We start from the raw sequence: 70,176 nt of genomic DNA on the forward strand, positions 1-70,176 counted from the left end.
GCGAGGGGACACCACCACGGCCACGCGACGGCCCTTTTTCTTCTAGTGCTCTCCAAGCATTCGTGAACCGTCTTTGTCAGAGACTGCAAAACCAGACCTTTGGTTTGGCTTACTGTGGCAGCGATTTACACCATGGGGCTGACCCCCATCCCGGCATGCAGGGCCCAAGAGGGCCCTTCCCTGCGCACAGCCTGCCAGTGCAGCTGGCCGGGGCGCAGCCCTCCCTCGCCCTGCCACCGGCTGCGGCACCGCAACCGCTCTCCCTTCTGCAGCAAAGGTATTTTTATCTCTCATGACTCAGTAACAGCCAAAGGCAAGCACAGTTTGTCGCAGGCTCCTGGGCGGAACTGGTGTATGTTTTGCAGCAGGATCACAGTGTGACCGTTTAGCTCAATCCTGCCAATACAGCCGAGAGCCGTGCTCGCCGTGAACCCCTCCTCTCTTCCCTTGCACGGCCACCAGTACCTTCTCTACAGGTTTTGAAAAAATCTGCTGGGTTTCAGCATAGGGTCAGGTTGCAGAGACTAAGGATCGACATACGTGCTTCACCAACCACTAACCTGCAATGCGAGTTAGCAGCTAATAATCGAAACGCTGGCTATAGATTATACAGGATGAAGCGCTGTCGGGCATTAGTGGCTCATACAGGGGCAGTTTAGGAGTATCTGGCTCAGTTCCCAGTTTCAGTGCAAACAGGAGGCAGGTTGATCCATCCTGTTGAGAAATACTATTCCAAGGGCTACCTGAATCTGCCTGCCTTGCTTTTAACTGTTCATCTCTGCTGCAGGTGAACAAATGCCCCTCTGGCATTTTTCTGTGCATCCTTCTAAGTGTAACACTCCACGGCAACAGGAGATCAAGAAAACTGAGGTGAGGAGTAAGAGATGGCAAAACCTGACCACCTCATCTATGCGAAGTGTGAGAATAGTAGGGACTCAGGGGAAGAGGAAGCAGACAGGCTTCCGAGCTCATTCTCTCCCTTCTTCATAGCTAAAGCCACTTCACAGTTTCATTCCCAAGAACTACATCAGGTAAAAGTCCTCATGGGGCAAGGTGGACCTAAAACCCGCCCCAGAGGAGTCACCCTCTCCAAACAGCTTTGAGTGACAACAGGCTCAGGAAGCACATTGTGGAGTTGTGGAAACGTAATTTTGGTACATGCTTCCTTGGAACCCAAAATTGCTCCTATTTTTTAAAGGGAAAAAATAAATGACCAAAACTTCGTATTAGGAGATAAACTCTTTGAAAATGGAATTTGTTGGAAAGAAATAATCCAGTGATTTTCAAGAGTACATTTACTATCAGAATCAACGCTTATTATTTTGTATAATTCCACTTAAGAAGCAAGATAAAGCACTCTGAATTTTCCTTTCAATCGCTGGTAGAGAATGTGTTTGTTTTTTGACATACTTATTCCTTAATTGTCAGCTCCCTTTTTCCTAATTCTGAAGAAATGATTTATTTTCAATTGCACTTTAGAGTCACATTAGTAGAAACCGATCTCTGGATCCTGGAAAATTAAATCTTAAGAATGCCAATAAAAAAGGTAAGCAAAACTACCCAACAGGGAAAGGTCCTATCTCATGGCTGTAATTATGAAAACACATTATAATCTGGAAAGTAGTTATAAGATTATGAATTTTAATTCTAACATTACTTTGTCTTAGAGTAATCTAACTCAGAATGCTTATTGGTTTTACGTAAATCAGCTTCCCGTTGCTAAGTGCAAAGCATTTTCTGCTGTTTACAAATATAGGCATACTGGCCTCAATTACACTTACCGCCCTTCACATGTGCTATATGCACTATTATTGTGCACACCAGAAACCTAGATCGAAATAAAGTTAAAGCCATAAAGCTAGCAACTGAAGAATTATGAAAAATATGTATTTGTTATCCATTTCTTACATATATCTCCTCAACGTAAAGTAGTGTTGTAATTAAAATCCATACAACTGCTTTCAGATGACATAATTCTACAATGCATATGCTCATTCTTCTGCCATTGCCTAACTTTGGAAGTTTGGCTTTGCAAGCTAGTGTTCTTCTTAACACAGCCCACTTCCTTTCTTTTGAAAACCAAAACGAAAAATGAAATCCCCGTTGTACACACCTTCCTGACCACAGCTTGGGTCATCGGGAGGGTCCAGATCTTTAGCTTACCAGTACACAAGATAATAAAGAGAGAGCAAGCTGCTGTCCTCAGGTAGCTCTTGTCATTGCAGAGATGAGTCACCATCCCTGACAGCAAACAAATGAAGTCATGGGCTTGGGGGTTCAACTCAAATCCTGCAGGAAGCAGTTTGCTCCCGACGCGCCCTCCTGCTCCAGGTGCTCTATGCCATCTCTCTTCCCAGGCTGCAAGCAAGGAATAGAGGTCCTGGAGGTCCTGCTTGTCTTACACCCTTGGCTGGCTCTTGATTCAATGCCTGCTCTCCACCAGCGGCTCCTGCACTCCCACCCACCAGCAAAGCCTCCTCTCTGTAGCCCTTTCATTTTCCAACAGTTATCTTTATAACTTGCTCTGTCTGAAGTCTACCTTAACGAGGACAATTAGTAGATACTGTCTGCTACATACTGGATGAAAAGGAGGTAAACATCTGAGGAGGAAAGTCTTCTCCCTTCCACTCTTCTAAGTAAAGTCTTAATTTTATTTTTTTATTAATTGTTTGTGACAGACATTTGCAAACATTGCATAGTTAGGGAGTTACGCTGTGCAGACTCCAGGAGGAAGGGAACTGCAGGGCTGTCTGTCTTAAATTTAATTTAAGGACATGATTTCACAGGATTGAGGTGAACTGAAAATGGAATGAGGGGAAGGAATAGCTGAGCAATGTCTCAGCAGAGCTCACAACCAGAGTAGCCCCTCAGTGACTTAAATGAGCACTAAAAAAACAAACCCAGCAACACAAAAACCTTTAAACCAGGACATCTGTTTAGAGGTTCTACATTGTACACATGGACTAAAAGGGAAAAAAAACCCCAAAAGAAACCCCAAAAGAAAAGAAAAAAAAAGACTGTAACCTGCTATTTCAAATGTTCTCATTTGCTCTAAAACCTCACTCGTACATAAGAGCGTGTGAGCCTAGGTCCTACCAGGACTCCGCTTTCCTTACTTCCCCCTGGAGTAGTCCTTCAGGCTGTGGGAGAAGCAGCTGTTTTCTTGAGCACTATTTGCTCTCGGTGTGTATGTGTATTTTCTGGTACTAATGTCACAATCAGTCTTATTATGAAGACTCCATAGAATTGATTTTAAAGTCATCCATGGCTTGCAGTAAATTCCAATTAGTCACTCTCTGAAAGACACATTATGTAAGTCTAATCCAGTCACACAATTCAGTCAACACCAGACAAATTATCTTTCTAAAAAGGCAAATCGATGCATTTCCCATTTGTTGAGTAATAAATCAAGATCACTTCAGAAAAAAACCCCAACAAAACAGAAAATTCAAGAATCGGGCTAAGCTCACAAGTCCTAAAGTGCCCAGATTAGACTTGATCAGACCTCCCGAAGCCCACGTGCATTTCCAATACGATGTAGTGCTTAGTTTCATGACCACCTGGCTCCTCTCTCAAACACAGTATCGTGTGTTCATCAGTCTCGGGAATGCACTGCAGGCTTTTCATTCTCATATGGTATTTTCATATTGTTATGACTAAATACGCCTTTATGGTTTCAGACTTCATATATAATATGATCCCTTCCCTCTAAGGAATGTATTTTAATAATAATTACAAACAGCAGTTATATTGTATGCATTTTTTTTTAAAATCAGAGATGATGCCCTGTATCAGATATGTGTATACAGAGATGTACGTATCTCAAGAAACAAGACTGCTCTGCAGTTAGCCACTGCACATTTTGTCGTGTTCTGTCTCACTGTATAGCTAACAGCCAAATATATATGCTCAGAAAATCCCTCCTTGCCTGAACACTTTTATGAGCATATTTTATAGGCTCAGTACATGATTTTCAAAAGCTAATCACTCAGATTGTGAAACTGAGCCCAATTTCCTCAATGCAGTTCTTGGTGGAAGCTTCTTCCATGCTAAGTACAATTTTCCCAGTCATATCTTTCACAGAATTGTTCCAAGGGGGGAAGGGGAGCCCAAAATTATACTTTTTATTTAAAATTGGCGATAAGCTGTTTTCATTGCATTTTCTTCACTTGTAGACATGCTAATGCCAGGCGTAGCCTCCGCCCCCAGACAGATGGTGTGAGCGGAGGGTAGGAATGCTATTCAAAGAAAAAGTTCAACCTGAGAGCTGACATTTCAGGAGCTGGATGGGAAGGACCATCATGCAGTCTCAGCCACCAGGGCAAGACTTCTCTTGCTGCCATTCCAGCACAGCCACATTACCTGGCACATGGACTGCATCGGGCTCATAGAACGCTTAAAGTATACTGGGATCCTCAGGCAACACACAACCCCCTTTGAGTCCACCGTTACCCACAGGGCAGCTGGGGTTTGAGACATAGCTGAATGATGAAAACTGACTGCTGAGAAAAGTTCTATTTTTTCTAATGAAATTTTCCAAATGGACTAGCTCTTAATTAAATCAGACCTTCCCCCCTCAGTGAAATACTTCTTGCAAAATCTAAAGAAATTGCTATTTATATTTTTTATTTTTTATTTCTGATAGAAGTGTATGTGATTTTCACAGGAGGTAATGAATATTTTTATATCTAGAATTTTAAAAAAAGTTTTAGAAAAGTTTTTATTAAAACCTTAATTAAGCAAATTCAGCCAAAGTGTTGGCTTGGTTTAAAGTATGATTGTTAAACTGGGAAAAAAAAAAAATCTAAACCAAAGTTTCAATTATGGAAAAAGTGTTGCCCGATATTGCTGCTAGAAATTACTGCATAAAAAGTGAGTTCATTTGGTACTATATTGTACAATGCAATTAGAGTGTATTAGCATTATTTGGGAAGATTTTATGCTCGCACCGATGTGCTTACCAGAAATACCCTGAAGTGCCCTTGTTTTCGTAACAAGGGAGCATACTCATAAACAAGCAGAGAGATGGTAGGGGAAGCCAAACAGAAAAGTTGTTTTTCTGTGGCTTTAGACCTACAACCTAACCAGTCACTGCCGCTGATTCGGATCTAGGTCAGTTGGCTTATTTTGCTCCTAGTGGCATGACGGGTTGTAGATCTGCTCCCGGCAGTTACCAATACGGGCCTTCGGAAGTGACAAGTCGAAACGGCACGCTGGCAAAAAGGACCCACTGTGAGTATTTCTCCCTTTGAATAACTGACAAGGCAAAAGCAATTAACGTTTGCTGTTCTGGATAGTGGCACAAAAGCACGGCACTTTTCAGTGGCAAACACCACATTTCTTTTCTTAGGGAGGGGGCTATTTTGGTATGTAACCATGGATCTAGCTATGGCAAAAATAATATAAAAATCTCAAAGTAACTCCAGTAACAAATTCTCCTTTCGGTCTGGTTTTGGAGGGCTTTGCTAACATCAAGCTTTGCTGTTAGCAAGGTCAGTAGCTGGACCCTGTGCTCGCTGAAGTACGGGGAGCGATTCTGGGGATTCCTTTACACTCCGTAGGTATAAATATCACTACAGGGCTGTATGTGCGTACGTGAGAATGTGCCCAGGCAGGGACGTGGATGTTGCAGTCAATAATAGTGCTAAGCTGGGTTTTACAAGCAATAGCTATGACTTCATTTATGCTGTATAAATAATAATGCGCTTCCTCACAGGGTTGTGTTCCGGGCAGTCCTGCACCCCTCCTGGAGCTCCTACCTTGTCCTGGTTCGGTCCTGAGCTGGCTGAAGCCACAGGGCTCTTCCCTGCAGACACAGATGCAGGACCTCCCCACAGCCCCCGGCTGCCTCTGTTAAAATACCCAACTGTTCCAGCCCTTCCCTTAAAGACAGAGACCACCAGCCTGCTCGCAAGGGGCAAGGTAAGACTGCATGACAAAAGCAGAGCTGTGTGACACGAGGCAGGACATGCCGATCCAACCATGATAAAAGCTACCCAGAAAGCTAAGAAACAAGCTCTTTTCACTCCTAACTCTTGACTGTGCTGAGGAAAACAGTTCCCCACGACCACTGAGGAAAACAGTTCCCCACAACCATGAGTTCACGCTGAGGTATCGGCCTCAGCAATTCTCTCCTTGCTTTGCAGCAGCTCGTTACCACAACCCCTTTCTTCTCTCGGGAGAACAAGCTGCCTTAAAAGCTGGCCAACCCCAGCCAAACTTGGTTAAGTATGGAAGGGGACCAGGAGCTGGTAGAGCACAGAAGATATCACCTCCCTGCCTAAGGGGGATGACAGCATCACTCTTCCCAGGGAGAGCATGCAAGACAGTTCACAAGCAAGGACAGAAACATCACAAAACACCAGAATTTGTCTCCAGTAAATCCTTCAGGCAGCCTGTCCTTTACACCTTTGTTTTCAGTCCTTTCCATCTACCCTTCCATCCTTCATAGCTTTGGTTTTTGTCCATCCTATCTTCCTCTCCTCCTGCCAGGAGCCTGGGCCATGGAGGTGTTAAGCTAAACAGCGAGTTAAGGCTGTCTGTGCCAGGTACTCGTCTCCTGGGGAAAGGCAGGAGCAGAGAGACTGGGAGGACTAGTCACATAGTTTAAGTTGACCATTACACCGTTACGCATTGCTAAATCGGGGCTAGAGAGGTTTGTCTTGCAGCTACGGGAAGAGGAGTTAATGGAGGAAGGAGGTCTGCCTAAGGGAGCACCCCTCACACTGGCCAGCAACAGGCAGAGCCTGCTCTTCAGCAGCTTCTCCATCTCGCTCCCATTTAGCTAGTATTTTCTATTTCAGCTAACAGCATCGCGTTTTCTTCCCCTCCCTCTCTGTGGTGTGTCTCCTCGCTGGCCTGCAGGGAGTTGTGCCGCTGTGACCGAGGCACAACTGACGTCTGTCGCGGTGAGGGGTCACTCCAGCAAAAGCCTCTTGACTTGCGACACGTCGAGGCAGACTGTATTCCAGGAAGACCTTCAAAGTGATTTATAAATGCCACAAGACAATGTGCTCTGTAGGAGCGATAACAGTCAAAACGTAGTGCAAATTGGCAGCTGCGTGAACGCTACTCTTTTGGCAAATGCTCTTAGTTACTAATATACTACATTTAAGTATCATAAGAGTAAACAGGCTGTTAGACTAATCTGAATCCACAAGGGATTGGTGATAGTTTATTTCTCATCTGACCTACACCATTATAAGGACTTCCTCAAAAAAGCCGGGGGGCGGGGAGGGGGGCGGGGAAGAGAAGGCACATCATAAAGCTTATCTATACCCTCTGATGAGGAACCTTAGCTGTCCCCTAGCAAGGAAATGTTCATAGTGGCCAAACTTTATGAAATAAATAATTTACAACATTTCCTTTATGATAGCCATTTTAAAATAATATTGATAAAAGGAGTTTTTACAATAAACCTCTATATCCTTTGTAACTGAAAAGGTACATACTTAGGGATAATGACAATCATGTAATCCAACAGGTCTTTCTACTATGATATTTATTAGTTGTGGTTTTTTTTTTTTTTTTTCCCCTCCATTTATTCCTCATGGAGTAGGAGCTTTGGCTACTGGTATAGCAGTGGCAAGCAGTATGGAAATTTCTTTTTGTCTCATTAATATTTTTTTACCTGATGTATAATATTCATTTCACATTAGTCTTGTCTGGCAGTCTAATGCCTCTAATATTAGACTTTTTGTTCTACCCAGCAATTCAATTTAGAATAATTCAATATATGTTATAATTGAAAACTGCAGATCATTAATTTCTAATCACTCTTTGTATTTCAGACTACACCTGCTCCTTTGGCACATCCTCTATTTTGAATCCATCCACTTCTTCCTCAATAAGCTATGTTGCTATGATACACGTGCTGTCACAGTTTCTTTCTTCAACATACTTTCAGTCTATAATCGTACTTATTTTGCATACATAAGACTAAGAGTACAAAGTCTCCTAATCCTTTCTTAATTATCACTTGATTCAACCCCATGAATCAAGATAAAAAAAATTTTTACCCTGAATGAATACTAGAGTTGTGACATGGACATGCAACATTCTTGCAAAATTTATAACCATGAAAACCTGCTTATGGACCACATCATTGCAGAAAAATTACAAAATGAGGTAACCCCCAGTGTCCATGAGCACTCCTTGCAGACCCCGATTACCAATTTTCTAGGGTGCATGTGTGTCCATGGGCATAGCTGCACCAGTACGGTGGGTCAAGGTCTACATTCATTTTACACACTGCAATTAGGCAGGTGCAGAAAACGAGGTAGGCTGATCATCCTTCAAATGAGTCTCTCATGTACGCTCCCACTACCCTTGCATAAATCTCTATTTAAAATCAGGACTGATATGAAACCTGCAATGAATGAAAACAGAGTGGAGTTGGCAGTGGAATTATACTCCACTCCCAAAGTCAAATTACCAGTTATTATCAAATTATCAGTTTATTGCCACCCATAAAATCTTCTAATCCCTGATCACATTCTCAGTAAAGACTCGCTTTACATTCTGTTGACCAGCGTTCCAATTTTCTCATTTATCCTTTTCCACATATGGTTCATCTTTCCTATTTATTCCCTCTTAGTTTCCCAATTAACATTTTAAAATGCCTCCGTCATGAAAATTTTCATGTAAGGGCAGGAAACATCCCATTTCCCTCGAGGAAGCTGTAACTGTTAAAAATTCTTAGAGGCACTCAAGAAACCATAGTCGCAAATGGTCAAATCCAGCATCTTTGAAACACATTTCAATAACGTCTTGATTTGAAAACTGAATCATTTTGAATGATTCAAAATGGGGCTGGCAGTGCAACTACCCTTCACAAATTTGGGCCATGCAGATTATTTACCTTTTGGGGGAGAAGCAGGCATTGGCATGTGGACAGGTTACACAACTTGTGTGTCACAGGGGGGACTTGGGGAGGGGGGAGGGTATTTTGCGGTTTGTTTGTTTGGTTTGGGGGTTTTGTTTGTTTGCTTTTCCCCAGCAAGTCTGTGTTTTCTTGCAACATAATGTTTAGTTGATGTCTGTTTTCAGTTGAAAATAGATCCCAATCAGTAAATCAAAATCTGATGTTGGGGATTTCAGAGGCATATGATCTTTGGACAGATGCTCTTATTTTGAGTACAGGGCACATCAAAGCTAAAAGATGAAGTTTAGGGTATAGTTCCATGTCTTAAATTCATTGTGAATGAACAGAATGTTTTCCCAGCAAAACTGTTACTTACTTAGTCTTAGTCTTAGTCATGTTCTTCATCTCATCTTACAGGGCAATTTTTTATTTGTATTGCCACCGTCAACTAGCACTTTAAGTGACACTGTTCATAAGATTTCTAACACTGAGGTTGTTTGAATTTTCAACAATAAAAATAGCCCAAGAGAATTAACCCATGAGGCCCATAAACAAAATTATCCAGCAAGCTCTCAGCATTATCAACTTGCTGAGCAGTGAGTCTGCCTTACGAACGCCAGTACTTGACAAAGGTGATTGGCAGCTTCCAGGCACCAGGCTGCAGCGCTGCGACAAACGCTAGCAAGGATTTGGAGGCTGGAGTGAATAAGAAGCTGTCACTTAAGAGACTGAGCACTTCAAATGCTGTGAAAGATAACTACACATGATACTTTTTGCAATTTTTGTGCATTTGTATTAAACACATCGTTACTCTAATCATGAGCCAATTCGCAGAAATGCCTGAATGCAAATGTAATTCACTATCGTATTAACTTTGGTAAATGCTTAAAGATTTTTCCAGCAATGTAAAATCATCAGAAATCTTCAACCAATGAACTCTTTGATACATGATATAAAGCACAGAGCTTTTAAAATATTTCACCATTACATGCAAAATGGAAAGTGGGAATACAGCCTTTCATATTTTCACATATTCCTCGACACTTCTCTCAGGAAGGGGAAAAGCTGCTTGCCTCTAAGTGCTACTAATCTAATTCACGAATTGGAAACCATAAAATAATTTACTAAATCACATACACATATGACTAAGGTTTAATAGAGGACATTATACTTTGTGATACTAGCTCTAACGTTCCTTAGGCAAACTATTTCTGCTTTAGCTCTAACCAAATGCAATAATAATCCCTGCTAAAAAGCAATATAGTCTAAGGGCACTATAATATGAACTTCACTATTAGAAACACATCATCCTGTAGTCATCTTGGAAGTTGTACGGATGTGAGGAATATCAATAGTAAGATGATGAGGATTAGAGCAACAACTGTTCATCAACCGAGAACCGGATTTTTCAGCGTGATGACTCTACCTTGCTTAAACATTAGGACTGTAGGAACAGTGAATGCCAGAAGCAACACTGTTTATAACTGCTGATGCCATGCAGAAAAAAGGTTAAATATGGAAAAGTTTAATGTTCTAAAAGTTAATGATCAAAGGAAGACTTTGCAAAACTGTCAAGAGTTGCTGTCTTCGCTGATGACGAGTGTGACAGGTTTGAAGTAATAAGAGCAAGCAGTTTATTGAGCTTAGTAACAAAACTGCTCTCCTTACTTTGTTCAAATTCAGAAAAGAAAAACATTCATCTAGAGACTAAAACTAAGCATAAGAAGTTTTACCTGAAATTATCTTCTTTCTTGTGAAAGATTCAAAAGAAAGAAACAAGGGCTAGAACAGATCAGCTTCTGCGGCATTAACCACCGGATAAATGGTTGTTCTCTTCTTCCACAGTCTAATACTTCATTTAGGCACCTCTAACTACTTCTCTTTCTGCTACCACTTTTAAAATAAGCATTTCGCTCTTCATGGGTCTTAAGGGTTTGGTAACCCTTATGAATGGGCAATTACTAGTGGAGCAGATGTGCCTGCCTACCAGGGGATTCTCTAAGTGAACAGGGACCGACACACCAGACCACCGCAGCTCCACGTCCTTCCCGTCTTTGCACAGAAGCCGAAGGACGTGTATTTGTACTTGTGAGCAGGTAAACAGTGACCAATGTAAAATGCTTTCCCCCTTTCCATCTAAATAAAAACAACCCCCCCTTACTGCAAACAGTAAGGAGAGAAAGAAGCTTATCTGAATAAAGACAGAGGGAAGTGGAGAAAATCCCTGGCAGTCAGACTCTTGGCATAGATTTACGCAGGCTACACAGAGTTGCAGACGGTATAAAACACACAAGACATGTCAGATATTAGTTCACAGCCAAAGGTGCTACCAAACCCACCTCCTGCAGCCCCAGCTTTTCCCTGGGCCTCTCACGTTCAACTGGTGACCAGACCTGACCCTGCCTAGTTTATGAGATTAGACACAATCGTAGCCCAAGGTGATTATCACCAGCTATACAGTGTCACGTTATAAAGTCTAAGTGAGGTAAGAAACTTGTAAATAACAAAATTATCCTTTTATAGGGCTCTTAATTCAACAGTCCAGTCTGTTTCCTGTAGAAGTGATTAGTAATAGAAAATAATTAGGAGATGCCAGATGGGAGGAGGAGTTTAAAAAAAAAAGACCCAAAACTCACACAGCAAAGGAGAGAGAACAACAAACGAGAGAGCTGCCAGCTAGCAACCCACCGCAGTCCCTCACCGTCCGAGAGGCTCTTTGCATAAGCAATAAATGGCAACCACATGCCTGTTTAGAGACTGCTCTGAAAGAGACCCACCTTCTCCTTTCTGTGGCCACTGCATGGATTATTCAGTTATGAGAAAGTGTAAAAAGTCTAGGGGAACCACAGTTTTAAAAAAAAAAAAAAAAGATAGTATGTTTTCCTTATACATGGCTATGAGGCTTCCCCACTATATATCTAGGCAGCCTTTTTGGAAACCTTAAGTATAAGCCCCATAGGGACAGTAAGCAGCAGACTCCTACAGCATGTTAGGACTGAACCCATATGACAGCTCTCCAGTGCTCATCAGGAGTTGAGCTGGACCTATGTATATTTCTGTGTCTCATCTACTAAGGTCCACCAGGATGGGAAAAATCTCTCTCCCCCTGAAGAACACTATCCTCTTTGGCTCTTCAAGATCTAAGGGAGATTCCTTACCTATTCTATTCCCCTCTGCGATCCTCCTTGCGCTAGCCTATCCCAGTTAAAAGGGAAGGAAACTTCTGCCAGTACACATTAAGAGAAGCAAAGGCTATATGGTACTTTTTGAAGGACATTAAAAATGTAACCAGATGCAAACCACCAAGCATTAGAAACCCTGGACAGAACTGATGATGAGGGCTTCACACTGACTCACCTCACAACACTGAGAAACACAGGAAAAGAATAATAGCTTATTCATTGCTAATGGTTTCATTTTATCAGTAACAGCACAACCAGTATTCTTCGAGTTTACAGCCTTTTTAATAGTTATGTACACTATTCATTTTACAAAGGCTTGATCAGGCACAGGGCATGCACTGAGGTTAGTTACTCCCCATGCTTTTGCTGAGGGTCTAGTCTGCGAGTCTGAGAGATCAGACCCTCCCGATTTCACATGGCAAGCTGCCTGTCGCAAGATCATTAGACACTGGACTTTCTGCAGACTATCTTTGTGTACACATCTCACATGCCAGACCATAAGAGAGCCACACGTATGTGGAAAAGCAGAAAGTAATGTGAAAAGTCATCTCAGGGAGCAAATACTTGCACCCATGACAAAAGGCTGCAGCAGGATGCTGACCCTCAACTGCGGTTACCTACAAAATGCAGGAAACTTCTCTACAGGAGTAGCATCATGACAGGAGGCATGCTGTGCATCTGAAATGCAACCTGACCTAAGCCACTCCTCGCTGTCCGAAGTTTGTGCAGCCTTATTTGTTTTTAACCTTGTAATACTAGACCAGCAACATGCCACCAGGCTACCAACACAAGCACGCAACTTTCACGTCACATTAATCCCACACATTATTGCGTGAGCGTTACATTAATGTGCTCTGGAAGCACAGGCACACACACAGAGAGAGGCAGGTGAGGTCCTGCGGGGCTGACTGCAATCAGCTGGGATGCCATTTGTAACCTGCGGGAACTAATAGAGCACAGCTGAGCACCGACCAGAGCGGGCAAGGAGGAGAGAAGAAAGAAAGAATTTGGCCTGGGAAAAACAGGAGAGTTATGGGACCACATTTAGCACTGGAGCTGAGCCACAAGTCCAGTGAGAAAGCCTAAAAAAAGAAGTCTGGATTGCTAATTTATCCTTTATAAGCACAAGACACTGACAAGAGAAAAACTAGATACTCTGTGACCTGGGGATTAAATTAGCAAAGTTAATTTGGAAGCTCTGAATCTTGAAACGAGATCAGTTTATATAATCAAATTTTTAATGTATCGGTTTTACCACCACACCGAACATAACTAAGGGCTCAGGTTGCTCTCAGGGATTACAAGTAGAAAAAGCACCCTGCGGTTTGGAGAAAAGAATTTTCTTTGTGCTGATGTCTGCACACTGGACAGCACGTGCGATAAGCTCTCCTTTCTCGGGTCTTAAAAAACGTATAGTTAAGTTAAAAACATATATGCTTATAAAAAGGCATCAAAACCATTGGCAGTCTTAGTTTGAACTGTATGTGCCATATATAATGACATATATGGCACTAGATCCCTGCTGCCATAAATGCTAATGCATAGAAAGGGAAGATGAAGACTGAGGCAGAGTACGATGTTGCTGATACACTGGAGCGGCTGCCTAAAAAGTAGGCTTGTCTTTCATCTTACTAGGAACTTTCTTGGCATTGACAAACTTGTCTGTGCTTTGAAGTCTCTGCTGAAAGATGGGCTAAACCCAGAAGAAATAAATAGAAGTTTTTGCCTTCTACAGAGTTATGTTTTATTTATAAATTACATTAAACTTACAGAGTGATTGTCATGGACACCCGCGCAGGGACTGGAAAGGAACATTTGTGAGAAAAGAGTTGACAATCTCCTCAAGTTAACCCATGGGATTCTTCAGTGCTCAGACTCCTGTGTCTTTAAATATACTTTAAAGTAAACATTTATTAGTTGTACTTTTAAAAACATTATTGCTTTGTCGCTACCCTTGTTATAGCTAAGGCTTGTCTAGAGTTCTATACACACACCTTTTCTAATAAAATGAAGTTGAGTAAATGGAAATACACAACTTCCAGCATCATGATTTCTTCACTCTCAAAGCACACTTTCCTCCCTGATTATTAAGACCACGTCTTCTTTTTAGTTCCTATCGGTCCCAGCACTGACATTACTGGGCAACACACTATTGTTCAAAGCCGTCTTCCTCCATCACAGATCTTGCTAAGGGGGCTTATGCTTCTACGACAGACTACTGTAACTTCCTCAGCTACACTTTCTGATGTCCTTTCACTGAAGATAAAATAAGCTTTGGTGAAGGAAGGTTTAAAGCAGATCTTACTAACAGATTTGACTGACAGCAAAAGTAAAAAAGTAGTAGTGTCATTAATGAAAATATCAGTGTCAGTTCAAGGTCGGAAAGTGAGACTGGTTTCTGCAAACACCCGTTAAGTACAACCCTTGATTTTGTATGTGGAGGCTGTTATGAATCCATTAGAAGTGACCACAGAGATTGCAATTAACTTTGTGATCTGGATTATCTTTGCTGGCAGGCTTAAAAGCATGTTTGCTACTAGAATGACACAGATTTACATTTCCAGATCTCCTTGCACAGAGTTGCAGACAATCAGCCTTCATCACTATAGAGAAAAAATAATATCACCACTAAGACCATTAAAAATAGAACAAAAGAGTGCTTTTGTTGGGTGACTGCTGCCACAAACCTTCTCTCAATTCTTTTGGTCTGTAGGGATTGAACTGAATGTTCTACAGTCCAGAAATGGGTCTTTAATTGATTTGCAGCCACTGAAGTTCCTTGAAGAAATAGCACTTATCACCAAAGTAAACATGAATAAATGTGATTCAGATGCTATCCTAACATTAACCTCAGCATTTAATTCTGAAAGATGGGATAACTCGTAACTGATTATTTAATTTTCTCATAACAAATATTAAATCTTGGGATAAATCACTCGTACAGCTTCTTACATTAGTATCTCAAAAGCATGTCAAAATGAAAAAAAAATCATGCTTTGCAGGGCTTTCAAGAAGGACTGATATATGTATCTAGGTATTCATTAATTCCTGAGCGCTACCGTTTTTATAAGGTATTTAACTGATTCAAGTAATCTGCTCCAAGGCCATAATTACCTTTGAGAGTGGAGAATGTTCAGAGATCCATCAGTATTCAAGGCATGTGAGGAATAGTGAATCTTGTGATACTGGGTATTATTTCCACTTGCACAGTAGGCCATACAGACCGAATCCACATGGGAAGCCCTCTTTCAAACGAATCTTAGCCTTCTCTTAACACATAGACCACGATGGCTGCACAATTGAGTTCTGAACAATCTGCAGGCTGTTCAGGGAACCACCATTACCTTTTTAGCACCGCAGCTAAAATATCTATTCAGGGCACTCGAGCATGACAAGCACTCTCCTATGTTCAGTCTCTCCTCCTCCAGTCATCTCTGACTATTTGTTAGTTCTTTCACAGGTTATGAAAATCATAAATCATTAACCAGGAATTTTAGTTATAATTTTAAATATTTACTTGTATATGGTAAGCAGTAAAATTCCTTCTTATAACCAGTGAAGCACACGCTATGCAGTGGATTACGTTCTCATGCTTTTCCTAATAAAAACCGCATCTTAAATCACAACACAACAGAGTCTCTCGCAGGACTCGGGGGTATTGTGATTTGTGTCTTACAACCCTCATCTAACAATTGGTACTATAAATTAATTGCTGAAAAGAGTGGGGAGCAAATAAAGTATTATTAGTGCCTGCTGGAAGGCATTTAACGCAAATCTGTGGTGTTCCCTGCTACTGCCCCACACCAAATTCAAGGCTACGTGAAGTGCTATTCCATTCTCAAATTTGGGATGTGTTCTCTGGCTGCCCAAGTTCCTCCACTTGATTTTATGGCAGAGAGCAAAATTACATTCCCACAGCTGTTCCCTAGGCAGAGCCTGTGTATCCCTCCTTTCCTTTTTCTGAAGGGTTTCTCTTTCATACACCACCCACACAGGACTGGGCAACAGTCGCAGGCACGAAGTTCAGATTCAGATCAACAGCCTCAGAGTCTTGTAAATCTGGGAATGCATCTTGGCTCAGGATGATAACTGTTCAAGACTCAGACTTCTTCCTCTCTTTACAGAGGAGGAAGCATACACTGTAGGGAGAAGCTGTGTGGCTACAGTATAAAACTGATAAAGACACATTAATTGCCAAATACTGTACCGTGCAGAAATTTTCATCCTCATCATGGGGCTAATGGGTTAAAGTTGTAGCACACAGATTTTGCTGTTTGGATCATAAGACATCATTTTTTTGTGTTGGATTTTGGACTATTTTCTTTGTGTTCTTTGTTAGAATTGTCAGTATCGATTCAGTGATATTCTTTTTATGTTGGACAACAGGAATCACTCTGCCATCCTTCCCACCAAAGAGAAAGAAAAACTACTGGACCTATTTATAAATGTCCTACAAGAAAGCTTCCTTATATCATGATTAAGGGATTCATAATAAGGTAAATGCGTATCAGTAAGAAACAGGAACCTGCACAAAAAGGATAAAAAGACCTTCTGAGCAATTTAGTAGAGGATATGTATATTTTTCTTATTTCATTATTATTATTTTACCAAGGAAAGCTTATAAACTAGCAGAGAGATTGAGTCTTCTGTTTAAGTGGAGATGTAATCTCTCCTGTGCTCCTTGCTGCTAGCACCTTAAATTTTTGTAGTAGGTAGGCTTTTAAAAAAGCCAGAGAAGTATTTCCTGTCATCCAATACTCATGCTTTAAATGCCACTTATTTGTCAAACAAGTATCTCTCTCATGTTTTCAATGTTTTTTTATAAAATTAACCACCAGATGTGATTCAGTCACCTGCCTGTACAGTCCTCCAGCTGGTCAGTTACATTCAGCCCACTCAGTCTGAAACAGTTCTCCCAGGCTGTCAAGGTGACAGCTTTAGTGGGCACCCGAGTAGCCAAGTCCTCCAGACAGCGATGGGAGACACTTGGGAAAGCTCTCCGAGGTCTCCTCGCCCCACCACTCCTACACTGCACATAGCCACCACCTCCCATGAGACATTTGGCAAAGCCACCACCATGTCTCTCCCCCTTCCCATGCTCCCCACATCCTGTGATTTACAGAGGAGGGAGAAAGGATTGGGCAAGCCTTAGCTGGACGCTGGGGCTTGTTCCAAATGCTGAGGTTGCTACGGGGATTGGGTGTTGGTCATGGGGCTGAACGCCTTACTCCCCTTGGAGATTTGCTGTGTGAAGTGACACTCGGGACTCTCTGTGTCATCTTCCGGCAACGGCCCTGAGAGGTGTAAAAGCAGCAAAGACATCACCTCTGTAAACAGGATCACACCATGTCTTCCCCACGTAGTCACAGGTAGTAATCGCAGCTGGATAATGACTTGAACAGTAAACTGAAACCTCCACATTTAACTGTACTATGATGTCTGTGTGCCTCATTGTGTCCACAACAATATGGTTCCAAGACAAATAAAGAGAAAAGGCACAAAAGCCGGGCTTCAGGCCAGTAACCACCACTGCTGTTGAACTATCATAGAATAGTTTGGGTTGGAAGGGACCTTTAAAGGTCATCTAGTCCAACTCCCCCTGCAGTGAGGAGGAACATCTTCAACTAGATCAGGTTGCCCAGAGCCCCATTCCACCTGATCTAGAATGTTTCCAGGGGTGGGGGATCTACCACCTCTCTGGGCAACCTGTGCCAGTGTTTCACTACCCTCATTGTGAAAAATTTCTTCCTTATACCTAATCTAAATCTGCTGTCTTTTAGTTTAAAACCATTACCCCTTGTCCTATTGCTGCAGGCCCTGCTGAAGAGTTGCTAAACATACCTGCAACTATATTGCAGATGAAGCCACTTTAGTTGCTTACAACTTCCAGACAAACTGGGTGGGATGCTGCAATTATATGACTAACCTCTCTAAAGAAAATTTCGATCTGTGAGAAATGTGTAATAGTTCCTGAACTATTTAATGAAAAATGTTTCAAAACAATAGGCATACCTTGTTGATGAGCCTGACATAACACCATGTAATCGATGGAAAAAGCAGCATCCTTCAATAATAATAATTGAAATCCCTTTACTACGAAAACTTATTTTCATCCGCCTAAAAAATGTTGTGACAGAACAGAGTTCTGTTGTCACTTGAAAATTGCCAAATGCAGGAAGAGTTAATTTTACCAAAGAAACCCAAAGCAGTGACTTCCAAAATTCTTACAGAAGGTTGTTACCCCGGCTTTGCATTATAATGAACTGTCTATGATAACATGCAAAAAAATCCTTTTGAAACAGCACGCTGCAAGTCAGTGGCTGTCAGGAACTATAACTGGTAACTCACCCCTCTACTACTGGTAGCTAACAGGCAAGAAATTGGATGTTTAACGTAGCCAGCTAGCATCCATATCCCCACCGGTATTTCTTTTGTCAAAAAGATCTGATAACAGTGAAGGTTCATACTTTAAGCTAAGTTGGGTGCTTCATCTCTGAGCAAATTCAGTGCAGGATGACAGACTGCTGGAGAAGGATTTGAAGGACCAAAGCTGTGAGCCTCCTCTCCCTGTGGCCTCTGTACGGAGCTTAGTTTCATTATAACAGTCATGTGTGCGTGTGCTGGAAATTGTCAGTGAGACCTTTCCTCCACCTCAAGAAAAACTGAAATCACAGACATATTTCTGACTGGAAAGACAAACAGATGATCCCAGCTAAGATTAGCATTCCTTCTAAGCACTATAAGCATACTAGATATTCCTAATGCCATTCTGAAGTTTGTGAAATAGGGGGGCATATCAGACTATTATACATACATTAACACCTACACATTAAAAAAGACTTTCATATGTCAGCTTTTCAATAAACAAAGTATTTAGTTTAACATGATGGAATTTACATTATGTTTTCTTTTTAAGTTTAGTCTCTGTCACACAAATGAAGTTTCAGGCAGCTGCTTTGTCTGCCTGATACATTCCCAACCTCCTTTAATATTTCTATTTTCACTGGTTCTAAGATTTCTTTTTTGTTCATTTTTCTTTTATAATCCAGGACACAGTTAGTTCTCAGCTGATATTGCAACTCTCTGAAGAGAGCAATCCTTCTTTGTAAGTCTGACTGAGGCCAAAAATAGCTCTGTCAGCTTCTGACAGGCTGAACTTAGCCAAGTGAAATGTTTTAACATTTTATCATCTTAATGAGCAGGCTTATTTATAATGTGGACAACTTTACTGTCATTGTATGCAGACTGCTGAATAGATTATGGAATGCATTTGTTTGGGGAATGCTGAATATATTCAGAAATATAATTTTTGAGCAAAGGGCAGTCGTCTTAGATACCATAAACAATTTTGACATTAAATACTCTTAGTCCGTTTGAAATAAAGGAGTGGCTTAATGGTAACATCTATAACTGTGGAAATACCTGAAGAAAGGAACCTCACAATGATAAATAACTAACCTCCAAAACACAGACATTTGCAATATGCAAAAATTACCGTTAAAAACCCCTACAACCAGTTTAAATATTACTATTAATGCAATACTAGAAATATATATGTAGACTAAATATCTACGGATACCTTTAGCTCTTTACAGTAGAGGGGGAGGGTTTACAAGTACAAAATAAAAAGTCTAACAGAAAAAAAGTGTGGGTTAACAGTTGCTTACCCTCTTTTCTGCTACCTCATCCTCTCCTGTAGACTCTTTGCCATCATGTTCATCTCTCAGGGTTGGCATGTGTTTTTTGTGTGCTGGCTCTCTGTTTAAAGTTGTATATCCTATGTGTTCATAAATTGGATTTATTGTCATCTTGGCAATGTATTCAGCTGCTTTCGTTTCAATATAAAGAGTAATCAATCCATCTGTCACCAGGTCATGGATGGACTCAAAACGTTTCTCCCCAACAAAGTGCTTTCCATCGTAGTAGAGTCTGAAGTTTCTGGTTTGACTTCCAAATCTGCCTCAATGAAACGGGAAAGTTTTTTTTTTAAAGAACAGTAAGCAGAATAAAGAAGATTAAGCAAGCCTTTGCAAACAACAAAAAACACTTTATCGCTTAAAGCTGTGTCTATGCTCTGTGTCTGGTCCAGGCGAGAATGAAAAACTCTACTACTAAGCACAGATAGGAAGGAGAGATCAACAACAACTGCAGATAGATAGCCAAAACAGTGACCGTCCCAGAAGGAGCTGTTTGTTCTCTTATTCTTTTAGCCTCTCCATTACCCCATGGAAAAACTGAAAATTACTTCACACTCTTTATGGCTTTTTTTAGTACTTTACTACTGCATCGCCGTAGTCAATTTGCTTGGCTCCGATACGAAGAGTTCTCATAATAGAGTCCTCTATTACAGTTGATCAATACGGAGTTTTGATGCCGTCTCGGACCTCTGCGCCCCTGCTTGCTCGCAGGAAGAGGCCATTCAGGGTTCAGCTGAGCTTCAGTGCCAACAATTACACTGAAGCAGAACCGCTGCCAGAACTGGAGCAGCACAGGACAAAATGGCACAAGGGCAAGCATTCTTTATTCCTGGCCGAAGGCCAAGGACTAACTCTTCAAGCTTTGTACAAAAGTCCTTCTGTGTTATGCTTGTTAAGTCCTGAGCTTCAAGCAAATCTTTGTAATATACAGGATATATGATGTGTAAGCTATCTGACACAGGCAATTCTGCACTCGAGGTGGAACAGGATTCTGATACAGCCTCTTAGCAACCATAAGAATGCAAATTTTACCTGAATATTACCATGTTTTCAAAAACTGTACTTTGAATCTGCAACAATTTTCTGCCTGCAAGCAATTTAAACGTGTGAAAACACACCAGTGTTTGCACTTGGCAACAACCAGAGCGTTTCCTGTGGAGAAGATGGAGGCAAGAAGCTGCTTTCACAGCTTACTCCAGTGTTATTCCTTGGTCAGACAGCAGCAAGGGCGGCTGCTCAGGGTACCGGGCTCCCTTGTGAGGTCAGATCTGCCAAATAAATATTAAAAACTAAATTTGAAAGGATAGATTGCTTTCATTTTACAATCAAATGCTTCATAGGAGTTGTTAAGGAGCAAAGTAAACGCCGGTGCTTTGCTGAAGTGGCTCCTTTTCAATGGGGCCTTGCCAAACAGGGGAAAGCATAATTTTAGACCTTGCCCCAGGTGAAATATTGCACTCCTCCTGCAAATATGGGCAAAACCACTTGTTCTGATGTATTTTTTTTCCTTGTGTTCTGAATCAAAAGGCTAAACCTTCCCATCCCCCTGTCAATAATCTGACAGCGACTGTAAACTTCAGGGGCATCTATTTTTACAGAGCACTCACACGTGAGAGGGCCCTCAGGAATCTCTGTCCTGCTCCGTAAGGAAAGAGGAAACAATTTGTAGGAACTACGTGGGCATTTTACTGGAAATGAATTGGCACTTCTATGCACGTTTTTATGCCACACAAACTAAAAGTTCACTGCATCAAACTGAAAAGCAAGAAATTACAAAGTGACAGCAGAAATACATTTTTACCCAAAGCTAATTTCATCACAAGATGCAATTCTGAGTGAATACAAGTCATTCAGAAAGATAATGTCCTAAGTTACAGCAGAAGGGGTAGGAACATGTTCAGGCTCATTCTTCAAAGCATCTGTCTACCCAGCATAGAGCGCGGCAAACAAGCTTTGACGATGACGCGTACTCCTTGCAGACCCTCCACTGTCAGAGAAGTCAACACGAGCCAAGAGCGCTCAGCACTTCGCAGTGCCGAGGCGAGCAACCTTCACTGTCTTCTGCTGGGGTCACTGGGAATAATGCACGTGGAGCACATACAAGCACCGTGACGTTAAAATTTGACAAGAGAACCCAGTAAGTTCGAAGGTGAAGAATAACGGGCCTTAAATGACAATATGCAATAGAATCACTTTTATTAAGAGATGGAGCAGGCAAACTGCTGCTCTAATCAGTAACATATGCCCTGACGGTACTTATAGCAGAGTTTTAAATGAGCTGAAGGTCACTTATTGCTCTTAGCTTTCTAGAAGAGAAAGTATTACACTAATCTTATCAAGAGAAGATAAGGCACAGAAAAGCTTGTCAGGGCCTATTACTAAAGTACACACAGTGTCTTGATTTTAGTAACAACCTTCAGAGTCTAAAGCATTAATCCTCTTCCCATCAGGGTCAGTAGGTGCCTGGCTCCAGCCCAGCTACCTTCTGCTGAGCAGCCCCTACGCTGTGCGTCCGTTCAGACTGCTGCACATAAAGCATGTCTTCGAGAGATACTACAAGGAATAGGCCCAAAAGTACATAATCTTTACCCCATTGCTCCTGACCCACATTTCAGCACACGAGCATCTCATAGACAACATTCCACAGTTTTAATTCGTTAACAGCACCCCATGCCTAAACTCATCTCTCTTGTAAACCTCACAGACACACTGAAACTTCCTCCTGTATGGATCTGGGGAACTGCACATCAATTTCTTTTGGCATGTGTGGCCTTCCAAAGATACATTCAACTTTCTCGGTTTAAAATACATTAGGATAATTTAACAGTTACCACTTAAAGAAAGGTATTTAGAAAATCAAATTACTCTGCAGCAGTGTCATAACCACTTGGAAAAGGTGCTTGCGCATCAGCTGCAAGTGATGAACATTGAATGGTTTGCTTTTATCTCATCTCCCATTTGTTCCAAATCAAACTTTTTTCTCTCTACTAATTTCTTACTGGATATGTTGTGGGAAAATGTATTGTTTTTCAAATAGAATTCTATTAGCAACAAGGAGGAAAAATACCCCAACAAATCCCCCCAAATCAATGAAACACCAATCTCTTACAGAAGTTGTATCATCAATAATGTGTCTCAGAATCCTGTTTTATTTCTTTCAAACTCATTTAAATTTCTTTCTGACCACAAAATGATACTATTTTGACCAAATTACAATACAAATGCAAGCATACATGTCCAATTGCAAATGACCAATTAAAATGTAATCTTCAGTCCCTTCAGTCTTACTTAAAACTACGGTTTGAATTTTTCCATTAGCAAGAATATTTCCTTACATTTACTTTCTATAACGTCACTGCAGCCTGGTTAATTATACATCACCGTGGCAACTAAGTAGAGCCAAGATTTGATATTTCAACTTCCTGATGGTCTCTTCGTAAAGGCAAGCACTAGTACCAGCTGTTTTTTGTTTAAGAAATAGAAAGCAGGACACAGATAATGTATGTTCTCCTTTGGTTTAAACAGGGGAACACTAGATGTTTTTCCAAGAAAAAGAAATAACCCCCTGACATGTCAAACAGTCTCAATTGTGTCCATTGTGCATTTGTTCACAAGCAGCAGGACTACGGATAAAAGACTTTTTTTATTCCAAGTTGTCTGAAAAGCAATTTCTCTGTCTAGTCCCTTTGGTTGCCAGTGCGGCAGAGTGGATAACAACGTGGGAAAATGGATTAAATGGTAGAGCAAATGTGGCTAGTAATAAAGGACTGAGGAGCTGAATTAGGTATCATAGCATGAGAGACACATGCTTCAGACTCAGCCACCTACTCTGTATGCAGCATTCACTGATGAAACAAAAGCAAGAAGTGAAGGACCGAGAGCCCAGCCGCACTTGCTTACCATCTAAGAAGATGGATTTTACAGTCCACATACAGAACTGTACATTAGCTATTCACCTCTCTCACAGGCTACTTTATGATGAGAAGAGTATCTAGACAAAGGCATTACTTAAAATGTGTAGCTGCAACCAGACCACAAAGTTAACGCCCCTCGGGGCTACTCGTGTCCTCATTAGTTTCAAGCGTCTTCAAACATTGAGCTGGGACATCTTACGTTCTGTACGTGTGCCTGAAGGTCACTTGGACTTAATCTTCCCTTGGAGAAAAAGTGTCTTAACGTGCTTTGCAGTCAGAAGGTAGAAGTCTCACTTAAAATTAGGTGCCAGAATTTCACCTCTAACTTCTGAAAACTCTCAACCAACACCTGAAACTAGAGTCTTGACAACCATAAAGAGACACAGAAATATAAGCAATCTTGCGATTAGGAATGTCTCCTAATTGTGCCGTGTTCATGTGGTGAAAGAAAAAAATTATTCCACAGATCCTCTTTTGGCAATTTCCTTGTCAAAGAAACACAAGTCTGGCATGCTGCCAAAACCTCTTCTATACGGTTATCCCTGAAGGTCTCCAACTCCTGAGGGAAGCTCATTTTTGTTTTTGGTGGTGGTTTTTTTTTTATTATTATTTACTGGCAACAACATTTCTGAGGATGGCCAGGGAATTGTGAAACTTGCCATCTTCCCAGAGTACCTGCCTAACAAATAGCATCACCTCCAAAACCTTAGCAGTAGTTTACAAGAACACAATACACCTAAATGAAATCAAATGCATTAGGGATCGAAAGTAAAAGGTGCGTTTTATACAAGTGGAGACAAAAAAAATCCTCATCATCTGATATGGCTGGGAAAGGTGGTAGAATACAGTCACTATAGACAGTTTTCCTGTGCCATTTGGAAGAGCAGCATTGGCTGGCTGCCTGTTGCTTGATGAACATTAACTAGGTATAAAGTTATCCCCAAAACCTGGTCAGACCCATGCGCTGGATGAACGCATGATAGTTTAGTTTATCATAGAAAAAGTGTGGCACATCCTTCAGAAAAGAAAATAAATGCAAAATTGGAACGTGTCTACCCCATGCCAATGCAGACACAACCTTCAACTCACTCTGTCTAACCAGGATCAAGTAAAAAAATTCAGAGCTGGTGCTGGATCATTGATAACAGCCTCCTAGCAGTCTCTCTCAATTAAGACTGAAGACTGTTTACCTGCATCACTGCCCAGCCTTTCTTGTCCAAAAGGGAAGGGAAACAATTCTGTGCAAATAGCATGCTGCAGTGAGGACCAGAGCAATGGCACTTTCCCGCTTTCCTGTGGATCATGAGCACTGCCAGGGAACGACATAAGTGAGGGAGAGACAACTGCTCTAGGGCATTGGCAGCAGGTAGCGGCTGCTGAAAACGATGAAGACTGAAAGTGTTATCAGCCCTTGGTACCTGTAATGGTGTGTTTCACAAATAAATCTAACAAAATAAGAAAACTCCTCTCTTCTATCAGTGTCTTATTTTACTTTTAACAGTTTTTAACAGCTGATTTTCACCATCTCAACCTCTGAACAAATGTCAGCTGACCAAGGACCATGTATGCTATTAATATGCAGTAAGACCACTTAACACTTCAGATCACTTTTCATGTTCTTGATCAGGCTTTTATGATTAAGACACATTTGACGTCTATATACACAGGAGAAAGCAGTAAAAGCCTGGTATCTTTTCTTTAAATGAGAGCAGTATTTGGAAACCTATGTCTACATGCCTGGAATAAACACCTTCTGGAGATGTTACTAAACTGTCACAGTTTCATATTAAGCAAATAGTTATGTTTCTCTACCAAAAATTTTGAAGAGATGCTCTCCAAGAGTTAATTTTACAGTGTGACTTCATGCTACTGAGAGCTTTTGTATTACTTTAAAGCAGAACTGTGTTTTAATTCTTCTATGCTGAAGTATCAACTCTCACCAATGTCTGCTCAGCAAACTTCAAAATGTGTGTGCAAATTTTACTCTGCCTATGTATAACATTTTAATTTTAGGTCATATATGACATTGGTTTTCTGGTACATCTGGAAGTAGAACAACATCAGATCTGTAACAGAAATTCCACCACAATCATGTGTAGTATGGAGAGAGAACTGCCACAGCATAATGCTCAGACATGTTAATTTTTGTTTCACTTACAGCAGCTTTTCCTACAAGGGTTTAAGTTACTCATGACTGTCACATTTCTTTTTTGCTTCTGCAGGTTCTCTCACATTAAAAGCAACTTGCTCTTAATTTATCTTACTAAGACAATATGCATATTTTAATTCAGTATATCAAGGAAACCTGAGTGGAAGATCCCAAAGAAATGTCCTTATCAAAAACAGCTTTGTAAGTGCAAATAGGGTCTTTGGAGAGCAGAGTGGAGAAATACTGTTTTTGTTGTTGTTCTTGCTAATGTACACTCTACAGGTTGTTGTTCAAGGTCTCAAAGTTTATATTAAAAAAAAAAAAAGTATTTTTAAAATTTCCCTTAGATTAAAAATAACTACAGTAAGATTTCTGTTCCAGAGAGATTTTGTCAAATCTGATTTGCTTTAAGCCACTGTTAATCCCAACCTTACAATGCAGGTTTACTTAACTTACTTAAAGGAGTAGCTTTATACAATTTGCTACTTACTTGTTTTCTCAATGTATTGTACCTCTGATCTTCTAGTAATTACGCACCACTTTTTTGCAAACAGTGAGATGCACCAGTATACTCATCCTGCTCTCTAAAATGGTTTTTCCTCCAAGCTGCATTCCTTAACAAAAGCATAATAATGCAAAATGAAATGGTTCCTGTATATGGAATAGGCACTGTTAGAATTTTGGGGGCTCATCAATAAAGACTGATAGCTTTTCTATTATTATATTCTGTTTTTCTAGAATACAATTTCTTCCTTCGTGCAAGTGCAGCAGTAGGTGGGGCAGACCTCAATTTATTACTGAAACTGTTACAGTTCATTTACTCATCTCAAGTTATAAAAGAAATATAAGATCAGCTTGATTCTCTTCCTAGCACCTATCAAATCAGGAGGAACTATACTTAACTCAGCTGAGCAACATTAAGTATAAAAGAGGGAGAAGGAAGAGGAAAACTGGGCCAGATAATATTTATTGCTGTCACTTGTCTTAGTGTTTGAATAATTCATAAATGTTTTGATGAAAACAATTACGAGATTAAACAACAATATGAGGCTATTGTGTGTTATTTTGAAAACATATTTATAAAGCATCCATAGTATCTACAGCAGAAGGACTTCTTTGCTTATTGATGAAGCACAGGAAAAAAGTTTTTTTCTCCAAACACAAAAATGTATAAATACATATTTTAAAAGCATACAAAAGAAGAGGCCAACCAAAAGGACTAACTTGAAGATATATTTCTATCTAGCATTTTCTAAAAGCAATAGAGCAAAAAGGCATTCCAGGTGAACCTCCAGAAGACAGAAAAGATATGTATTCTTTTGGCAGGGAGGGAACAGGGGAGAAAAGGAGAGCACAATGTCCATGTACTCACAATTTAATCACCAACTGATTGCATCATAATTTGACTTTTTATCACTTCAACTGCAACAGGGCCTAGAAGCTTCAAACCAGGCAGAAATAGCCCAGTACAACACAGATGCCTGCTCAGGAGCTGTGACTGGGGGTACTCTGAGAGATGGGGTACAACTTTCGGTTTGTCTGGGCCATTCTGAAGAGATCCTAGACTTCCTAGGCACGTGAGACAATACGGGGAAAAAAATATCCTCTCTAATGGAGAAGTGAGGCATGCAAAACTTAAAAGCCTCGAGCCAAGTCGTATGTGAAGCCAAGAAGTGAGCCCAGACCTTCGAGCCCCACCGCAGTGCCTGACCACAACACCTCTGCTGTGCACCAGGTTACAGCAGATCCTCGTGGCGCAGGAGCTACAGTCGGAGGGGAAGGACACGGCACAAAAGGAACAGGAGCTACGTGCACTGAGCACAGACAGCTCTTGGACAAGTTACCAAAAAGTTCACGATGCCACCAAAACAGAGAATATTCCTCTGAGAAGTGCTGAACTTACACGAGCAGGAGAAAGACTGCGGCAAACTGAATTGCCAAAGATAAATTAGACACTCTAGCCAAAAGAAAACAGAGCTGACAACAACAACAGATGGGAAGAGGAGGGAAGGAGAACAGGAACACAGCGAGAAGACGTGAACCATAAGGAAAAAAGCATTCTAGCCTGTGGGAGGGCCTAGGTAGCTAGTTAATTACTCATTAAGGTTAGTAGCTATTTATTATTATTCTAAACACTCAAGTGAAGCCACCTCAGTAATGCCCAGGTGCACTTACGTAAGGCAGATGACACACAGGACAGCTGTGCTGTTTACTGGTAGCTGAACCTTCCATGTTATTGACAAAGTAACAGAGTATATTATTTAGTATGAATTTTTATATAGGAAAATAAACTTCTTTTATATAGAGGTCCAATTGTTTTCCTTTAGAGCAGAAAAGCAAGCTCCAAAATTTATCAGCACACTTTCCCCTGGGGCTAGCACTAGCTGGTGCGATGTGCCCAGGCAACAGAATAACAGCTTTAGTTTCAGCAGAATTTAAGCCTTCGCAAAAGAAATACTTGAGTCTTCATAAGAAAAAAAAAAAAAAAGCCCAGCATATTAACTGGCATACCTGTTGTGTCAGCCTGTTAAAATAGCTTTATGCATGAACTGTTTCTTTCATCTAAAAGAAGCTGCAGATACCCGAGTGGCCAAATTTTGAAACTCGCGTGAATTCTGTGCCTACGGAAGCGTGACGGGCTAAGCCTGGGGGAGAAGGAGGAGCCCCTCCCTGAGAGCTTCAGCCAGCCCGGAGGAAGGAGTGCTCTTTTGCCATTTGATCCAGAAAAATGAAAACTGATCAAAGTGGGTCAGGCTGAAATCTATTTATCCCACAGACAGGTTTCATCACATTTTGGAGCAATTCTATTTAACCCAGCTAAGCTTTAAAGTTGGTGTGTGTGCGTGTATATATACATATATACATTTATAGTTCTCCAGGTTTTTCAGCTAGCAACCAAGGAATATTGTGTAAATATTTTAGATATTTTAGAAAGGTATCTAGAAACTGAATTCAGCCCTTGCTACTGCCAATCACTACATTTGCAAATCAGGTAAAAAAACCAGACAGATAGAAAAATATGCAAAGGTTAGTCTTTAGAACGGTCTTTATCATTTTTTTCCTACCAACTAACATGATGTCAGAATACCGTTACCACGGTAAAGTGAAGGGATGCAGTCAGCTACTGTTTTGCTGGGCTCCTTCTGACTACTTATAGATCAGCTGTGGATTCAGGATAAACTTTGACCAAATTGTGATACATTCATAATTAGAAAAAAAAAGGTAATTTAGCTATTACCACATAAAAGTTGTTTCAAACAATTCTTCTTTCCCCAGTTCCTCTCCCAGGTCCCAGCCTGTACAACGAGGCTTTCTAGCAGAATGCAGATGCAGTTTTAACCTCTGAATCCAACAAGCCTTTTGCAGATGTTGAACTTTACATGCATAAGTAATCCCACGGCAAGCAAGGCATGTTCAGGAAGAGCACTACACGCGTGTCCCAAAAGAGCCCACTGAAAATGAACAGCATTTGGCTACCGAAGCAATCGTCCTCTGAAATTAAAAAGGTTTATTTTCAGCATTATGCTCTAACAGCCCCTCTGTCTCCTTTTTAAGTGCCAGTGGCTAGTTTCTTAACGCAATTTCATAATTTAGGGAGAGAGAACGTGTATCAATTTCTTGCACAACACACGTAGTTGGTCTACTAAACGAAGGTTTACTAATTTTTGACTTTTATTTTGCCTCAAGAATTCTCTCCAGATGCCACATAATCTTGCATGTGCCCTAACCCTCAAACATAAAGAAAACATGACTCATAATCATGGCTAACATTATTACCTTTTTTTTTTTTTTAAATCATGCTGCAGAACCTTATTTCGATTCATTCTCAGTATCACAACAATAGAATTTGCAGGAAGGGAAACCATGGTAACCAACTAAACGTGCTACAGCAGATATCTGCTCAAAAGAACATGCAGTACCATCACACTTCAACGCCTACTGCCAGTACAATCGCTACCCATTTCCTCTTTATCCTCACCCTAATTATTAAACAAGCTCTCGACCACAAAAGGCTACACTGCGAGCCGTGTCTCATTGTTACTGTCATTTGCTATAGGTCCTAGCATTAAACACTGTACTGCTGTTTTGCCAAATTTCAAAGCAGATCTAATACCTCCAGGAGTTAATGTGACATTTTCAGTTCTTTTCATCTGTTTGGAACATCTAATTAACATTACAATGTATTTTATATATTTTTATTGTCACAGAGACTTGCTGATATGTATGGACACACATACATACCTACGATAATTTTCTCTTGTAGTGATTTTTTTTTAAACCTCGGGGTTGCAACAAATTTTCAGTGGCATTCTCTGATTAATTAATTAGTAAACAATGGTGAATTCTGCTGTGTTGTTTTTTTTTTTAAATAAGCTATGAGAAACCACATCCATTATTAAGTACAGGCATTAAATATAATGGGGTTTATTTGTGTTTATGCTTCATTCTCTTTTATCCAGTGTCTGAACTGATACAATTTCACAGCCTGCCTTAGGCTCTGAACATCAATTTTATTTGAAGGGCAGCTCTGAGTATTTAGCCGAACTCACACACTTAAATCAACATTTAAGTCATTTTCTTTTTCCCTAAGAACATACTTCTACCTCTGTTACAAATTCTGAGAAATTTGTTTTCCAAAAACAAAACCTCTTTGTTTCAAGTTGAGACTTTAAAAGGTAGTCCATCTTAAAAAAAAAAAAAAGTCATTAATTGTATAATAATGGATGAAAATAGACAAAAATAGCTCATCAGAAGATGATCAAAATGCAGCTTCTTAAGTAAGTGGAAAGCAGATTTTACAGCAATGCACCGACAACTTAATAACTGAAAAGTTTTTTTGGGTAAGAATCACTTTCTGCCTTATATAAAGAAGAAGAAATATTCAAAATTTGTACTTTGGACTCAGTTAACTATTTGATAGCATTGCACTAAGAATATTTGACTGCCTCGGTTAAGCCTGCAAAAGCTATTATTTGTCCTGTCCTATATGTGGTCATTTAATCAGTGCTAGGCTATGTCTGTAGCTATTGCAGCTCAGGAACAAGATCTGTAGATTTACTAAAGCTAGTTCTATAAAAGATCAGAGCTCCACAGTGGTCAAAAATTCATTTATTAAGGTTTAGAGAAAAAAGAAAGAAAACTCCATGGCCCACTTCATCCTGAAGAGGATGTGCAGTCCTGGTCCCCTCATCTCCAAAAGATGATCACAGAGTAAGAGAAAAGCACAGATAAAGGTGACAGAGATGATGAGGGGTATGGAACAGCTTCACCACAAAACCTGAATGTATAGCTTAGGACTCATCGACCTGGAAAGAGTACAATAAGGGGGATGAGAGTGACATGGAAAAGGTAAATGGAGATCAATTGTTCACTGTTTCTCAGAATACAAAAACTAGGGAGCATAAAATAAAATTGTGAGATGGAATCTTCAGAAAAGGGATGCTGCTTCCCATAAAACCTAGTTAAGGCATGGAACTCATGTTACAGTGGCAGACAGAAAAGTCTACACGGGTTCAAAATTGTGCTCAGAAAGACACTAGTCAAAAATCAGAAATCCATCAAAAGCCTGAAAAAATAGCAAAGATAACAATTCTGTTCAGAAGTCCCTGAACTGCAAATTTTCAGAGGCTGGGAGAGCACACCAGAAAACTACTACTACATGTTCATCTTGTCCTTACACTATTCTTTCAATGGCTGCTATTAATAACTACCAAAGAGTGGATACTGGACCGGACTACAAATTGGTCCTTTGATCTGACCCAGTGTGTCCATAGTCAGAGAACTTGCTAATGCAGTAACAGAGATATATAACTGGGCAGAAACTCTTTGCAAACAATTACCCAGACCTCTTCCCAGATCTGCCCGTTCTGTGATGACTTAAGGCATCCCTTAGGATAAATTAAAAAGAAGTGAGATGCAGCAGAGCCATGTTAGGGTTAGAACGGTCCATAAAAGAACCTTCATGCACCAACCGCATTGGCATTCTGTGCATTTTGGCTGTAGCTGAAGGCTGTAGCTTAGTGCGATTGTCCAATCTGTTACAGATTTCACAAAAACATGTTTTTGGAACTGTGAATTCTGTCTGCCTGCAAAGGAGTCATGATTTGTGGTGTTAACAGTTTATTCTTTATCTTCTAGAAAGATTAAGTTGTTTAACAAACGAAAATCTTCAGTGCAGAACAAAGACAGTCTGAGTGTCTCTGGAAGATGCCCACTGTAAGAACATTCTAGAAGGCAATGAGCAATGGGGATAGAGCCAGAACAAGAGAGAATGTGGTTGTTTTTCTCCTATAATATAACCCTCTGTGAGGTGATTTTCTTCAATAATTCCAGAAGAAGATAAATACTTACTTTACAAAGTTGAGCTAGGGTTCGTTAATCTCTATCAGATTTGCAGCACAGAGGATGATGTATTCACAAATACAGTGTTTTGGCAGTCATAATAAGGACTCCGAGTTCTTTATCCCTCACTTAGCTTGCTTTGTAGCCAAAGGGGTTTTTTAAGTGTTTTCTCTAACTTCCAATTTAACTATGTTAGAAACTTTACCGACACAGCAGATACCTGATGTTAAAGTTGATTAAATAAACTGTAATATAAAATAAATAAATCAACAACAAACACCAGGATATGTTCCTTTTTGAATTCCGAGGATGCAATGCCTTCGCTTAATTTAGTAACATCAAGCCAAAATATTAGACAAAACAGAACCACAATTGGAACTAAATTGAAAACAACTTCACCAATGGCTGGTATGAACATCGAGATTTTAGACATCAGCTACAATAGCTGGTGGAATCAAACGTAGCATTCAAATTGTTCCATGAGTGACTTGAGGAGTTGGCTAGTTTGGGTCCTCAAGACAAAGCACAAAAAACTTGTTTTTTTCCATTACAGAAATGAAGACTGGAAATATTTCATTACAGAGACATCATACCTTGCCACAGAAAGGGTTATGATCCTGTTTCACTAAACTGCTCTTCACGACTGGATGCACTGGGTTTTTCAGGATTCCCAGGCACGCCGACATGAACGCAAGAAGAAGACATCTGCCAGACCTGGGTGTGCTGGGAGTGCTGAGCTGTCTGTATGACTGAACTGCCTGCCCCCCAGCAGAAGAACCAGTAACTATAAGCCAGGAGACAACCCTCTCTCAGCCTGAATAGTAGCTGATCCTACCCAATGTTTTGACAAAATATTTAGGTCTTGATGAACTGGGATGTTTATGATGCAATCACACTTCATAGCTAGTTTCCAATTTATCCTAATCACAATCAACAGACTGTCAAAGAGACAAGTCAGGCAACAACCACACACAGTGAGAGACAGACTGAGTCAATATGCAGGAATACAGAGGGAACCAAGTATTTATGTGAGGAGTCAAATGGGTACCCTCAATCATCTAAATTTTACTCAACACTTTCCATTCGTTTTCCAAAGCATGTCTGAAAAACAATCAGAAAACACAGATATTCCATTTTATGTTTTGTCATTATGTTACTTGTTGCAGGATTAGAGCAGTTCTTCAGCATTGCTGGGTTAACTTTGTAAAATGCTGTGAAACCTGTTCTGTGTCTATTTCTTTACATAAAACTAACAGCTGACCAAGTTTTCTTTCTTTCCTCCCACACCTTCTAAAGGGCAAAACAAAGGTAAAGAAGGAAAAGCAAAAATCATACAGAAGTGATCTTAAAATTAATGCTGATGCTTGATTAATTAATGCAATTAATTGTGGCATTTAATCTTAGTATGAAAAAATCAAATTGATTCACACAGTTAAAAAGAAAGGGTGAAATCAGAGACCCTGAAGTCAATCAGTCTTCCATCGAACTTGGAAAGGTTTTGCCCATACATACCACCCTACTGACAAGCTTCATTTCCAGCCATGGAGATGACATTCTGCAATTCCTACTGGGATTGTCAAAGATGCAGACAGAGCTACCTTTGCTGTCTGGCAGTGTAGTGACGCAAACAAAAATGATGGTCTCAAAAATGCTATAAATTACAGGTAAAATTACATAAACTTATCACAGCAATCACAGCAAACTTCTCACAGTCAGGATGAGCAGAGAGACCGCAGAAATTACCTAGTCTTTAAGAGATGCTGTAATGTCAGAAACACACTCAGTGGGAATATTGGCTAATAGGCATGTTCTGTGTGTATCATTCCAGGGAGAGGAAAAATGGAAACTGAGCACAACTCTGCCTCCAGTCAATGGAAACACAGAGTCCTGCTACACATCCTAGTAGCGCGAAAAAGAAATCCTAGCAGTAAAATTCCCACGTGTGGAAGACACAGCACTGCAGTTCACAGAGAACTTTCAGTTAAGGTATGACAGCAAAGACCCTCATTCATACACTTTAAAGGCCAAGAGCAAGACAACAGAGTGTTACTTGCTGTGGGATGGAAAGCGGCAACCTAGACCACCACCCTTAGTATACAAGTCATCCAGCTAGCGCTTAAACATAATGAAATGGCTGCAACATGCTGCAGTTTCAGATTCTGAGGCATTTTGCCAAATGCTGAATTTCCTCAAAATACATCAATGATAGCAGCTTTGCTATCATTTGAAACTGTTTCCCAAACTGATCACCAACAGCTATCTATTCTCTTTTCTATTGAGTATAAAACCAGATTTTATTGCTTTCAAAGAGGTTTTGTAGTTTGAAAGAGGTACCGTCAAACCTAGAAAAGACCCGTCTTTTGACTTGATGGACTGGAGGAGCATTTGTAAAACAAGCTGCATCAATACATCCGGCAAGATGCTCAGCAGCTTCAATATTCACAGCCTAAAAAGCCCTGTGCCTTTTGCACCATCAGGAGCAAGGGGCAGGAGTTCTTTGTCTTCGAGCCAGGTATTAAGACAACTGTTTTCCTTTTAGTTTTAAATGAATATTGCAAGAGCAGAAGTAGATGAAATGGTGTATTAGACCTAATAAGCAACATCAATTTATTTACACTGTTCATGCAAACCAGTGTAAATGTCAATAATGTTTCTATCTGGAATCTTATTACTACAGAAACAAGTATCTCAGTAAAACACACCTTCCCCCTACCCCCAAAGAAAACTAATTAATCACAAGCTATTATATCATAATATTCTTATTTTAATTGTAATCTTATTTCATCCATATAAAACATTCAGTAACTGCATCTTCTCCTTCAATGTTTTTCTGTCCCACTTAGATTTAAAACATTGCTAATAGTCATTATCTCCCATCTGAGTACTTAGGTGTACAACCCAGGCCAAAATAACATCCATTTGAAAGTAATTAAACTGTTTAAAACTTACAACTATTTAAGTTAATTTTTATTTCAGTTTTTTATTTAGATCTGATCCATTTGCCAGAATTTTGCAGAGCGAGGAAACAGATCTGCAAACATTGTTAGCTAACAGGTGTTCAGACACAAAAACCTCCCGATTCACTTGCCATCCCACAGAGGGACTGGAGAGAATTAATTGCTCTTCAGCAGCAGCTAGCTAGGTAGTAACCAACCCACACAGGAGACTAGTCATGTGAACTCATAAGATGCCTTTTATTTCTTGACTGCCTGCTCTCCCAATGTCTACAGGGGGTTACAGATGTAACATAGAGGGAAAAGAGCAAAATGAAGCACCACCAGCAAAAAAACAATTGCAGTTATCCTGGTGGTGGAAACAATAAGGAGTGTTAGCACTTCAGATAGGGTTAGAGAAGGTTAAAGATACCAAATCTGTAACAAGCGTAAAAAAGTACCAGTTCATTAAATGCTCATTATGATTTTTAAAAAAATTAAAACAATCACAAGGAAGTTTAAGCGCTAAGGTCAACAACACAGTGCAATCTTTTGAATACTTATAGATTTAAAAATGAAATATTAATTACCAACCTTAAGGCCAAAGTGTAGGTTCCAGGTTGCCTTTGGCTTTCACGAATGAGATAGCTTCCCTCTGCAACACTTAATAATTGGTCAGCTTCCTCCCTCGAGATCATCCCGTGGAATCTAAGGAACAAAGACTTTTTGAAACACGTGCCTTTCCACTTTTAAATCACCTTTTCCTCTTCTTTTAGAAAATAACCAACGACGGTAATTAGAGAGAAACAAACAAAAATGACTGATTTGCAGGAATCTACACCTTCAATTAATCTCTCTTTCTGCCTGCATTTGAAGTCACATTAAATGCTTTAGAAAGGCTTCTCTGAAACAATATCTGTGACACAACTATATTGCTTTTTAAACCTGCATCTATCAATTTAATATATACAAATATATATTTCTCCTGCTGGTTTCACATGTTTTGTACCAGTGGCATGCAATCCAATATCTTGCAGCATTTAGGGATATTATAGCAATTTTCTAAAATCTGGGGGATTGGATATAATCTTGGTAATTACTGGTGTAATAAAGCTAGCAATACTACACTCTTTTACCAAAATAAACACAAATAAGATCTGCTTTGTTTCCCCACACTAAATATAATCATCTTTGCCTTAGCAGTCTGAAATAGAGGACACATATATACTGTACACTTATATTGCATTTGTGATGCAAGTTTTTTTCTTCCTGCACACCAACATCTTTTGCAAAAGCCAACTGGAGGTGGGGGTAGAAAGAGACAGCCCTTTGGAAGTACAGAAACATGTTTTTCTCACTTAAGGTAGCACTCAATTATATCCATAACCATCAGAAAATGTAGCCGTAATTTCAGGCAGACAAAAGTGATGGTACTGCAATAATAATTTGATGGTGAGCAAGACACACTGCTGTAAAACACAGAGAAGAAACAAAGGGCCCAGAGCAAACGCTTGCAACCTTTTCTGCAACTATTATCAACCAACATGGCCAGCTAAACCACTTTCAGAGATGTATGTTACTTACTCTCTTCCATAATATTTGGGTCTGTTCTCTACCTAGAAGAAAGGACAGAAACTGTAATGTTTCATAACAAGTGAACCCATACAGCAAGCATATTGTCCATTATATAGTATTAAAAATAGAAAGGGATATAATGTGAAAGTACAGACAAAAATCATCTACCATCCCAGGATTTTCCCTGTGGGTGTAATATGGGGAAACCAAAGGCAGACCTTTGGGAAACATTCCACTTCTGAATGGCTTAAAGGAGTGAGAAAGAATGAGCCGCTTGCATCACGTCATCCTTGGGGCTCTGCTAATACAAACCGATGGCATTAAGTATTGCTTGTATGAACTGCCAAAAAGGGTAGAAAAAAGATTCATTTCGTGGGTGTAGGTGCACTATATTGTTAAGTGCACTAATACAGTGAAACATATATAAAACTCTTAAATTTACAAGTTATCGTCCGTCACAAAGCTGCTGGTGCCGCTGCCACCAGAAATTAAGCCACTACCATATCCCCTCCATTAGCAAGTGCCTAAATCCTGCACCCCTTGGCTTCACTAAACTGTGATCTCTAGTACCACCTAAAAGACCTCAACAACAGGTATGCATCTGTTCTGCAGCATAACACAAGCCCATCCATGCTCCAGAGATGATACAGTGTAAATGGACACAACACAATTTGCCTGCTAAGTATTTCAGACGAAGTAACTTGTCTGCAATTGTCCGGGAAGTTTATAGCCAAGGGAGGAACTGCAGACCTCTCAGAAATCAGCTCAATAATCTAAACTTCCAGATTCCTCCCTCCTTGCTAAATTTACAGGAGGAAACTCTTTAGGGAACAAAATTCGACAATTACACAACCTGAACTACAAGAGTATAAAATGATCCAGCTATAATAAACCAGAAAATACTCACAGAAACTGCCACTTCAGTTTCTTTTTTCCATCTTTTCAGAAAAAAGCTTATTAAAATTACCACTCCTCTCCAGTTATCTCAGTGGAGTATAAATAAAGATTTCAGATGTCCAAACAACAAAAAATACATCCTGGTGTACAGTCTAATAACAACCCTCTCACATTCCCAGCAAAGAGAAAGCTTTGTGTTGGTTCATCATTTATTGAAAAATCATTCCATCACTAGAATGATTTATAGTATTCTAAAAGATTTCCTTTTCCTACATAACAGCAAACAAGAGTTGACCAGTGTGATAACTGTTTTCAGATGGCCTGAAGAGACTGGGTCATTTAAAAAAAGAAAACAAGTCTTACATATTTTTTGCTAAATGTAGGCTTTCTTCAACAGAAAGATAGCAGCATGAATAGAGAAAAAGTGAAAACATTTTATTGTTGTTATTATAGAAACTCGCAACAATTCCTAACTAAAACCCCAAGACAAGACACTAGTCTCAGGCAGCTGTCAAAAAAAGAATCCTGTCATGAATAAGATTTTGTTGTCTGTCTATTGAGATTTTATGTCTATCTCAGTGAATTTATACAACAGACCTGGAAAATTTAGTAGGCAAAAGCATTCCATGTTATGCTCTGTGTGCAAACATTTGAAAATGTGCACTGGCAGATGACTGGAGCAAAGCGTCAGAAAAACGCTCTGCTCAACTTCCAGGCACTTGCAGCTGGGTTTGCAGTTCATCTTGGTGGATGATGAGTTAAAGAGGAAAACAACCACTTCTGTCTCTACTGATCAGTTTTACCAACTCGAAAAAACTTCAGTGTAAACACTGATGTGTAACACCATTTGCTTGTATAAGACTCAATGCAACTGGAACCCCAATTCACTGACTTTTATTACCTGTTTTTTTGTGGTTTTGTTTTTTTTTCATAACTTTTAAAATTTATTATAATATTAGGGCTTTTTTACACCTAGATTGAATGCATACATTTAGACTCTGAGGCAACTCCATCAGAACTCAGCAGGGGCTTTCTAATTCGCTCAGAATTAGCTGGGCTACACACACACTTAGTGCAGCCCATGTGAACTTATTAAACCACAGATTTCCTGCAAGCCAAATTTACCATGTAAGGCAGTAAACACTGTTGTCCAGCTTTCTCTAACGCTTCCTGCAAGTATTGTGACACCAACTTTGCTCATAGCAACTTAGGCATAAAAGGTGGCGTAACATTTGTTCTTGCTTTCGGCATCCTTAGCCGCACCAGGGCTAGAAGCGACACACAGCTCTCTTGGTCTTTTGTGTCTGCCTGGACTTCACAAAGTTCCTACCAGACTGTATTTCTACAAATTAAAACTGCAGGCACCCGCATATCCTCCAGTTGCACGTGAGCACTGAAAGCCAAACCAGTTCCGTTCGGAAGCTTCATTAGCCTAACTTTCACACTCACTCAGCCTTAAGTTAGGGAGGCAAAACCAAACCATCCGTCTGGACTGGAACTAAAACCCACCTAAGAAAGGAAATACGTTTTTAAATAAAATCAAAGCAGTAGCAGGAAAACGATCATTTTAACTGAAGCTGTTAGCTGAAAATACAGTGTAATTACCCTCTGCAGAGTTTCTTTCCGATTTGGCAGTATTTTTTGACCAAAATATAATTGAGCATGAGTAAAGGCAGCCGTAGCTACTTCATTTTCCCTGTATCCAGCAAAGATCAGCTGAATGCTAAGTCTTTTGACTTCTCAGGACTTTTTATTTATGGGAAAAATCTCCTATTGCTGTCTGTTTAGCCTATGTTCGGCACAGTTTTAAAAACTGCTTCTTAGGAGAAAAAAGTAACTGCGAGAGATTTGTTTTCAATGTGCCTGTTTGTATAGCACTGACGCAGAGGCCACAGGAAAGATTCAGGTGTCACTATGATACCTGCAAGAAACACAAAGGTCAATGAGAGATCCACCATAGTTTCATTTCTGATCTTTTCAAACTGAGGTGTGAAGCCAATGAAACCAAGTTTACGAACAGATAAATGGGACAGACTTGGCAACTGCCTTACAGCAGCCATTCCTTTGGAAAAGAGCTTGGTTACCGTGAAAGCTGGGAAGTCATTCTGGTTGTGTATCATACAGTTAAAGTCATCTTTAAGAACGGCTCTAACAAGGACGCGCATTATATATGCTCATCTATGCTATGTTTCTTGACTACTCAGAGTGACCATTTTCGCAGGACTACACAGAGATGCTGTTTAACAGGCTTGTTAACTACTAGCACTGAATTAGGATGAAGCCTCATAACAGGACAGAAAAGACCAGTGATTTCAATTATCTTCATCAATTGTCTCTCTGATATTTTTTTATACATAGTTATTTAAAATTTATCATGGAGTGCCTTTATATAGCAGTTAAGGATGCCCTAAGTATGCCTGCACATGCATGTGTGTGTATATAAAAGATTATATGCACAACAAATAGAAACTCCATGGAGGTAATACGACATTAATTGGACAAACAACATTACAATTTGGATGTAAGCCTTATGCAGAAGTCAAATATCCTTAGAATGTTACAGAATCATCAAATTTACAAATTAACCACATACAGTGCTGAAAGCCTTGGTTCTGCTGCACCTTCACAATAAAAAATCCCAAATGAATACAATGCTCTTTTTACATCAGTATAACTTCACTGATCTGTGTGTTGCTCTGATATGAAACTGGTGTAACAGAGCAGAAACTCAAATTCTCTGCATTTGAGAAGCTTTTCATGTTAAGTAGGTCATTCTGTTGAATACACCTCTCTGTCAGCACTTGTACAACACGTGCCTTTGCACCTTAAATAAAAGGTTGGGTTTTTTTACAGTGTGATTTCCAATTATTCTTTAACAAGTGCTTTTTTCCCCTCATCATCACTCTTGCTTATGTCAACAAGTGGAATACAGTAAGGCAAGAGGAGCAATTTATGTGCTAATACCTTACCAATTACATGTTGTTCCCCCCCACTGACCTCTTTGATGTTCTCTGGACCAAAATTCACTTCCTAATATTTATGAATTTGTTTATACAGCTGAATAATTCAACCACTTAGGAGAAGATTCTGCTCCCCACTGACTCACACGTGGCTGCTAATAGAAACCCAGCTGAGAAAGAGCATATCACAAAGCTCAACACTAGCAGGAGAGGCTGAGACCAGAGAGAAAGGTTAAACATGTTACTGCTCACTGAATATATTTTCACTTCAAATCTGGCTCAGATACATAAATTGTTCAATACTTATAATGAAAAACACTTATCTGAATTATAACAAATTAAGGAAAATACACACTGATAATGTATTCTTTCAATTTTACCTTTATTAGGAAAAACAAGCGTCAAAGAGCTTTTTTTTTGTTGTAAATGGTTAATTTAATGAGAAAATGTGTATTTAATATGTTCTGTTCTGCAGCTAAATACCTGCAGCTGACTGATTCTTTCATAGCTCTATTTTATTTAGCTCAATTCTCACTAGTTTCTAAAAAACACAGACTTTACTTCTCAGTTTCTACAAGAATGCTCATGGTGCAGGCACAGGTTTATTCTGCAGTTCAGGGGATAGGATGAAACTATTTTAAAACACAGAATGCATCTCTTTTCTTGTTCCCTCTGGCACAGGGAAAGTTTTACACTTACTTAAAGTTTGTCGTATGTTATTAACTTGTTTTGGAATAAATTCATAGAAATATGATACTAGAGACACTGATGTGTTGCATTTCTTTCTTCAGTGAGGACAGGACGTAGCAGAGTGTTTTGATTGCTTGTGGTACTTTCAGCAATCCCCCGTTGACTCTAACAGACTACCTGTTCATAGAATTAGACCAGGAGGACCTCCTTCTGTAGGGATGCAGTATGCTCATATACCCTTCCCAAAGTTTGGATGGTTAGTTCATGCAGGACACCATTCACCCACAGCAAGTTCTCCTCCCTAAAACAGTCCAACTTTTCAATTTCCCATCTGTATAATAGCTAATCAAATTTTATAATTAAGAGTATTAAAATTCAGTGGTAACAAGGATGAGAAAATTATAGTGGTCAGTGTGATTTTTATTTGAAGACGCTTTACACAGTCACATTTACATTTGACTGGCAACAGTAGGTCTCTTGTTTAATTCCAAAAAGAAGGCAATCTGGATCTGATCAGTATTTCCAGCACTCCAGAGGCAGGACACATTTTTAAATTTCAGATACTGTACACACATTTATATGTCTGCTTATTTGACTGGACAGACTAGAATTCTAAGAAATACTATGAAGGAGAACCTAGTATAAAATTTGCTTGTGACTTATCATCTAGGACAAAAAGACCCCAAAGCACTGCTCTGCAGTCAAACCAGCATGGGATATAATGCCAGCAGATCTTATTGACTATGCTGGACCCCTTTATCAGTTTACAGCTTCTCCCTGACTACAGGGTACTCTGCATTGTGCAGTCAACATACAAAACAATTACAATCGTTATGGTACCTGCTGTAAGATTTCCTTAACTGTGCTGGTACTTTCCCACTCCTTACATTTTTATTATGGGGTTGGGTTTTTTTCATTTGTTTGTTTTTTTAAAGAAACCAAAAGGTATATAGAAAAATGAAGGTTCTAATTCTGTAAGAATTAAAACATTCACAAGTAAGGCTTTCAAAGCATCTAACTGAAGAGACTGAAGAATTGTCGCTCATCACCATAAGAGCCAGGCGACTTTATAGGCATACACTATAAGAAAGTCTGTCATTACAGGAGTAAACCATAGCAGGGCTCTGAGATAGGACTCGGCAATTAAAAGACTACGGCGATTGTACAAGCACAGTGTCAGCGCCTCAATGAACAGTGTCAAAAGGCTCCCAAAAATCCCTCATACATTTTACAATATGCATATATACGTACACCTACAAACATACTAGAACTTCTTCCACCAATGGAATACTTTTGAGGGGAGGAAGGAAAAAGCAACTATTCAACAGCACCTAACAACAATAAACACAATCCATTGGAGGCAGGGAGTAAAATACTTTATCCTAGTCAGGTGACCACTCTGTACAATCACAAACCTGTATTGTAAGACTAAGCTCTTACAAGACTTCAGATATTTTGTATATTAGTGTAATGAAAAACCCTATTATAGAGGACAGAAAATAGAAACGTATCTTCCTAAAAATGTTGCAATGGGAATAAAAAACTGGAAAACCTCCCATTTTTTCACAGCTCAGATCTTATCTTCTATAGATCTCTCCATCAAATCGCCATCCCACCTTATCTGATGTACATAAGCTATCGGCACAACAACCTTAACAAGAATACCCCTACTTGGGCCCTCACTACCAGTGGAAACACTGGTTAAGACAAAACTTTTTGCTACAAGGCTTCTTGTAAAATTCATGTATTGTTCTTTCCTACAGCTACAGCTATGTCTTGCTCAAGTGCGATCAGCTATAGCTATACCTTCTATAAAAATACAAATCTATCAAATTAACAAAGGAAAACAAGAGTGCTTCCACTAAATGCAATACTTCACTTCTATTAAATCTCTACTTTTTATCTTAAAAATTGACAGACTACTTCACAGAATCACAATTGGGCATTTAAAAAGACTAAAAAAGACTACAGAGAAACGCTTGTTTAATTCTGTAAAGTAATCCTCCTTGTGATCTAGACTGTAAGCTATTAATGTTCCTGACAGTGCTCTGTCCCTCTGCATTTAATACTACGTCAAAGTGACTAACATATTTCAAAGATTAATTTCCTTTCTCTTGGCACATGATAAAAATGCTTAAGTTTTATCGCAGCAATGTAATAACTTTCAGTGGTTATTCAGTAAGAGCTGTGTTTTGCAATGCTGCTTAACAAGTCGAGCCTAACATTTCAGCATTTTTGAAATTGAAATTAATGTTTCACAGGTTCCTAACTGAAGCTGCAAGAGAGATGCATTTATGAGTAAAATCTTGCTGGCACGCATGTTTGGTATCAGTTAAACCCTCCAGCACCACAGCTCTGGAGAGGTGCTGCTCTGCTGAATGGCAGCTCAGGGCACGCTAGCAGTTGGGGGTCTGCCTCAATAACTCACCCCATGACCAGCTGCTTCTGTATCACTGTATATCAACAGGATCCTGTTGTTACTGTTCATATCCTTAAAATCTGTGGCTCAGCACAGCTTAGCTACTAGCATTAATGAGTCTTAAGTACTAGGACTCAAATAACAGCACCAGGGGAGGTTTCAGTCTTCCCCGTTGATTTATGGCATGCATCTAGCAGCGATGTCTGTAAACCAGGTGCATAGTTCCCCTGTACAGCTCTGCTCTTGCTTCCGTGAATTTCTGACCCAAAAAGTAGGAGAAAAGGCATGTTTCCATGTATCTAAGAATCAAAAACCAGTAAATGATTCTCAGGTATACACATCATACTCAAAATGCTTTTCGATTCAATTTTTTGATCAAGTGGATTTCCAGGTACCAGTGCCCCCAAGGCTACTTACTCTAACAACAGCACCAAGTGTCCCAAGGAACCGCGGTTTGGGTTGGACACCATTAAGTATAGGACTCGGAATTACTGGACTCTGTAAAACTGAACCTTTGTAATACCCACCTCACGAGTGCACGTTATCCTTCTAGGATGGGGAGCTTCCTGTTGCAACTGATACACTGGGAGAAGGCAGAAGTTAAATTCTGATTAATACAGAATCATTGTAGAAGTCAGGCATTTTAAAATTAAATATTGCTGTTTAAATAAAGAAGACTTTCTGCAAGACTTAATGCAAGGATACATATACCAAGGTCTCAAAAATTACTTACAAGTGGTCAGAAAAAAGAATGTTGCTAGCCAAAACAGGATTATTGATTATCTTTACAATTAATTGATCAAGTACTAGGGTGTAACTAGGTGAGACCACTCAAGTTTCCATCAAACAGATCAGAAAAGGAATCATGATAAATGCAAATTAAATTTTATTAGATGTCAAATCAGGCTGCTCTCAGACTTTCTTCAGTAAGCAGATGGAGTCCCATCCTACCACGCTGGGCACAGACTGAGTCACCTGAAATATGTCAAGACTTTACAAGAATCATTTGCAATTTTGCAGAATCAAACCCTCTGCTTTTGCCACTGCTCAGTGATGACCTTTCTTAACAAAGAGAAAAATGGCCTTTGCAGATCTAAAGGTATCAGGAGTTGAGTAGCAGAGTCAAACAGTTAAGGTCCAAATTATGACATAAACTTACTAGTATCTTCCCTCCCCTTTTTTTTCCTTTTTTTCTTAAGTAATCCTCATCAAGACAGAATAAATCTTAGGAACCAGTTTTAAATTTAATGGTACTAATGTACAGACTTTCTAATATAATATCAAAGGAGTTACTTTCAATTTCTATCCCGAAAAGAGTTTGGTTTGTCAAGTCACCTTCAAAATGAGGCTGTCAACACTAAGTTAGCATTTGAATAGTCCTCTAGAACTGATAAAATGGACATTTGGAATTGTAATCTTTTAAAATTAAATTATGCTTCAAGCATCAGTACTAACATCAAGGTCTAATAACATGTGCTGTCACCTTTTTCAGGTAATAACAGCATACCTTGATTTAACCAATAAGATTTGACTTCATTACACTTCTCATTTGATCATGAGTCTTTTCCACTGATGAATGCTGCATTTATGTGCCAAGTTACACGGGAATGGAGAAAATGGCAAGATGCCCGAAGATATGGCAAATCGTAACATAAACTGGAAAAATTCACTCCCTTTGTTACAAACAAAAAACCTAATGTTTTTTCCCCGATGTTACTAAAAACAATTCTTACCATTCTGTATTGGTGTTACAAAAATGATTTTCGCAAGTGATGAAGAACAGCACACTTGTATATAAAACAGTCATTTTCATTTCAAGCATAGCATGACCATTTATTTTGCCAGCACACACATTTCCCAGCTTCTATTGTAAAAGTCATATTTGATGGCACTGGGTCTTGTCTGTGTCTAATTCTGAGAACTGTAGAGTCAAGCTCAGAGGAAAAAAAAATAAAAATCACACAGCAAATATGGATTTCTCTGAATCTCACAGAGGAGCAGTGGAGACTCACAATCAGCATGCTCCGCAGAAACTGGCTAAAAACTGAGAACTGTTTCCCACCTTACTTCAAGATGGGCTGAAAAGATTTTCTGGAAGGAAATCCCTCTTCTCCAAAGACAGTACCTTTCTCCTCTTCCAGTCAGAAGCAGGGCAGGTAGACTAGTTAAATTACAAAACAGTATGCCTATTCCTCCTCCTCTAATCGATGTATGCAATTCAAACTGTTCAACACCAGTTTGCTTGCTGTGATTATTGCCGGGGAAGTCAAACAAGACATTCCCCTTCATCCATCATGAGTCAGAAATACAACCAAACCCCATGACTCTGCACTTAATTCTGAACCATGGGAAGGGTTCGCCATGGCAAACCATGATGGTGTAGTGGGTGCACATACATTTGCACGCACCCAAGCCTTCAGCTCCTGGCAAGCTGCCAGCAAAGATCTGTTATGAGCGAGGCTGGACCCCTCTGTTACCGATTATGGCATGGAATAAACCGAACAGAGGCGGTGTTCCTGGAGTTCGCAGAAGGTACAGAGCTGTGATTCACTCTTAATGATCACAACTGGGAGCGAAATGCACAGATCTCAGTAACAAATACATGACTAATGTTTAATACCAAGGAGTGAAGTGTCTCAGTTTCATCTTTTAGCACTCCACTGCAAGAAAAAGCCTTGTTCAAATAATTCTGTGTGCAAATTCTTTAATACTAAGCATCTGACTTGACATATGACAAGCTACTGGCATAATAAATGATTCAGAAAGCATGGGCAGGTTTGCCACCAGATTTATAAACAGACCAAGGTCCCAGCCGCCTCAATTACATAACAGCAATTGCATACGTTGGCAATTATTAAAAACCGTTCAAAGTCATCCATCCAAAGAAAACACTGAAGATGAACAAATTAAGAGTCTTCAGCCTTTTTTTAAGACTTGTTGCCTTCCTATTCTCTTCAATTAACGTAATTGCATTTTAAGAGACCCTGACATTCCTAGACTGTTAAGGCACATCCAGTTGTGCCAAATCCTGTAAGCTTTACCACACATTTCACAATATCTGACTATTTACTTACAGCCTAAGCTCTTTGAAATTTCTTATGTCTATATGTAAATGAGACATGCTCTCATTTACAGAAGTCATCTAATGCTCATATTGCATAGAAGATCTTGTCTGTGTAACTCACAATCACTTTATCAACTCAAATATTGGAAACCAAACCCAAACAACAAGGCTGATTTAGGAGTTTTAAGGCCTAACTGTGATTTTTGAATGTGTCAGGTTGGCAATGCCAGGGACAGAACAGAAACAACTGACCTCTGTGAGCCATTAACAGAATACTGGTCTAGGTGACAGAAAAGCTGTTTTTCTAGTGCTCATTTAATTCTACTATATATACTTTAGCTGACAAAAATACTTTAATCTGCTCTCTTACACTTACTCTCTTTCTAACGCTGGTTTTTACCAAGCCTTTAAGACCAACCTGAAATCTCCGATTATAAAGAATCTCCCAGTGCAGGATGGAAAACCTTTTGAAATAACTATATTTTATCGGGTGCTAAATCTCCCTAAACTTTAGCCATGTTTTCATCATGTGAAATGTTGCTCGAGCAAATCCCTTTAGCCAGCCTGAAGACTCCATGCCTTGGGAATATACACAAAAGAAAATGCAAACGTAGGTGTGACATCCCTAAATTGTTGTGTTAAACATACAAACATTCTGTTTTCAAAATCTGCCTTTAACAGGAGAGTCTTCTTTCTTGCTGTGGTTCCCCAAGTCTCAAAATGTCTCACATCTTAGCTCTTCTATCTACAAAGAACTAGAATTTAGAGGTGAGACACTGTGGGAAGCTACGATACTTTGCTACGGTGCCATTTGTCTCGTGTTCTCTTCAATCTCCCTGAACTTCCATCAGCACTTTCAAACAACAGGCTACCCCTTTAAATTTTTAAATACAAAAAATTTCCATGTAACCTTCGTTGTTCGTTGTGCTCTTTTATTTTTTTTAATTACGAATGAAAACCAGCAATTATGAAATTCCCATGGGAATTTGGTGCTCTGATGTCAGGGCAACGCACCTGGACTACTGCCTTGCACACTTGACTAAGGCAGCCTGCAAGGCCAGCTTCCTCCGAGCTAGGGCACATACCCCAAAGAGCTGCAGAGCTCGGGCGGGCAGACTGGTAGGACACCAGGTCCTTCTAGTCAGGGCTTCAAAAGGCTTGTGATTTGTCACACAAGGCCAAACAAATGCTCTTGTTTTACTACATCAGCAAGTTCTGGAGGAAAACTATTTATTTTGAGTTTTTCTAACCAGCTCAGGTCTCAGCTCTAGTGATGCAAGGTACTAAAGCACAGGAGCCCTAGAAGTATGCAAGTGATACTAACTTTAAGGGACGAGTTGACTTTATACTAGCCCCAGTCTAGGCAGCCAAACTAATATAAACCAGTTCCACACAGGAGTGGGACCTCTCAGGTTAGTAAGGTGCAGAGAATCTAACCCTCCAAATAATCTGTGTTCACTTGTCCTTGAAGATAAACAACTGCACCTATCTCTAATCAGCAATGAACCCTTTTACTTTTGATGCTTCTTAATGCTCACATTCTAATGAAAAGAAAAATGAGTTTTTTAAAGCACCCAACTGAAACTTTTTCAGGTATGGAAAAGCGGAAAAAAACAAAACAAAAAACTGTTGAGATACTTACAGTAAGATTTCCAAACAGGCGGTCTGTATTCATCAGTATCTGAAAGAAAAACAAATTTTAATGTTGTGTTGGAAACATGTTCACACAGAAATAACCCTGCAGAAGCACTTGCAGATTTATTACGATAAATATTGCATCTAGATTTTAAAGTTATTTTTTACTATCACAGTATAGAACAACCTGTTAAGAGTTCCCCCTTTTTATTGAAACTGAAAAAGTATTTTCTTTAGCCAGATAGAATAAAAGCATAGAAATATATTTACAAAATGGCAAATGTGCAGATCAGAAGCCAAAATACTGTGGCGAGGGGGAAGGGGAATGCATATTATTTTGCTATGTACACATCTGTAAATTCCCTTTTAAATTACACTAGGTTTTTAAATCTCAATCTATACTCTGATAAATCGGTTTTCATCCGATTTATTCCTGCCATTAGCTTTTTCCTCTTCTGGGCAGCAATTAACAACTCCTAAAATAAAATCAGAGTGTTTAAGTGCTATGAAATGTTTTGCAAAAAGGGAGAGGTTTTTTTCATACCGACTACAAACTCTACTTAGAAGCAGTGAGTATGTATTAAAAGTACCAGCATATTTCTAATCCCAAATTTTAATTCTCAAATGAAAAAAAAAATTAAAAAAAAATCCCAGTGTATTCTAAGTTCTGTCCCCCTTGTGACTTGCTGACAACTGATCTGACATTTTGAGCTCAGGGCTCAGTTGCAAATTTCGTCTCTGATCCACTGTTTTGTCACGCTGACCAGCTTCAGCTCTGATGCTACAAGGCACCGAGGCTTTCTGCAAGATGCTGTGCTTATCTGCCGTGGAGCTGGTGGGAGTTAATCAGTACTTGTCATACCACAGGGTCACAAGCAGAGGCAACCACGCAGCCAGACTTGCTCTTTGAAGCCTCTTCTCACGGCAGCATTAATTTCTGAGCTCTGTTTGCAATGGTCTGCTCACTGGAACTGCTTGCTGCATGCAACAAAACCTTGATTTTTAGTTTCTGTTATGAGGTTATGTAAAGATGAAGCAATCTGGGAACCTGTTGCTTGAATTTTGGCCTGAGCAGCATCTCTGCTTGAGAGCCCTTAAGGCCTCCAAAACAGAGCCTGAAGCTGGGAAAGGACTTTTTTTTGCCTCCCCTTAGGATAAGCAATCTGCCTTCTTCAGATACGTGCTTTAGTCCATCTCTGCCACCTACAGTCATGTCAAAATACCTCTAAATTAGAGCTTAGTGGAACGAGACATTTTCCAGTTTCATTGGCACAGACCTGCCCAGACCCTCCCCAGACCCACCCAGCACACTCTCTTTGCTCCATCTTTTACCCTGTGTTTTAGCCCTATGTATGAAGAGGATACAGTCCTTACGGGCTGCCTTGGTGGTAGCGTGGGTTATAAATACAATTCATTATGACTTTATTATTAAGGCAGCACTTGGTCAAACTGCCATCCCCCAGAATATGATGGGTTTTGATCTTTAGAAGGTCCTGCAGATGCACTACCACATCCTGGGCATCGGCCAGAGCACCTTGAACCTGCTCAGGGACCTTCAGCGGCCCATGCTATACTACGGCCGTGAAGGGAAATCAGCAGCAACAGATGCAGCCATGGTTATTCATTCCTACTTTGATACCCTTAATTAAGGCAGTGTAAGTCGATTCGTTCCAGAAGCACTGTAATGTGATCCTCAGCACTGCGATGTCACATGGAAAAAGGGCAAAACTTGTAAGTAAAAATAATGAGTTTAGTCCCAGAAGATGATTCTTACTCCACTAGCCGAATTTTCTTTTGCTGCAGTCTGGTTTTATGGCAATATACGCACCAGTTGGATTTACAAATAAATAATTTAAGTAAAGGAAAACACACCCTGTATTTGTAAAATATGAGCTGACTGTTATGAAAATACAAATATCTTGGCAGTCTAACCTATACTTGGTTGCACTCAAGCCATATAGTTGTTACGGCTAAGGGCAGCATGATTATAAAACTGAAAAGCAACAATATTTGTGCCAAACAAAAAACCCCAAGCCTTGTTAAAGTCAGGCAAGAACAGCAGTAACTTTCATACGGCAAACATTTAACATTCAGAAATTGGAAGGAATGATTTATGTTATGCAGCTGTGCACAAGGATTTTGTTAGAAAAATCTGTCGGGGAGCTTTATTGCCTTTACAGTGTGAGAATACCCTCCGGCCAGCCCGCATGAGGTAATGAAAAAACAAAAGGTCATTTCTATTGTGATTAAAAAAAAAAGTTATCTGACATAAAATACTGTAGCAGCAAGTATAGTGCAGTAACAACGGTGAAGCAGAGGGTCTGTAGTGTTTGCTTCTGTGCAAGAATGTTCCTATTGCTAAAACCGCTCCACTACACAAAGATAAAATAGAACGAGCATAAACATCAGACCAGTCTGTTAGTTACCTGTTTTTAAAGATTAATCAATATGGTCCCATTTAACACATCATCAGTATTTTGAAATGCATTAAGTAAAGGGCTTGATTTTCAGATAGCGCTGGCTTCCAGACACAGCATCTCAGTTAGGCATCCAAAGTACCCAAAGAGCACTTTAAGACATGATAAAAAATCTACAGAAAATGCTGAACCCAAAATACATTTTCTCACTAACATTGCACCGCTAATTAACACAATAAAGTATGCTGTCAGTTCTCAGATTTTCTACAGCTCCCACCAGCACAGTAGCTCAGCTCTGCTAAACGTTTCCATGATAAAATAAAATAATTTTCTACAAGCTGTGCATCCTGTTTTATCTTAACTGTATTTTCTGCCTTAAGTGAGATGCAATTCAGCTTAAGGCTGCTCTTCTCCAAAGGTCTGGAGCACTACAGAAAACATAAATGCATAAACTGACCCTATCAGCATTGGTGAGCCTTTTGCCAGCACGAGGGCTCTCTCATCAGCAAGTACATTTTAGATCAGGCACACTGGTCATGTATATAAATTACAATTTCAAACTGGCAGATGCTGGTGCTACATAGTCTTCCTAACCTTTAAAAGTGAAAATGTTTGAAAATATCCCACTATCCCAAGCAATTAGTTTTGTTAATTCTTCAGAATTTTACTCTGATTAGAATGGTAAATGTGTAAGATTTTATTTTTACATAATATAATAAGACTTCTTCCAATTCTCTACCCTGAGTCCATACTGATATCTAATAATTTTCCAGCCTGGAATAGATTAGAAAAGAAACAGCTGTATGCCCAAACCTGTACTTTTAAGCTCCTAAATAGACCTGTCACAGTATAAATATGTACGCATGTATAAAGAAAAGCGCAAGAATATCTTAAACTGACAGATCACTTGAAATCCCACTGAGACCTGAAGTTGCAGACCCAAAAACTCAGCAAGGTAAAGGCGGGGAGGGGGGAACAGTGCTCCAGGACATATGAAAAGACTTCTAGAGTCCTTGAGCTTGTAGAATCAGTTTTTGCTCTTGAACCAATAACAAAATCAAACTCATCTTCAAAGCAAGCATCTTATCACAGATCCATAACAGCTGGTGCCTCTAGTTCAGGCATGGACCTACGTTTCTCGAGTACCCTACATGACAGGTTGTCTGCCTCTCAGCTTCTCCAAGGGCAAGGGTTTGCCAGCCCCTCTCTCTCTCTCTCAAGTGGACAAGGACAGACGTGATCCCTATTTCTTAAACAATTCTCAGCACTTTCTTGTGGGCATCTTTCCTCCCAAACACACTCTCTTCCTCTCTTTTCCAGGACTTTGCCTTCCCCAGCTTTAAACAATCTTCACCTTCACACAAGACCTCTCCCCTCCTCACTGAGCAAAGCTTTGGTTCGCATTGCTGTCCTGCTAGGACTCATCTACCCAGCCCACTCCATCTCAGCACCTCATTCTCAAGCCACCTCATCTCTACTCAAGACTTCCTTGAAATTTCCCTAAAAGCAGAGACACCAGAGGCAGAAAAGCCACGAACAGCACAACAGGCGGCTTCTGGCAACAGCCCCTTTACAGGCAGAAAAGCCACAGTGGGGCAGCAGCGTTGCTTTCTGGGCCCAGCGTGCCCTCCGTTAAGCACACCAATTAATGAAACAAAAAGGAAACTAGGCATCTTGGCCATGAACCATCTGCAATTAAGAAGTGAAAAGCACAGCGTGATCATCAGAAATACAAGCTTGCACAGAAAAGGGTTTCTGCCAATAGAAAATCATACAGCCATTTAGGAGAAGTTCATATAGAGACACAAACTTTATTGAGAGCATCTCAGATTTTTACATACACACAAATATGATTCATTCTGATGTTACAACGTAGCATTTCCCTCCGTTAGTTTCCTCCTTTCTTACCCATTTCCATTTTATCCCTTATATAAATCTGGACAACTGTAGTACTTACAGAGTGTACATTTTAACTGCAGATATGAAAACTGTTACTATTGCCTCAAACTGTTTAGACTGCTTGTCTCTGTGTATTCCTTTTATAGAAAGAATAAAAATGTTTACCTCTTCTTACACTCTCCCCACGGAAGACCAGCCAGTGCTAGGGTAGAGCAGCAGCAGCCTAACTACACACGGTAAAAGCAATTTAGGACTTACTGTGAGGTTTGCTGTAGAGAATTCAGTTTTATTTTTCTTTCACTGTATGTCACTCCATGCAGCATGGTGATCTGTAACATCATGCTGGAGATCTGTCTGGGAGGAAATAGTCAGCTGTCTTGCTGACACAGCAACTCTTGCCCCAAACTTCGATTTTATTTGGCAATATCCCTGTTGAACACAGGTGAGGCCTCAGGTGGTGAACCCTGTGGAAGAGGCCAGTTCTTAGACATGCAGACCAAATATCAACATGATCAGGAGAAGAAAATCTAGTTTCATGTTTTCTGATCTCATCTAGGACTAAAGAATGGTCTAAGTCATAAATACGAAAAGATGCAAGAAAGTATGAAAGATTCTTCTGTAAGCTACCAGTAAGTGTTAGTATGTGCTTTAAGATGCTAATCTTGCTTTCTTTGGCAGCAGCATGTGTCAAAATTTAACTCCTGGAGAGATGCACGATGAGAAGACGTGGCCATTTTGCTGACCCATATTAACAGACTCCTTTTTGTGCCCGAAAAAGAAGTTCTAGAAAATGCCTCCTCAGCCTCAAAATCTTCCTTATTAGCACCTTCTCTGTGCCCAAAGGATGCACATAGAATCACTCAACATACAGAAATAAAGCCATAATTTATTTGCTGGTGAGACTCTCACGCCACAAAACAGTGCAGTTGAATAGAAAATGCCATTTCGTCTCTGGTTTTCACAGTCCAAGTGCCAACAGCATTTCAGAAACTAAGCTCAAGCCATCACACAACATTTTAAGCAGCAGCCAAGCAGGCCCTAGCAGTTCGGGCTTTTATGCACTCCAACCGAAATAAAGCTCAAAGAGCATTAAGGTAATTAAAGGATGAATACAGCCACCGCCCTAGGCAGCGGCAGTAAAGCAGATGGGCTGCCACACGATGGTTTCCGGGTAAACACGAGAAGCGGATCGCTGGCTCTGGCAGCGCGGCAGGAGGAGGGGAAGGCGATGGCGGGTGGCTCCCGGAGAGGCGGCAGCAGGGCGGAGGGTGCAGAGAACAGCCAAAATATTCCTATTGTGTGTGGGCACACGCCAAAGGTCCTTTGTCACTCTTAGACGAGACCTTGGGATCCACATTTTTTTTTCCCCCCACTAAACCTCTCTCCAACCCTCTGCTATCAGCAGCTGGTAGGTTAAACCACGGTCCCTAATGGGGTGGCAGGCAGAGGCAGAGTCTTGATGCAAAGACCAAGACGCGCCGTGGGTGGTTACCTGCCCGTCACGGCCCTCCAGAAACCAAGCCACCCTGCCCTGGCAAGCAGGGCACCACGCACGCTGCCGCCGAAGGCTGCAGAGAAGTTCATTTCAGCCGGTGCTCAGTGAACAAGACAGAAAGCTGTGGTCGACCTTTCTTGCCTTGCATGAAATGTTTTCTTAGGAACAAACACTTCTTCAGCATTCGGTTCCTCCACATGAACATAAAAAGGGAAATGGTCTTCACCTTTTCATAGCACAGGGGTAACAAACTATTTCTGACCAAAATACCTCATGCTGGCTCACACCATGCTTTTTAAGAGATCTCAGGTAACTTTTTGGTATATTCCTTTTCACTTAAATTAAAAACCTTCTATTGCTATTTTACAAAAGATACTGGGGGTTAGAAGTGACTGAAAAAATAACGTTAATCCAAAAGTAATGTTGCTCTATTAGTCCCTAGAAACAGAGACGTTGATGAGAAGAACCTGATGGCACACACGGCCTGGGGTCATGTGAAAAACACATGGGGTTTCACAACTAGGGCATCACAGAATTTCCTTTGTTCATGGGAAGATCCTCGCAGGGCTGCGAGCACCACGTTTTCTTCCCAATTCCCAGGTATACAATACACCTCAGCCACAATGACTGTTACTGAGTCTTTGATGCTACTTTAATCTTATCCTTGGCACACAATTTCCTTTAAATTAAGAAAAAGAAAAAAGCTTTTTAAACTTCTAGACGTGTCAAGGCTCTTCCTCAGGCAAGCAGACACCATTACTATAAGGAGCTTCAGTGCAAAAGCTTCCAGATGAACCACCATCTATTTTCTCCACCTCCTCCAGGCAGAGAAAAGATGCCAGACAGGTGTCCACTTTACCACGCAGGCAGACGCGACAGCTCGGCGCGCGTCCCGGCTGCGTGCGGACAGCTAACCCTCCCAGCGGAGGACCCCCTGCCCCGAGCCCCCTGTGCTGCCGACACAGCCCACTGCGGTGGGCAGCCGGAATGGGGCAGCTCTTAAGTGTTAAATTAAAAGCCCCGTCCGATCGCAGAGACAAATGGCCTCCAGGCGGAACGAGGAGCTCCTGCCAGCCTACGCACTTCACCTCCTGCCAGGGGACAGCACGGGGCGGGCAGCGGGTACAGGCAGCCAGCTCAGCCGCGCTCAGCTGCTTCCAGGCCAGCCCTGGAGAAGCGGGCCCGCAAGTGAAGTCGCTCCATCCCTAAAGCCACCCATCTACAGGCACGTGCCCAAGCCCGTGAGCAGAAGACGCGGCGGTCACCAGCGACAACTCTCCTTATACAAAGTTTTACCCTGTTGCCTTGACCTTTGGTGCAGGCTGCAACACTCCTTAATATGCCCACAAAAACCCATGCACCTAGGCAGCTTCAGACTTTTAAAATTAAACTGTGCTTGAGTAATTTAAGCAAGAAAATGAAAACAGCTGACTGTATCTTCTTCACATTTTCCAAAGGCATTCCTATCTGGGAGGGGAATAAGAGTACAACACAATCTAAGGGAAAGACAGAAACCAGTGAAAATAGGCACGGGTAAGAAAAGCATCCCTTTGGCTGCAGGATGGCACTACATCACACACCATGCCCCAGGGATTTTTTAATGGGACAAATCTTACTCTTCTCTGCTCTTTTGTCCTCACATGGTCTTGCTTATACCACTCCAAACAAGTACATTTAGATTTCTAATTATTACTGGAGTAGACATAATTAAGAGGAAGCTAGTGTGAACAATGCCCCAGAAGGCTGCAAGGCTACTGCCATTTCTCTGATGTGACCCAAGTGGGAGACAAGAAAGCACTCTCAGCAAAAGTGAAGGGGCTTAAAGAAGGGCATGCTCCGAATAATTGCATCAGTCTTGAGGGGGAGAGAGAAAAAAGATCACGCTACCATCCTGGCTTCTACAAACATGTAATCTGACAACAATAAATTCTGTGGGAATGCTTCTAACAGGGTTGAATGAGAGACCCACTGAAAACACCTGGAATTCAATGCCTTTTATTAGCAGGTCTACTATTACTGCCTCTTTATGAATGATGGGAAAATTTTACAGAGTAATATTTTGCCTATCACAGGTAATGCTGCTGTTAAATAAACTCATCTTCTAAGTGATTAGACCAGGTTGCAAACAATCTGTTTCTAAATTTTCACTTAACCAAAGCAAGGAAAGCAAGTACTCATTTTTTCCCCCCTCTCTGCCAGATAAATAGTGGCATCTGACTACACAAATGACGACAAACAAAAATTCTAAAAATCCTTTATACCAAAAAAGTTAAAATTAGTTTTTAATTTTAAGCTGGAATTTTCACAGGTGCAATGATAACAAGGAAAACACAGCTGTTGTCCTCTTTCTCTTGACTGTAGTTTAATGGAAGGGTGGGGAATACCCCTTCCATGGAAACACAGTTAGCATAATGTTCAAGAAAAGTTTCAAAACCTCTAAAACAATTTCTTAGTGTTGCTCCAAGTATAAAAATTTAGACCTCAGAGAGGTAAAAAGATGACAAGTGCCACCTTGTGGGCATTTAACAAAGACAGAATTTAACGTTGCTTTCTGTTTCCAGTGGGGTATCTCAGCCTCCAGCCAAGACTGCGGCCAATTTTCAGCATTTCTGGGAACACCATCTTCGCTTCCTGAGAAAAGACAGACAGGATGGGACCCGCTACCTGACACAGCTCTGTGGGTTAGCTGTAGCTACTACAACAGAGCCAGGCTGCCAGCTGTCTGTAACCCTCTGATTTATCTCGCTATAGGAGTTACGGTAGCTCTACAGACTCGTAGGTATCCTGAAATGTCTGGTTGACACAGTGATCAACTTCAAACTGAAAATGTTGTCAAAATCAAATATGCCTCTTAAATTTATCTCTTTCAAAGAAAAACAGCCTGCCAATTTTATTTTTTTCCTAAAACCCATTGTGGGAAAACTGACTGGCTGGCTGCAGTCCCAAAGTGCTGGATCAACGACTTAGGCAGTTTCCCATCCTCCCTAAGGGTTATTTGAAAGGTCTTCTGCAAACTAATTTTGCAAGTTCAAAATTGACAGAAATATGCCTTTATTGGATGAATCACATCTTTTAGATTTGGCAGATAATTTGCCCAAGTTATCTTCTTCATCAGTACTGTAAAGTCTTGGAGCAATTCAGAGTAAAATCGGGTAACTCGGGCTTGAACACTGTAATCAAACTTCCCTGGTTTAAATCCAGTCTGGTTTTCACTGGAGACCCTGTTTTGATCACTGTCAGTGAAGTCTGCTTGGAAGCCAGGAGAAATACCTGTCGAGGCTATTACTCTTTACACTGCTCTCATTGCAACCATGGCAAGGGATAATGTAGGAGAAAACATTTACCCTTTGACATTTCCTTTCCTATTCTTTGTTTCCACAAATCCTGCTTTGTCTCCTATTTTAAAAGTCTGCCTGCACAGAGACCGAGCTCATTTCCCATCACTTGGTTTACTTCTTCCAAACATTAATAATACCAACAAGGGCACATCAGTTTCACCATAATTTCAAACCAGTGACAACTGTTACAGCCACAGCCTCAAGGCATTCACAAAAATAAGTTTTTGTCTTGATTTCTCTAACATACCCAACTGGGAATATCGATTGGAGCTTGAGCTCTGAGCAGTCACCCTAATAATGAAAAAGACTACTATGATATGGTATAAAAGTGTCTTCTAGCCGTAAATCCCTTCCCCTGAATTAAGAAGTCAAGGTTGAACAGAAGAGACTCTAAATAAAGGACGACCTTTCAGGCACTTTTGAAATACAGCCCCTCCATCCACTGCATAATGCCCTAATTTGCTGAATGGGGAGGCATGTTTTATCACCATTCGCTTGGTTGCTTTGAAATTTTTTTTCCCACACACAATACTGAGTTAATGAACATACATTCACCTTCCTGCTCTAAAATCCACTTATAAATAGAGCGTTGTGGTTTTACCAAAAGCTAACCAAAACAAAAGAGCACAGCATTGACCCTGCCTCTCCATCCATTGGTAAAAATCTCCTGAGAACTTGTCCTCCTTTGCATTTTAGACCAAGATAGCTGCTGTGGATTCATTAGCCTCCTGGGGGAAAACAAAGCAAAACAAAACACCCATTAGGAGCCCAAGCAAAAACCAGAGTCACTCGGAGAAAATTAAGAGCAGGTCTGATTTCTGACTGTTATAACTGGCCTCAAGACAGACTCTGACGTGTTCCAAAGCACGTCTCTCTCTCTCTCTGTGTCAGATGGTCTATTAGATGCTGTTGCCTCTCCTTCCCCAAACTTGACCCATTTAAATTCTTAAACCATCAGAGTTATAACAAACCTACTACAATTCTTATTACAAACAGATTTTTCATTTTGTAAAACAGTCATCAATAAGACACGCCATTGCTCATGCAAAAATATGGCTTGTATTTATGTCCTTACTGCCAGAACAGATGCGATACATCAACACTCATGGTTGGAAGGAGGAGGATGGACTACCAAGTCAAGTACCCTTGCCTGGAACCATGATCAGTTTTTATAGTCATGAAGGAAATTCCTAAAAAAAACATTATTGGCAGGGTCAGAGAAAGGGAAATGGACACAATGTGGTGGAATGCCTTTTCTTGAATTGGAATTAAGTTTTTACTCAAAAAGTCATTCTCTGGTTGCTGAGAGCTTTTCCCCAATCTGAAAGCTGCAAGTGTCATTCCCTACCTCTTCCTGTTCTCACATAAAACATCCAAGAGGCCTCCACTGGCATAAAGTACGATGTTCCAGGTAGAAAAGCTGAAAATTTCACATTCCTTTTTGGCAATTCCATGGCTCACTATAATAACTGCAGTTAAAAAACTATGGCAAAAGATACTTACTCACCAGCCTCTCCCTGTTTATAGCATTAAATCAATCTTTTTCATAACTCTTTTCCTCCTTGGCAGGTTCATCTGTGCTCTAGACAGGAACCAGAGAAAGGAGAAAGAGCAGGTGTGAGGTCCAGTTTGTGGAGAAGCTGTGCTCTGGGTCCACTCCTACACCACCCAGCATATTGTGGGGCTGGAGCAACAGCCAAACAATCATCTCAAAGGTAGCTTAGTAGCTCTGCAAGCACTGAGTGGTTTTCTGCGTGAGCCTCCCCATTTATCCTGTTGCCTCTGCGTTTGGGAGGATGAAAGCAGAGCAGGAGAGCTGGGAAGAGGCTGCTGTAAGGCAAGCTGAACACAAAGGTTTGTCACTGCCCAGTGGGAACAGGAGAGCTGGCCGGAAAGCTCACTATGATCAATGCTTGGAGATAACCTCCAAGTCCTTTTCTGGGTAACTCCATACGTTTTCTCCCCCTTCAGGAAATTCAGATGGTTGTCTTGTCTCTGTTTTGAAGTTCTTTCTCCTTTTTTCCACTAACTGGAAGACAGACAAATTGATCTGCAAATAATGGAAGCTTGGGTTTACCACCTCTCACTTTATCATGGCACCATGTTAAACAAGAGGTTTTCAACAATTATTAGCTGCATTTCTGGGATATTGATGCACCCTTACTGGAATTGAGACCCCACAGGAATGTCCACAAGTGAAAAGCAGACTCTGTCCTACAGAATGAGACGTCTAAACAGAAAATAGAAACAATTGCTGGTGAAAGAAGCAGAGGCCCACGCAGATGAGATCATCCTACAGATCAAAGATCAGTATCTGTATTCCCAAGTCTTGCCAACACACTAATGCCCCAGCCAGCATTGCCTCTCTGAGTAACAGCTCTTTTGGTGTCTTTAGCACCACTTTGGCTTTATATAAAGAAAGCTATCGTGGCAATGGAAAACACATACAGACACACACACACAGAGCTACAGAATGTGACAGATCAAAACCCCAGTTTATAGTTTTAAAATGGTCCTGGCCTACCTATGCGGCTAGATGGGAACTGCCAGGAGGCAGAATGCTGCAAGCAATTGTCAGAGATTGTGATACACAGGACTTGTGTACAGAAATAAGGGCAAATGCTAATACAGCTCTGAGACACGGCAAGCCCTGCTTGTGTCTTCCACAGCTGCTCTTGCTCAGCAATGGGAGAAGGAAGATGCCTTCCAAAAAAGGCATAGTTTTTACATTTAAGAGACATGACTAACAGCAGGGCTACACCATCAATAAAGCATTTAAGCAGAAAAAAGCTCTTCCTGCTTCTCACACACCTTTCCACCAAGTGGAAAAAAATGCCAACAAGCTTAGCAGCTGAGGTAGCCAGTGTGAGCTCTCCCTCAGACAGAGCAGCCTGCAACTCTCATCTCAGAGGTTGCTTGGAGGCATCTCCCTGAGTTACCATCCCAGGAGCACAGCACAGTCTGTCCCGCCTCGGGGCTCGCCATGCTTCGGGGCGGCAGTGACACTGGGGCTGCGTTTCACCACCTGCAAATTCTGAGCCTGCAGAAGAGAAGTCTGGACAAAACAATCCTCTTGCTTTGGTCTGATGCAGTTGGAGGTGCATCGGGGTGGAAGGTATCTTCTTATCCAGCACAGTTTCAATAAAAGTTAAGGAATAAGAGATGCTCCACCAAGATACCGATGAGCTTGCTGCTCTGCCTCCAAGGAGGGGCAGGTAAGGGTCCTGGGAGGGGGCTGCGACCACAGCTTGCTTTGACACTACGTGGAAGCGTGCAGATGCGCCGTGCAGCCAGGAGCTCCCCGGGAACCACAATAAAGCAACAGCACAGCTATACACACAGAGCTCACGACTGGAAATGCCGTGATAAGTTTCTCCTTGTTTTTTTTGGTTGGCAATTTTCCTTTACATACTTGCAAATATTTACCTTGTTATACTACAAATGTTATTTCTCAGTAAAAGAGTACTTCACCATGTAAATTTTGACATGGAAATAATATGCAATACAAAGTTTCTGAATGTTTTCTCACTATTTTACATTGAAATACTTCTCTGCTTCTGTTAAACCAGTGACGATTTTTTCAACACTGTCAAGTCCCATTTATAAATATACCCTTTGAAAAACCTGAAAAGGAAACCAGTAAAATTAACTGCTGTTGTCAAAATCATGCTTCCTTTATTGGGAGGATATACCCATGCATGCATGTTCAGCCAGTAAGGCAGAGGTGAGGAAGAGCTGCATCCTGTATGGGTTTTTTTTGTTTTAATGAAAAATGATCCAAGATTGCACTGAAGCATTGTGTCCAGATTCATATGGAAACCATAAGCGCAGATGAAAAAGTATGGAATACTGGCCCTACCAAATCATTACCAGCAACTTTTATAGTCTGCTCTGGATTGTACACATACCAGATACTAATTCAGCATCAAGGAGACTGACTTGTACCCTGCCAATGCGAGAGCAAGGAACGGTTAGGTACTGCACTAAAATACTGGGTTTGTTTTTCAGAACTGTACTGTTACTCCATTTTTCACAGCCCCCTATTTACTCTGCCTACGGAATAATTCCTTACTTCCTTCTCCGTTGCTGCAGCGGTACTCAAAGACTTTGCTACGTGATACTCTATTGTACTTGCTATAAAATTTAAAAGGTTGCAGTTGTGGCTCTGCTGGGCCACTGTAGCACACCACCATGCAGCAGGCAACAAAACAATTCCAGTATTTAGGAAACAGCGTTTTACCTTTACTTCTGGAGTGGGAATTTCCCACAAGCAAGCTGCCCCAGGACATCAGTTTCTGATCAGGGTCAGAGACTATGTTTTTATTTCAGCTTCTTAAATGGCAAGGCACCCTGTAAGTAGCTGCTCTTGCAACAAGGAAAGCAGGAAGGAGATAGAGATGGGGAGCAGGCGTGCAGCAGAGGGGGAACCACCACCTCCCATGAGCACCAGGAACATCCATCCCCAACCACCTGATATTATTCAACAGAGCCAGATCCTACCACCTGCACCAAGGATGGATGTGACAGTGGGCTTCCTCACAGCGATGATCGAGACCAAAAGTAAGGTTACCTGCTCACTGTGAGCAGCAAGGTCTAGCTTGCAACTTTAACAGTGGTCCACAGCCAGAGGATGCAGTTTTCCTAATGCATTCTCCCAGGGGACTAAGATTTGGTCATGTGAAAAACCAGACCACATTATCACACCCTATCAGCATTAAGCAAAATTTTAACCAAAAGCTAACCAGCCCTGACAGTGTCTCCACGTGATAACACGGAACTGCTAACAAAAGCCACAAAAATAAATCTGGGGATGAATGTATGAAAATGTATCATGGAAATCAGACTCCCACAGGAATAAATAGGATTTTACGACTGTATTTTACAGTAACTATGAAATCAATTCAGAAATTTCACTTTCTTCATTCAGATGATGAACAAATATTTTTGAGTGCTGGAAATGTCAGGCATCAATCAGCTCTTTCACATTCAGAGAGGCTGCTGCAGACACAGCGAATACTCCTGGCTTCCCAGCTGGGTGTGATCAATCCTCCTCCTCCATACAACTGGGATGGGGCGGATCGACCCTGCACTCCACCATACCACGAAACCCTCAGAAACAGTGTGGAGAGCTGCAGGAACTCTTCCAAGTGTCTTCTTGCGCCTGGCCAGCGAGGGTGCTTGAGGCCCAGATGCCATGCTACAAAGTCCTAGCAGTATTGTTAAATGCTTTAAAAGGCCAAATATTTCAGTGACTTATAAATGACAATTTTCCTTGTCTCAAGACAGACGCAAAAAAGAAAAATGTAGAGGGTTTTTAATTTTCTGCCATCATTTACAAAGATGTACAAGGCAGATACAAACCACCACACTGAAATGACAATGAAGCCAGTTCATGATTTTATGAGGGAGCTGGAAGCATCTCACATTCTGTTAATAACTACAAAACTGCCATCAGGTCTTGGGTCTGTTTTGTTTTGTTTTATCTCAAGGCATGTTTCTGCAGAACCGTACAATCTCTGTCCACGAGGTGGAGCAGCTAAATAGCCTGAGATGAAGGTGCTAAGCCCCAAGTTCAGAAAAAGGAAGAATTGTCTAACAACGCACAGTTGACTGTAGACTGTGTAGAGCAGTTACCGATGCCTGCACCCCTGGAGGATCCTGATCAATGTGTTTTTATTTCACACAAATAACATTGTCTTCCAAAAGGCTTGTATTAGGTTTATGCTTTGAGTTTACTGATTAATGTAGTATTTAAGTCATAGCTATGGCACTGCCATTTTCTGTAAACACATTATTTTCTTGACACTGAGACATGCTTTATATCACACGGAAATATTTTAGTACATCTAAAAAAACCAGGTAAAAACTCTTGGAGAGAGTAATAAGAGAATAAAGTCCCTAAACCAAAAAGGCAGAAAGCATCAGCTGAGTCCAAACCAAATAGAAGAAACCCCAGATTTACACCTGAAACATCAGTCCTTGGCTGACATGCAGTGTGCATTAGCAAAGCTCGGGAACTCTTCCTGCGTCCTCAGATCCTCAACACCGCTGGATGAGATTATGTGCTACGCAGACTGCCTCCACTTCCTAACGCGTCACTTGATGCCAAGGAGGAAAGGGATGCGTTTGTTCAATGCTGTGCCTTGAGCTGATGAGCTGGCAATAGAATCGCTTTGGAGAAAATTCCAAAACCTCATCTTAATGCATTGTGCATACAACTGGACCTGACCTTTCCAGCTTCAGCAACAGTCCTCAAACCTCTGATTTCTTACGATTCTTATACAATATTCACAATTAATAGAAAGCACAATTTTATACCAGCCACTGAATGAAGCACATTTCTAAGCACTAAACTCAGAAGCCATGACTGAAATTTTTTCATCCTCGTTTATAACTGTTAGCATCAATTCTCTAATATTTTGATCAATTGATACCAATTTACTGGTTAATAGATCCATCTTCTTTTCCTAGTTCCTACGCAGGTTTCCCTTACGATTTTTTCTTGAGATTGCACTGCCAGCAAAACCTTTTCAAGGTTGCTCTCCTTATTTGCTTCATTAGGTTCTATAAATTAGGTAAGGTTAGCACAGCACTGAGGAGAAAATAATCTTCTCTTTCTCAGCACTTGGACACTTTCCCTCCCAGATACATGAATGCGAGTCAGAAGATTGAGTTTCTCTCTAACATGGTTTCAATTTTTAACAAATCACTATAACTTTTAAATCTTGTTAAAAAACCTCTAAACATTGTACTAATGTCCCTAGATGGTTTTGTCTAGTTAAACTATTTGAAGTTCCTATTGTGACTAGATGTTGAATTGCTTAAATCTCCTTTAAAATCAGCCTGTGTCAGTCGGTACTGAATGAAGCCCAAGTATTTTAAGCAAGGGATAAACACTTCAAGAGCATCTTCTGTAACCAAGTTAAAAAGATCACTTTGAATTCACTGCTCACTGCACTATGAAAAAGATCTAGCACAGGCAGTGCAACATGGGGTATGTATTCACTTTGAAAACTGCTTCAAGAGCATAACATCAACAATGAAGTTCTTTACACTTTTTTTTTTGGCCTAGAAGCACCAGTGATGGCTACAATTCCTATAGCAATCCACATTTATGTTACCTGTAGTGACCAAAACCCTGCTATAAATGGCCCAATTCCATGAACAAACTTCCATCATCTACTTCAATTAAAGAACAGATTCAAAGAACACTTTTTCTGGCACAAACCGACTCTTTAGTTTAAAGGGGCTCTGCCAGTAAACTTCCACCATCGCAGCCAGCCACAAGTTTTAAGCATAGCTCAGGGCCATGTACAAAAATTCAGAGGAGAAAAACTTGAATTGTAGGCGATTTGTTTACCTCCTGTTCTTAGAAGGCTCTGCATATGAGACAGGAAACAAGCAGATTAATTGTTGAGTATTTCCTATCGTGCAGAGAATCCGCAGGCATTACCTGTTGTAAGCCATTTTCTAGAGGAACATTTACTTTCTATGTTCCTGTGACTAAGCTAACCAAGCACCGTAAAATTTAGAAGCCTTCCCTAAGCAAGCAAAACATTTATTTATGGAACAATGAATTGATTTAATTTCTCTACAATCTCTTTAAGATTGTCACATTAGAAAATGTGCTTGTACCAACATAAGCATACCCTACTTTTTGAAGCAGCTGCAAGACAGTAAGTACGGTTTGCATGGAGAACAGTAATCACAGATGCATAGAACTTAAAATAGTAATCTGTTAATTAGCATTTCAAGTATGGAAGAACCTATTTCAAAAGGTTTGCCTCATACCCATAGTAGTAGATAGATAATAGAAAATTACTTCTGTGCATTACGACACCAGAGCTCGCAGCTGTGGAAAGGAATTCTGATAAGTGGGCAAATTAATATTTGCGTGCTCTTTCAACAATGTATGGAGACCTGAAATGGAGGTATAATTGGTTTCTTTGTCCCTACCCTTCCTGGCTGTAGCAATGCATTGCTTGTCCCTTTTCATCCGATATTTTCCCTATGAATTTCTCTAAAAACTCCCCTTGTTCATCATCTCCTTAAATAACCGTATCTGTCATGCTAACTACAGCTCCATCTCCAAGCCCATTCATCTGCAGCCACTCATCAGAGTGCAAGCACTTCAAAGATTAAAAGAGAATTGCTTCACTTTTCATTTCTTAACCACCAATATTCCGGAGGGTGAGTTTTCATCCATTGGCAGGCTCTGAGCGAGATGGCAGGAGCATGAATAACTAATGACAAATACGTCCATGAAGATTTCTCCTGGCTGTTTTGAAATGTCTTCCTTTGTTCACACAAGAGAGTTGATGAGCAAACAAATGAACAGAAAGGGAATTCATAAGACAGGAGGACAACTCATAAGCACTAAAATATAGCTTAAAAATATTTTTCTTTCAAAAACACAATGCTGACTTTCTTTAAACACTTCTCAGGACATCCAGAGACACAAGCATGCAGCAGTAGCAATGAGATAACTTAACACTTCCCCTCCTTTCACTTCACATTGTTTGTTACCTTTCCCATATTTGAGTCATCCCAAGTGGAATGACGGCACACACCTCAGCTGTGTCACTGCTTAGGGTATTGGCAGATGGGTTCTAGGAAGTCTAGCCCTAGGAATGTAACTGATTGCTCTTCCTATCTTATGAAGCTGCTACTCCTTGCAGGGATTCATCAGAGCAGAACCAGTGGTACCCTTTAGCTGCTTCCCTGCTAAACCAGGCAAGTGGATTCAGCCCAGTTCCATGCAGGTTGAGCACAAAGCCACTGGACTTTGTGCTGAAACAGCAGAGAAGGACACTGGCTTATACACCATCACAGCTGCTGCAGCAGGCAACAAGAAATGGTTAAAGAGAAAAAAAAAAAAGAGGTTACACCTGTAACCACCACAGCCTTCTGTAAAGGAACGTGAATCTGTTGTAGGATGAAAAACAGCACTAGAACTGGACATCTACTCAAGTTCCAGATGTTTATACAGACCGCCTGTGAAAGTCTGCACTGTTTTGTGGACAAAGATGTTTTTAAAATCCCCACCAACTCTTGGGGGGGGGGGGGGGGGGGCGGTGCCAACCACCAAGGTCAGCAAACCTTGAATAACTCTTGGATATCAAATTCATTGCACCTAGTATTTGCAACAAACAACTGGATCAGGCAGCTTTTTTTTTTTTTTTCACTTCTCAGATATGCTGACTGTCTTCCAGTCTTCTGCTGATGTGGTCCTAGTACAGGATCTGCTTTCCTCTGTTAGATCAAATCTGCACTCTAAGTGCTTGCCCACTAGAACACAAACTCAAGGTACTGGTGAAACCGTAGTAGTATCACAGAAAGCCATACCAGATATGGGTGGCCACCTGCGGTCACAACAGGCCATTTCTGCCACTGTAACTTTGTGCAACTATGAACCCTGTTGGGATGACACTCTTGCCTGAAGTAGCCAAAGTGGTTGATAGGTAACAGAGGTATGTTTTCAGCCAACCACTTTTATGCTCTCTCATCTCTGATTGCTTCCAACAGGGGCTTGCTCTTCCTCTCCATCTTTGTGGAGCAGCTGACCTCTCCCTCGTAACCCACACCACACACTGACTCATGAGCTACCACTGCACTGTGGGAACATGGGCAGCTCACTACCACCTTCCATAAAAACAACAGTGAGCACAGGATGACTTGGAAGGTCATGACTGGAAGAACTTGACAAGATGAAGAAAAGAATTTCAAAATAATTAAGACTGAGGAAGCAAAGAGTCTTAAATTTTCCTCCTCTGTGCTTTAATGTTGCATCATAATCTGGACAATAAGCTTTAACTGAAATGGAGTAAGAAGTCGGGAGACACATACAGCCCAAGGGTAACAGTCTTTTTCTGTAGCAGAAAAATGCTGCTGATACACCAGAAGCTCTTTTCTCCAACAACTTTCCAAAGAGTCTCAAGGTGCCACCTCAAAGGTGCAAACTGCAGTTACTGCTCCAGCAGCTACATGGTGCTGCTCTGAGGACACCACCAAAGGGCAATCTACAACAGGAATGGGAAACTTCCAACCACTCTGCCAAGTAGAAAAAAATAAGGCATACTTGACCTTTCAACTGCCTGATAACCGCGTGTCCGTAATACAGAATCCACAACAATGTCACCCGGATCTCTAGTCCTGTCCCCTTTTAGTACAGTCTTTGGACTATGCACCAAAATACCCATCAAACAGTATCAAGAGCATGGAGAAAACATGTTATGACATTCCCCATCCCTCCTCTCTCCCTTGCTATGCTCTCACACACATTAATTGAAAGGGACCCGGCAAACTTGGTGGGTTTTTCCCCCCAAGCTGACATGGCAATTTATCTCAAGTGTTACACACTTTGTGGCACGTCCTACTAGAAGCAGCCCTAGAATGAGTGAAATTTAGTTCAGTGCGATATACCATTATGGGTTAGGAAAAAAAAAGCCACATTGAGCCTAGAATTATGTGAATGAGCAGAACCAAAGCAAACACCTCCCTCAGGACCTGTTTGCTCAGGACAGTTTTACTGGTATAAGATAGGTGTAAATTTAAAATAGTACAACTATAGCTGCTTAATCCCTCAAAACAGCTACATTAATTCAGGCACATTTATTCTGCCTTTGCCCAGATTTGCTGATGTTAGTTTGGGAGGAGCTTACATTGAAACAAATTAAAAAACACTCTTTTGTATGTCATATTTTTAATGAGTTACTATGGGTCAGCTGTGGTGCAGTAACTGAAAGTGCGACTATCCACAGGCAGCCAAAATTCAAGATAAAGGCTGAACGCTGTTCTTGAAGTTCAAAGCAAGCGTGTTGTGCTCCGTCTTTGTTACATGCTAAGAGACAAAGTGTGGCAAGCTACCTCAGCTCAGAGGACACGCAGCAGCACACTAAGCTGTGCTAACTCAAGCGTAGGTTAATCACAACCTCATCTGCAAACATATTGCGCATTTTCTGCACTTACCCAACTCCCACTCACGCTCTTGCATTCATGGTTTAAGGCGTACGCTAAAGTTTTTACATTTATGAAGGGCACCACATTAATTTGTTGACACACTTTATGCTGCATTGTTTACTGTCACTTCGTGTTATCTTAAGAGGGTGAAATCTTGAGGTTTTACCCTTGGCAAGATATGATTTAAAACCTACACATAGCAGGGTACCCCACTCAATCTTCTCTTTGCTCATTATCTTTCACATCTATCAATGTCATTTTCTCTAACAACAGACATGATAGCACACAAAAACATTTAATTCAATTTACTTTGTAATGCAAATTTATATTAATAGAAAAAAGTCATTAAGTAGATAAAATACATGTGAATTAAAAAAGAATCATGTAAGCTTTAAAAAAAAAACCAAGCACCTGACTTGGGAATGTCACTTTATTTAAAAGCTGAAATTAAAACATTCTTAAGTGTCACAGGCAAAGATTGTAATGACACATTAACTATTCACCATGGGAAAGTGTGTATTTTCAATAGCCTAAAAATTTGATTTTTTGTTAGGGACAAGTCCAACGCTTACCTCAAGCGCCTGTGTAACAGCCTACTCCTTAAGCTGAAGTTACAACGATGCAATGCAACATATGCACAGTAGCCTATTTTACAAAAGCCAGTCTGCCATTTGAGCAGTCTCTTATGTTCACTCGTGCTCCTAAGTTAAAGAGCTTGATGCCCATCCTGGATCGGGCAACATGCAGGGCCTCCGCACCTTTGCTGACCCCTCCAGAAGTCCAGGAGCTCACATGAACTAAGTAACAAGATCAGGCCTACGATGACAGAGACTGTTTGCTCCACTGTGAACTATGATTTACCACCTTTTGCATCCTGAAAATCTCAAGCAGGAAATATAAACTTAAGCAACAGCACTGTAGCTAGATCCAGTATCACGTAGATTTATCTACAGAGAACTATTTTGCAACAGGCGCTAAACTAGTTTTTAGATGGGGCTTAGTATGCAGCAATAATATAACAGGTGTTAAATCTTATGAAAACCAATGAGACAGTTTTTATTCTTTTAGGGAACTGTCCCAGCCCAAGAACCACGAGATGAATGAAAGCAAATAATTTGCTTACACCGGAAGTAAAATCCACAGTCTAAACACTACAAATAGACTTCATATCATCACTGAAACCTCTTCACTAGAAATCACATCTGGTATACAACCTTCTTACAAGAAAGAGTATCCCGATTATCCTGTTAATTCTCTACTGGTGTTAGTCAAGCTAATTTCTGCTTTCCTTTGCATTATTGCCTTTACCTAATGTTGCCAGAAGCAGCTCGTAGCTTTTCTTTTTTTCCCCGCTGTAAAATTAAGCATATTAAGCATAAGCAGGCTTAATAACCTCACTTAAGGGAATCCACATGTTCAACAGTTAAAACTACAGTTTTCTCATGCTGGTTCCCACTACGCCGTCTCGGGCTGTGAAGCCAACCAAAGGCAACACTGGCAGCCCCCGAAACCGAATTCATTCCTTTCATACATCTGTGCCATTACACACAATTACAGACCGTTACAGGCAATTACGCCCCACACCCCGGACGCTCCCAGGAGAGCGGGGGGTCCCTCTCCCTAGCCCGCCCATGGCTCCGCCGCGCTCCTCCTCAGGCGAGCGGGGGGCTTGCTGAGGCACCGCAACTTTTATTTGTCTGTCACGCCCCGCAGCCGGCTCGCAGCCCGAGCCCACGCCGCGGCCGGTG

At 40.6% G+C, this 70,176-nt stretch overlaps 1 protein-coding gene across 1 annotated transcript; it reads right to left on the reverse strand.

Annotated features, from left to right (window-relative positions):
• Positions 1-19,712: 19,712 nt before the first annotated feature.
• On the reverse strand, positions 19,713-48,366 carry LOC104618347 (N-chimaerin; the record flags this gene model as incomplete). Its single annotated transcript, XM_010283921.1, has 5 exons — positions 19,713-20,001; positions 35,675-35,788; positions 36,665-36,696; positions 44,149-44,204; positions 48,328-48,366. Coding segments are annotated over 5 exons (530 nt in total), but the record flags the coding sequence as incomplete, so codon positions are not given.
• Between the last annotated feature and the right edge of the window lie 21,810 nt (positions 48,367-70,176).

This window comes from Phaethon lepturus, unplaced genomic scaffold (genome assembly GCF_000687285.1).
Source record: "Phaethon lepturus isolate BGI_N335 unplaced genomic scaffold, ASM68728v1 scaffold18840, whole genome shotgun sequence".
Taxonomy (NCBI): domain Eukaryota; kingdom Metazoa; phylum Chordata; class Aves; order Phaethontiformes; family Phaethontidae; genus Phaethon; species Phaethon lepturus.